The sequence below is a fragment of the Solanum dulcamara genome, chromosome 7 (assembly GCF_947179165.1).
Source record: "Solanum dulcamara chromosome 7, daSolDulc1.2, whole genome shotgun sequence".
Classification (NCBI taxonomy): Eukaryota; Viridiplantae; Streptophyta; class Magnoliopsida; order Solanales; family Solanaceae; genus Solanum; species Solanum dulcamara.
This window is the reverse complement of record NC_077243.1, coordinates 75,536,140-75,607,584: the sequence shown is the minus strand read 5'-3', so window position 1 is coordinate 75,607,584 and position 71,445 is coordinate 75,536,140. Positions and strand designations below refer to the sequence as shown.

The 71,445-nt window shown below is 33.0% G+C and overlaps 6 protein-coding genes and 2 non-coding genes across 14 annotated transcripts in view; 6 read left to right on the top strand and 2 right to left on the bottom strand.

Moving 5' to 3' along the window:
• LOC129896587 (probable LRR receptor-like serine/threonine-protein kinase At4g36180) overlaps nt 1–1,653 on the bottom strand; it is a 4,025-nt gene extending 2,372 nt beyond the window's left edge. Inside the window, exon 1 of the mRNA XM_055972523.1 lies at nt 1–1,653. This exon is cut by the window's left edge and continues 2,372 nt beyond it. Coding sequence (XP_055828498.1) covers nt 1–1,574 — 1,574 coding nt within the window. The 5' untranslated portion in view covers nt 1,575–1,653.
• Nucleotides 1,654–12,961: 11,308 nt separating this feature from the next.
• On the top strand, nt 12,962–25,150 carry LOC129894353 (probable serine protease EDA2). The gene is made up of 12 exons (XM_055970010.1): nt 12,962–13,188; nt 14,501–14,626; nt 17,008–17,163; nt 17,620–17,802; nt 19,251–19,367; nt 19,819–19,872; nt 19,950–20,021; nt 21,313–21,518; nt 21,649–21,743; nt 22,631–22,705; nt 23,259–23,342; nt 24,858–25,150. The coding sequence occupies exons 1-12, from the start codon at nt 13,024–13,026 to the stop codon at nt 24,971–24,973; spliced, it is 1,449 nt and encodes a 482-aa protein (XP_055825985.1). The 5' UTR covers nt 12,962–13,023; the 3' UTR covers nt 24,974–25,150.
• LOC129898101 (small nucleolar RNA snoR83) lies at nt 16,020–16,157 on the top strand. Its single transcript, XR_008769017.1, has one exon. It is a non-coding gene; the product is annotated as a small nucleolar RNA snoR83 (small nucleolar RNA).
• Nucleotides 25,151–32,946: 7,796 nt separating the features above from the next.
• On the top strand, nt 32,947–39,640 carry LOC129894232 (zinc finger CCCH domain-containing protein 44-like). Its single transcript, XM_055969816.1, has 5 exons — nt 32,947–33,330; nt 33,735–33,814; nt 36,187–36,374; nt 36,915–37,089; nt 37,171–39,640. The coding sequence occupies exons 1-5, from the start codon at nt 33,053–33,055 to the stop codon at nt 38,913–38,915; spliced, it is 2,466 nt and encodes an 821-aa protein (XP_055825791.1). The 5' UTR covers nt 32,947–33,052; the 3' UTR covers nt 38,916–39,640.
• Nucleotides 39,641–40,439: 799 nt separating this feature from the next.
• On the top strand, nt 40,440–47,688 carry LOC129895489 (uncharacterized). Of its 3 annotated transcripts, none has more exons than XM_055971213.1 (15): nt 40,440–40,825; nt 41,775–41,856; nt 42,136–42,630; nt 44,489–44,654; nt 44,839–44,991; nt 45,178–45,275; nt 45,469–45,560; nt 45,741–45,811; nt 45,915–46,050; nt 46,460–46,519; nt 46,584–46,666; nt 46,801–46,877; nt 47,055–47,125; nt 47,286–47,343; nt 47,431–47,688. In XM_055971213.1, exons 1-15 carry the CDS (start codon nt 40,605–40,607, stop codon nt 47,551–47,553), a joined length of 1,986 nt encoding a protein of 661 aa, XP_055827188.1. In that variant the 5' UTR covers nt 40,440–40,604; the 3' UTR covers nt 47,554–47,688. The 3 variants fall into 3 exon arrangements, with proteins under 3 accessions (XP_055827188.1, XP_055827189.1, XP_055827190.1); XM_055971214.1 differs by having other exon boundaries at nt 40,698–40,825; nt 42,179–42,630; XM_055971215.1 differs by having other exon boundaries at nt 40,808–40,825; nt 42,144–42,630.
• A 2,780-nt stretch (nt 47,689–50,468) lies between these two features.
• Nucleotides 50,469–59,299, top strand: LOC129895248 (uncharacterized). Of its 5 annotated transcripts, none has more exons than XM_055970932.1 (5): nt 50,469–50,843; nt 52,696–52,865; nt 53,343–53,406; nt 54,328–54,445; nt 58,689–58,764. In XM_055970932.1, the coding sequence occupies exons 1-4, from the start codon at nt 50,597–50,599 to the stop codon at nt 54,396–54,398; spliced, it is 552 nt and encodes a 183-aa protein (XP_055826907.1). In that variant the 5' UTR covers nt 50,469–50,596; the 3' UTR covers nt 54,399–54,445; nt 58,689–58,764. The 5 variants fall into 5 exon arrangements, with proteins under 5 accessions (XP_055826907.1, XP_055826908.1, XP_055826905.1 ...); XM_055970933.1 differs by having other exon boundaries at nt 58,692–58,759; XM_055970930.1 differs by lacking the exon at nt 54,328–54,445 and adding an exon at nt 58,874–59,299 and having other exon boundaries at nt 50,473–50,843; nt 58,692–58,758.
• A 617-nt stretch (nt 59,300–59,916) lies between these two features.
• TRNAK-CUU (transfer RNA lysine (anticodon CUU)) lies at nt 59,917–59,989 on the top strand. The gene has a single exon. It is a non-coding gene; the product is annotated as a tRNA-Lys (tRNA).
• A 606-nt stretch (nt 59,990–60,595) lies between these two features.
• On the bottom strand, nt 60,596–63,980 carry LOC129896108 (cytochrome P450 84A1-like). Its single transcript, XM_055971933.1, has 4 exons — nt 63,373–63,980; nt 62,589–62,952; nt 61,509–61,944; nt 60,596–60,850 (listed from the first exon to the last, which is right to left on the bottom strand). The coding sequence occupies exons 1-4, from the start codon at nt 63,954–63,956 to the stop codon at nt 60,663–60,665; spliced, it is 1,572 nt and encodes a 523-aa protein (XP_055827908.1). The 5' UTR covers nt 63,957–63,980; the 3' UTR covers nt 60,596–60,662.
• Between the last annotated feature and the right edge of the window lie 7,465 nt (nt 63,981–71,445).

Genomic DNA, 71,445 nt, shown 5'->3' with positions numbered 1-71,445 from the left:
TGTCCACTCAAATCAAGAGCTACTAGCTTATACAAAGTTCCAATGCTAGACGGAATAGTCCCTGAGAAACCATTTTTACTCAGATTTAGAACCGATAACTGCTGAAGATTTCCAATACCAACAGGAATAATACCCGAAAACTTGTTTCCACTAAGATTCAACTTGCTTAAATTGCTCAAAAACATCAACTCCTCAGGTAAGCTTCCAGTAAGACGGTTTCCTTCCAAATTCAAACTTTCAAGACCAGTGATATTGCCAAAACTAGAAGGGATTGAGCCCGAAAACTGATTTCTTCCCATTGACACAATCTTCAAGTTACTAAGACCACCTAAAAAAGCTGGAATTTCCCCTACAAATCGGTTCCTTTCAAGATCAAGAACCTTCAAGCTACTACATTTCGTGATCTCAAACGGTATATCACCTTCGAACGAATTATCTCCCATTCTCAGTTGCTCCAACCTCCACAAATTCCCAATGGAACTCGGGATTGCACCCGAAAACAAATTCCCTGACAAGTCCAAGGACGTCAATGCAGAATTGTCTGTTAAGAAAAAAGGGAAGTCCCCATGTATTTGATTGTGTTGAAGATCCAAAATACGCAGTGAACTAAAACATTTAGACGATTGTGGGTGAAGAATCTCAGCGAAAGTATTGAAACCCAACTGAACAATTTGAAGGGAAGGAGGATATACAGAACCATTACAGAATATCGAAGATGCTAAATACCCAGAAAGCTTATTATGCGATAAATTCATCACCTGAATCTTAGGAAGAGCAGCAATCCCCGCCGGTATTACACCGGTAATAGTATTCCCTTCCGCACTCAAATGCACCAACGACGAACAGTTCGAAATTGCAGAAGGAACTGTTCCTTCTAAATCGTTGTAGTCAAGGATAAGATACTGAAGTTTCTGAAGCCCACCTAAACTCGCCGGAATATCACCGGAGAATCGATTGTACGACAGATTGAGCACAATAACCTCAGAGAGGTCCGATATTTTCTCCGGTATACCACCGGAGAACAGATTCTCCGAGATATCAAAATACCTTAGATTCACCGGTAACTCAATGGGTATTTCACCATACATCTGATTTCCAGCCACATTAAACGTTTCAAGCTCAGTCAAATTCCTTATCTCTGGCGGGATTTCACCGGAAAAAGAGTTATACTGCAAGAAAACAGTATCCAAAAGTGTGCATTTGTAGATTGAAGAAGGTACAGTTCCATTAAAGAAATTTGAACGAAGACTAATCTTACGCAACATACGCAAATCAGCAATCTGGGTAGTTAGAGACCCACTAAGCTGTAAATGAGGAAGACGAATTTCACTCACATAGGAATCATTCAAACAAACAATTCCTCGCCAATCACATGGAGCAGAAGGAGATGTTGAATCCCAATTAGTGAGTGCACCAAGTGGATCATGAATACTAAGTTTGAAGGATTGAAGTGCTTGAATTTCTGGGTTTTGTTGGGAAAAGCAGAAGAATGAATGGGTGAAGAGAAAAATGAAGAAGAAGAAGAAATTTACAGAAGATGAAGAAGAAGTAGCCATGGAGATTAAGGGTATCATTGTGAAGGTGAGACAGTGAAGATGAATGTTATTAACAGGCTGGAGCTAGTTTTGGAAACCCGAACGTGGCGGAACCAAAATTTTCCCAAACATCATTTGATTACTAGAATTTTTCACTTTTTCTCGAAAAATATTATATGATCAAATACAACTTTAATTAATTTTAATTTCAAATAATCAAATAAAATAAATTTTATTTTTATGATCAAATGCCTACGATGTGTTATTTGATTATGGATATATTTGATGAAATATTGCAATTTTTCGATACTCATCTTAAAATTAAATTCCAAAATTTTTCAATATTCACCTTAAAATTATTACAATATAGTATATTTAATTATCATTGTCAAAAAAAAAATTATATGCAATTTTTATATTAAAACATTCACCAACTAAACATGGGAAGAAATTAGAAATTCAGTATCAACTATAAAAATATTGACCTAATACATGTAACATAATTTTATAATTTTTGATATCCTAGTTTTGGCCATAACTTTGATTATGAGCTTTCATAAATCGAGTAATTTTGATTCAAATTTTATTATATTAAATATATATAAATTATTAATTTAAATTTTTTAATATTAAAATTTTAAAATTCTAAATTTGTCCATAGTCTTTTTGTTGTGCAGAGAGTTCACAGTGTGAAGTACATGTGGAGATTTAAGAGTTTTTATGAAAAAAGAATTGTGATGTGGAATTTAATTAAAATGTCATAAATCTATGGACTTATATGGTTTGATGTGGGTTGGCAAATTTTAACCTCTTATGTGTTGAAATTATTGGTGTCATGTTGAAATCTTATCTAACTAATGCAAAAATGACTTGCAACTTATATATATATGCTTTAATTATGTAAATTATAAAATAATAACTAAAGATTGTATTTAATATGCTGAATTTATATAAAACAACTAAAAATACCTATCAATATAGTATGAATAGTATTTTTCGTTTTTTAATTATTAATAAACTTTAACTTTAATTCTTATGATATCAGACTAAGAATCCGTTTGGATGGGCCTTTTTTAGCTTTTGGACGTGTTTGCCTAATGCTAACTTTAAGCCATAAAGTTTTTAAAATCAGTCAAAAATAAAAAGTTAGGATTCCTAAATTTTTTTTCTAAGTGCTTAAAGTCATTTTCTTTGACCATGAAAATTACTTTTATATCCCTTATATTTTAACTAAATTCTCAAACTACCCATTTTATTCTTTTAACCCTAAAATTCACATCATTTTTCTCATTTAAGCACTTTTATCCAAATACTCAATTGCTTATTTATAAAAATAACTTTCAGTTCTTCAAAGTTCTAAAAGAACTTCATACATAAAAGTTACTTTTTTTAAGCTCATCCAAACGGGTTCGAAGCATATTTAACTTTCAATTAATTAAAATACACGTTTGATCTTTTTTGCTTGTGAATATTTACAAATTTTCAAAATTATTAATTATTTTCTCGTTTAGTTACTCATATATTATGTGTGGCTTGTGTTGTTACTCCATATTTAAGGTTATTATACTTCAAAAAATAGTTCAATTATTAACTCCGTTCAACAATAGTTGTTCACTATTGATTTGGCACACACTTTAAAAAAAAAAATAGGAGTAGTATTACTATATTACCCTTTGAATATATTAAATTTAATGCTTTGGAACATGTATTAGATATTAAATACTACCTCCGTCCCATATTAGATGAGCACTTTCAAGTTTACACGGTAATAAAGAAATTATTAATACATTGAAAGACTTTATCATTTTACCCTTTGTTCATATTAATGCAATATATACATAGAGTATTGAAATAGCTAGTATTGAAAATTGTTTACATTCAAAAGGTCATATTAATTGTAGAGGTAAAAAAAAAAATTAATTAATTCCATCTTGATTTAGTAAGTGATCAAGTAATATGGACACACATTTTTAGTAAGATGCACATCTAATATGGGACAGATGTAGTAATATCTAATAGCAAGGGTACAATGGACATAAATAGATAAATAATTCATTGATTTTTCAAACTAGACAAGTATTGTTGGATATCTATTTTTAGTATAGTGGACAACTATTGTTGAACGGAGGGAGTATAATATATTTTCTACATAAAAAGATTAAAAACACAACTTTTAATTAATTTAAGATCAATATATTGAGTCATATATCATAAGAATCAATATTATAATTTGTTAATAATTAAGGAACTAAAAAATGTTATTTTCCATTTAGTATCAAACTATCAATGTTATTTTTGATATACTAACTAGCAACCAAGCTATAGAAGAGCCCACTCAAAAGATTTGTCTGGTAAGTGAGAAAGCTTATTTAGTCTATAAATTGATTAATATTTCTCTTTTTAATCGATGAAGGATAATTGACTTATACAATCACCCTTTTTGAAAATTAATGATTTCGTTGGTCACGATTGTCTCCCTTTTTAGATTCAGCTTATCACTTTGAGTTGTGATTTCATGCATGAATTGATCAATTCTGATATCATTGTTACAAATCAAACAGAAGAGCTCAAATCAAATGACTAATCTGATAAATAAAAGAGTCCAATTGATCTATAATTCTATTTAGATTTCTTCTTTTTTCGAATAAGAAACAATTAACACACAACATAATTTTATCACACATTGTAAGAGGATGCTTATGTTATGTGTTTATTTTTCCATTTTGGTTCCATGAGTCCTAAATAAAAGAAAATAATCTCATGCGTCCACTTATTATTAATCAATAAGAGAAGAGAATGATTTTATAATTTTTTTTTTATACAATTAAATTAATAATCATGGTGAAGTACAAAATCAAATATTCCCCTAAATAGTGAAATGAAAACAAAAGAGGAAAGAGTACGATGTTACTTTTTGAGAGATTCTTATTTGATATCTAATATTCATATAAAAATCTGATTAATCTGAATTCATATTTTGATGACCTATTTTTACTTGTAATATTTGAGCCAATTTTTTTTATCTCCAAAGCTCGAGAGTATGAGCCCGTTTGGATGGACTTTTGGACGTGTTTGCCTAATGCTAACTTTAAGCCATAAAGTTCTTAAAGTCAGTCAAAAATGAAAAATTATAATTTCTAACTTTTTTTTTCTAAGTGCTTAAAGCCATTTTGTTTGACCATGAAAATTACTTTTATATCCCTTATATTTTAACTAAATTTCCAAACTACCCTTTTTATTCTTTTAACCCTAAAATTCAAACACTTATTTTCAACATAAGCACTTTTATCCAAACACTCAACTGCTTATTTATAAAAATAACTTTCAGCACTTCAAAGTTCTAAAAACACTTCATATATAAAAGTTACTTTTTTTAAGTCCATCCAAACGGACTCTATAATATTACGTTAAGCGATGCAATTTCTTTTTTCTTTTAGTTACCTACCTCAATGATTCTTTTATATATATATAAAATTATTATGAGGAATTTAACTTTCTATCCTTATTTCTTTTTTCATCATCACTAACAACTGTCAAAAACAAGTACTACTCCTTTTCTCATTTTTAGTTTGTCTTCACACGAAATCTAAAAATATTAAATAAAAATTTTAAAATCTTATAATTTTAAATTAAAAATATCAAACAGTTTTTTAATCTTATAAATATAGTAACACACTTATAATAAAGTGCCATTAAGAGTAAAACAAAAAAATTAAATATTATTATTAAATATAAACAGATAAAACCCTTTTTTGAAAAAAGAAATTGAAAAAGTTGGAGAATTAAATTATTAGACTTCTAATTCTTCACGGTTTATTGTTCTCTTATCTCCTTTTAACCTTTTTCAATCTTTTCCACCAATTTTGTTGACCTAGTGTTGCTTTTGGTACTTTAGATTTACTACTTTTGAGATGTGGGTGGCCAATTTACTACTTTATCCTAAGTAAATATTAAATATTAATATCAATATCTTATTGGTTATTAAATTTATCCTTTAATCTTCAATTCGCATTATTGTCTTAGTTTTTTTATTTGTGTTGCACTTGTATAATTTTTTTCATATTAGTTACTATTGTTTCTATTTTATGAATATTCTGTAAGGTTATATTATTGTCTTGTAGCACTAAATTATTGGAGAAGTCATACAATTATTTAATGTGCATTTTTTTATTAGTTAAATTAAAAACCAATAAAAAATATCTTATTAATTTAATTATTAATTTAATATTTATAAAAATTAAAAATTAATAAATTAAATCAATAATACATGAAAACGAATCTGAACCAACCGATATACAACTCGCAATATAAAAGTTTTGCTGACATAAAGTATTACACTTTTTGGCACAATTAAATAAAGTGAGTATACACTTTACACTACTTTGTTACAAAGAAGGACCACAAAGACCCATTGATTGTGTTGACATTATATTCACTACTTTACTATCTTATTCAATTTTAAAGTCAATAGGCAGGTTAATGTGATAGGTACAAAGATACATTGACTATCATTTTCATTTTTGTTTTTGGCGGGAGTTCATTCAAAGAATTCTATCAAAATTCAAGCTCGTTTGGTGATTGAATAAGATTAATTAGTGGCGGAATCAGAAATTTAATAAAAGGAGTTCATTCAAAGCGTTATAATGTAGTACATTACAATAATCATTTGGTCAACAATCTCTATAATGTCTAAAGTAAAAATTTGCAGAAACTTAAATAAGATTTTAAATAGCATTTCACTTAATATGATACGAAACAAAACAAGTTATAGCCTCCTACTGAATAAAACACATTCGAATTCATAATATTTTTTTCAAACATTCAATTTTTTTAAAGTTACCGTCTTACTCAAACATAACAACACACAAAAAAAATGTCAATTTATATTTTTCTCACATAATTGAAGAGACAAATCATTACAAATCATACTTTAGATTCAACACTCTAAACTCAGCACCACATATAACATCCTACTTCAAGTAAGATTCTTTCAACTCTACAAATTATAAATCACAAAAGATGGAACAAAAATCTTTGTTTTCCTCTTTTATTGTGCACGTTGAGTTGTATTTTGTAAAAACAGAAGAACCAGGTTCCTTAATCCAACCCCCAAATTCTCTAATCACGTTTTCAAATCAATTAATGTAAAAAATATCAAAGGAAGAATTATACAAATAACAAGCCAAAAACTATATCTATTTTATCAATTTTCACCAAATGTCCTGATTTAAAATGTGAAAAAACATTAATCAAAAAAATGATTAATAAACCTGTGATTAATCCAGAAAGTAGGGTCAGTATTGCTCTTCATATTATTATTATTCTCCACACTAACATTTATATAAAAATAAAACATGTGTCTCACTGTTAATGTACTTTAAATTTCATTGTTGAAAAGAGTGTTCTAAGGTTATAAAAAATACTTTAAATTACATGAAGTCTCACCTTGAAACTAAATTTCAGAAATTTTTAGAATTTTGAAAATTTTCACTCCAGATAAATTATTAAAGTAGAAAAACAATTTTAATTTACATTCACTTTTAAATACAACTTCACTTTTCAAATATCATTATAAATTTTTGTCTCTTCAAATTTTTTATCCAAACAGCATGAACTTAACATAGAAAGAAATTAGAAATTCAATATCTACTATTAAAGTGTTGACCTAATATATATAACGTAATTTTGTGACTTTTGGTACCCTAATTTTGCCCATGACTTTGATTATGAGTATTAGTGAATCTAATAATTTTAATTCAGATCATATAATTATGCTAAATTACATTGAAGATATATAAATAATTAATTTAAAATATATTTAAGAGTTTTTATGAAGGAGAACTGTGATGTGGAATTTAATTAAAATGTCATAAATCTATGGACTATATGGTTTAATGTGGGTTGGCAAATTTTAACCTGTTATGTGTTGAACTTATTGGTGTCATCATGAGATCTTATCCTATTTTATTGACTTACAATTTATACCTGCTTTAATTAGGTAAAATTATAAAATAATAATTAAATATTATATTTAGTATGCTGAATTTTATGCAAAAAAATTATAAAAAAATTATTAATTTGTTTTTTTTATACCTAAATATATTTTTTTGCTAATCAATAACCAAACTATCGGAGAGTCCAACCCAAAAGACTTGCTTAGATGAGAGAGCTTATTTAATCTATAAATTTAATGACTCACTCTGTTGTAGTTTCTAATTTATCCTTATTTATCTATAGTCATGTCTCAAATATTAAATTTCGAATATACAAATCACATTCTATTATAAAGAGATTAATAAAAAAATTATCATATAAAATGGAACAGACAAAATAACAAATATCAAGGTTGATTAGTTTAAGAGAACTATACTACAAGAAAACTGTATAGAATATTTCATTCAAGATCTAAAATCAAATAAAATTAAGGTAATTAAGATGGGTAATTATCTTGAATATTTCATAAATTTTTGGGATATTCATAAAAATATCAATATATGATCAGACTATTCTTGACAATCAAATAATTCAAGAAGAAAATCGAATAAATCCCAAAAAGGTCCAAATCATCCTACATTTGAAGAATACACTGCTAACAGTCCTCGAATCACGATAAAATTTATAAAACTTCCTCAATAACATTTCTTTGTTGAATCTCGTCAGACTCCGATAATGTTGCAAAAACAGAAGAACCTGGTTCCTTAATCCAACCCCAAAGTGCTCTAATCATGTTTTTCAAATCAATTAATGTAAAAAATATCAAAGAAACTGTTAGAATTATACAAATAACAACAAATAACAAGCCAAAAACTATGTCTATTTTATCAATTTTCCCCAAATGTCCTGATTTAAAATGTGAAAAAACATTAATCAAAAAAATGATTAATAAACCTGTGATTAATCCAGAAAGCAAAGTCAGTATTGCTCTGCATATGAACTTGAAGGCATAATGGCAAGGCTTGTTTTCTCTTTTTGAATTATAATTATTCTCCATCTTTATTTGTAACATTAATTTGGAATTTTTCAACGGTATTAGAAGAAGTAAAATACTACCTCTGTACCAATTTATGTGTTGTAGTATTGATTTGACACGGAATTTAAGAAACAAAATTTTTTGACATTTTTTTGGAACTGACTAAAAAAGAAAATGGGTCATATAAATGGAAACAAAGAGTATCAAGAAGCAAAATTGAATTGGTAAATTATTGATAACATAACGGTAAATCAATAGTTTTAAGGGAAGCAATATGGTTTATAAGGTAAGGTAATTAAAATCTCAAGAAAATATTTAATTGGGAATTTACTTACTTGAAATATCATAGGGATTTTTATTATGATTTGATTTCATTCACTTAATATATGGGAAAGGATTTCCTCCATTACTATTTTATATATTGCTTTTCAATGGTGCATTGGATGTAGGCCATGTATACAATATAAATATTATAGGCTAAGATTATTTTTCTTGATACTTAATTTATTTTTACACTAAATAGTATTTTTTGAAATCAAAGATAATTATTTATAACGGTAAAGACTTGGATCATTTTGTTAATAATGTTAGAGGCTAGGATCATGGAGTTAATTTCCTAAGTTAATAATGTTAGAGGCTAGGATCATGGAGTTAATTTCCTAAATGATCACCCATGTTTTGGGAATTGACTTCAAATATCACTTTTGTTTCATTTAAGACAAAATTATCACTCAACTATCATTATTTTTCTCAAAAAATACTTTGCGCCTCAAATTCTTCTTCTCTCCTAGTTGACATGTTATATCATTAAACCTCAGTTTTTAAAATTGAAGATAAATTATTTATAACCGTAAAGACATAGATCGTTTTGTTAATAATATTAGAAGCTAGAATCATGTCATGTTGGATTTAAAGAAATAGAAATGAAAATCTAATTCCGTTAGAGAAAATTTAATGTAAGTTAAACTAAAGAGAAGTTTTTGACTCAAAAAATAATAGCAGAATAAAATAATGACTTACTACGACCAATTAAAGAAAAAAACTTACTACGACTAAATTAAATTAAATATATCGATGATATAAAAAATCAAATCTTTAGATTGTTAATATATATGACTTAAATCCTCTACATTCACTTTTACACAACTCAATTAAATAAGAAAGATGTTAAATATCACACAAATGTTTGACATATAGTACTCAATGACAAGAACTTACCAATAAGGTTCCTAAATGTAAGCAATTGAATAATGGAAGTTTTCCAATGATACATTTATAAATAAGCAACATCCTGACCTAAGTTGATTATCCAAACACAAATTATTTTAAGTTATATAAAGTGAAAAAAAGAGAAAATTAAAAGAAGAAAGAAAATTAAGATGAATATGGAGATTGAGGAAGTGAGTTGCCAAACTTTGCCTCTACTTTCATTGAATCATGTTTCTTTGTTGGTGAAAGATGAGTGGAATTCTATGAGGTTCTATGAAGATGTATTGGGCTTTTGTCTTGTCAAACACCCTTCTTCTTTCATCTTAAGGGTATTGGGCTTTTGTCTTGTCAAACACCATTCAGGATCCAACAAAGCCCTAGTCACGTGCAGGCCTTATTTTTTTTTTTCATGAGCCAAGCACGTGAAAAATATTTATTTGTATGGGTGATGGTGAGATTCAATCTCATTACCTCCGTCTGCTCTGATATCATGTTGAAGTGTGATCATCTCATGTAAAAGCTTAAGTTGTTAGAGAAATCATACTTTTATTATTTAATTATATTCTCAACAATGACTTTTCAAAATAGTGATACTCTTTCACGAATAGATGTGTCTAATTTGAAACCTCCAAATATTACAAATTAATTCAGCATGTACGTTCTTCAACTATCCGCTAGTAATTAATTGTTACCTTCTACCATCATGAATATTACGTAATTCTTGGCCTTAGATAAATGAGAAGAAATCATCCGTAGTAACACCTTTTGTGTTTGTTGGAATTTGAATCCTGATTTATTCTCGTGATTTTTACTATACTTTATTGACAACTAGGCCACAAACCAATACACCTACTATGTCATTTCTATTTTATTTTTTTGTTATTGATGATATGACATGTTTTTGGTATCCAGCAGTGCACTGATGTTGATTTGGTGAAGAGGAGATGGGAATGAAGTATGTGACTGCAGTGGTAGAGGGAGAAGGGATAAAAGTGGATCAAGTATTTTTCCATGATCCAGATGGTTATATGATTGAAATGTGCAATTGTGACAACATTCCAATTGTGGCTATTTCTTCAAGTTGTCCCTTTAAGCCCAATAAATTTGGAATCTACAATAACAAGATGATGATGCCAATTGCTACTCCCAATTATACTTGTGGTTTTATGGAAACTCTCATGATGGAGAACTTAAGCATGGACATGCTCGACTTTTCCTTCTAAAATGGTGTCTATGGTGCTTGCCCTACAATTAGTGATGTATCACCTACATATTGAGCAGATCTTGCTCTCAAAGGAGTCATTTCGATATGACGTATTATTATTTCTAGTGGGGTGGGATAAATCTTTTAAAAGTTTCTATATCTTTTACATATCAAGCAGATCTTATTTTCAATGGAGTCATTTCGATATGATGTATTACTACTTCTAGTGGAGTGTGATAAATTTTTAAAAAATTTCTATATCTTTTACATATCAAGCAGATCTTACTCTCAATGAAGTCATTTCGATATGACATGTTACTACTTCCAGTGGGGGGTTTTGAATCTTTTAAAAGTTTGTCATTGAAGGAGGAAAAATGATGTAAGGTAATTTGTTTATTTTTACATGCAAAAAGATGTGTATTTGTATTTTCAGTTAATTTATATTTTGGTTGTATGTGCAACTATTATTTAATGAATAAAAGTATAAGAAAAATGTTTGTTATATTTTATGTTTTCTGAGTTTGAGATCATATTGTTAACTTGGTCCTTTGTGTTCCTTAAATTTTTTCTTGGAAGCTAGGCTCTATCATTTAAAGACGGATTCAAAATTTAAAGTTTTAAATTTCTATGAATTTTAAATGAAAAAAGAAGAAGAGAGGCAAAAGTGTGTGATTATATATATAGCAAAATAAAAGTGTGTGGTTATATATCAACATGGGTTGTGGTGCAGAGATGAGACCTGTTTCACCTTTAATCAGAGGTCTCGGGTTCGAGTTCTGAGTATAGAGAAAATCTTGTTGGGAACGTCACCTCGCAATGGATCCCGCAATGTGCGATCCGAATTTTGTCGAGGCTCTACGGACTCCGAATTAATAGCGCTAAATTTCGAGGAATCCATACTTGATACCCTAAATCCCCCGTACTCCTTGCTAATTTGATGAAATTTCCCAAGATAATGGGTGAAGCGTTAAAAGGAAAAATATATATTTTAATTGTCATAATTGGCAAGTTTTATATATTAACAATTCATTATTCTTTTATCTATTTAATTTTTTTCTAGGTTCATCCCTCAATTATTACTCTTTTTATATTAAAATATATTTCGATGTTTAGTTAGCCTACACGTGATTGTTGATGATGTGATACAACTATTTGATCAACTCAATATTGAGATGTGTTTAGCTGGCGAATGCAATTATTTTAAGAAAGTGATAGTTGAGAGAAGTAAAATAATTGTTAGTTAAGATATGAAACTTGCTAAAAAATAATAGTTTAGTATATATATATATATGATTGCCTAAACTACATTTTTGATTAAAAAAATAGTGTATATCTTTTTTTTTGTTGGCAATATTTGTCTAGTTTAATCTAGCCAATCAGTCAAATGTATAAATTGTCCAAAAATTACACTATACAACCCCACACCAAAATAATAACAAATATATATATATATATATATATATATATATATATATATATTATTTTTATTATATCATATTTTTGATTGATCGTCTAAATATTTTTTGTTACTAAAAATTGGGAGACCAAAGTGGTAAGGTGGAACAAATGATACAGTTTGTGATGTTTTAACAAACTACAAAAAGAATTGTTAGTCGCTGCGTATCAGTCGGTTCAATTTTAAAATTTATCGATTATCGATTTATAGATATGTCAAATTATTATAGAATTATTAAGATATTGACTTATCGATTATCAATTTAATCATTAAAATTTTTTGAACTAGCAGTAGATATAAACTTTTGACCAACCCTAATATTGGATATGAAATTTTTTCTAAGGGCATTTTGTATATATGATATGAAATTATTATTTACCAATTTAGATTTTTTAAATTATATTTTTTTCTATAAATATGAAAATTCTATATTAATTTTTTTTAACTTTTATAATTCATAAACAAAATATCAAAACATCCTAACTGATCACATTGATAAATTGTATTATCTCCATAATCCCCTTATAAATAAATATTTGAGATTATAAATTTTCAAATACAAGATAAATTTTATAAAAATTCAATTATTCTTCAATCCAAAGCCTTTCTTTTGTGAGCTCCAAAGAGACGTAGCAGCAGAAACAAAACGATGAAGCTAACAATCTTAGCTTTACATGTTCCTTTCTTCTTCTTATCACAATTGCTTACAATCTCAAACGGAATTTCAACTTCTCAGCTTTTTCTTCAGCAAAGCAAGTACTTAACCAAAGAAGAACACTGGTTCAATCAGACACTTGATCACTTTTCTCCTTACGTAAGTAATTATCCTCTTTTTAAAAAAAATTGGGGACGGAATTATAAGCGAATGTTTTCGTAGACAATCAGTCGAGCTATTGGATTCTCCAATCCTCTCATGTGTTTTCTTCTAGACCTATGTTTGTTTTTTGCAAAGGGGAAAGCCCTTTTTTTTTTGTGAAATCTGTTTGTAGTTTTAGGGAAAAGAGGGTTTGTTAAGTATTGTATGATTTTAGCTTATATACTATGTTTAAATTTGATTTATGGAAATTTTCTTGTGTTATGTTGAATTTTGTGTCAGGGAAGAATTTGTTTTGGTTTCGCCTTTTTTTTTTTTTTACCTAGTATTTGTTGCTGGTGGATGTATCCCACAAAATTAGTTGACTTGGTCCCTGTTGCAGGTGGGAGTTGGCCGGTATCATGCAAAATTAGTCGACATTATTGCGGGTGGGAGTTGGTAGGTATCCTCTAAACTTAGTCTATCTGATACATGTTGTTGGTGGTGGGAGGTGGGTGGTACATATTCCGTAGAATTATTCAATGTGGTATCTGTTGGGGGCGGGAGGTGGCAGATATCCCGTAAAATTAATCTACCTGGCACCGGTTGTTGGTGGGAGGTGGCACATATTTCGTAGAATTAGTCAATGTGGAATCTGTTGCAGGTGGGAGGTGGTAGGTATTCCACAAAATTAGTCGACCCGTCTCCTGTTGCTGGTGAGAGGTGACAAGTATCTCGTAAAATTAGTTAACCTAATACATGTTACTGGTGAGAGATGGCAAGTATCCTATAGAATTAGTCGAATTGCACGCAAACTTGGGTTCACTGTTTTTCGTAGAAAAACTCATGATATACCCTTGAAATTATAGTTTTTAGTTAAAAAAAACGAGTCTTTTAGATGAATTCTTGTTTTTGATATACCTATGTTTTTCATGTAGAGCTTTTGCAAAGGGGAAACCTTTTTTGTGAAATCTGTTTGTATTTTTAGGAAAGAGAGTTTGTTAAGTAGTATGATTTTCGCTTATATACAACATTTAATTTGATTTATGGAAATTTTCTTGTGTTATATTGAATTTTGTGTGATGCATTTTTTGGGAAGAATTCTCTTTGGGTTCGCCATTTTTTCTTGGAAAAAGTCATGATATACCCTTGAAATTGTAGTTTTTAGTGATAAAAATGTTTGCTTTAGACGAATTCTTGTTTTTGCTGTAACAAGTTGTTGTGATTTTTTACTGATGAGGGACAAACAAAGAGGTAAATAAGGGAGAGGGAGGGAATTTACTACAGTAGATTGGCCTATTGTATAGCTTTAACTCGGTGCTGCAATTTGTAGGATCATCGCACATTTGGACAGAGGTACTATGAGTTTCTTGACCATTTCCGAATTCCTGATGGACCGATATTTTTGAAAATTTGTGGAGAATCTGCATGCAGTGGGATACCGAACGATTACCTCAGTGTAAGTTGATAGTCCTTACTTCTGATACTATTCCTAGTGAATGCATTCTTAAAATTCTTGTTTCATCCTTTGATTTTGTTTATCAGGACAGTTGGTCTTTGTCATTGTCCCTTCCGGCTTTCCTGTTTTTTTTTCCTCCACTCCCCAACTCACTATCTCCCCTTTTTGCTATGGGTGGGGTTACATTGCGGTATGAGTTGGAAAAGGAAATGGGAAGGAAAATGTTCTTCCATTTCATGTCTCCTAGGTTCTTTAGGCAACATTTGGAAAAATGGTTGATCTATATGTATTTTGTATGATTATATCTTGTTCCACATTTACTGCAATACTGGTTTTATACTTAAGGATCACTACTAAAGTTTGTCAAAATGTTTTCATGGGAGTGTTAACTCAACTATCTCAGTTGATATCAATTTGAATCGAATGTAATGCTTTTTTGAGTTAAAGGAATCAAGTGCCTCTCACCTCAGCATTTTCATATTATGTCCTCGTTGTGGCGACTTATATGTTTGACGAGGCAGCGTGTCACAAAAATTCCTCTGTCGGTGTCTTTGATGCTGAACAAGCATTGGAACAACAACAAGAACAACAACAACATACCCAGTGTAGTCCTACACGATGGGGTCTGGGGAGGGTATGTACGCAGAGCTTACCCGTACCTCACGGATGTAGAGAGATTGTTTCTTGTTTATTTTTTTGTGTTGGGTAAGTAAGTAGAAAGAAGGGGAGCCTTGGAGTAACTGGTAAAGTTGCTGCCATGTGACCAGGAGGTCACGGGTTCAAGCCTTGGAAACAGCCTCTGGCAGAAATGCAAGGTAAGGCTGCGTACAACAGACCCTTGTGGTCGGGCCCTTCCCCGGACCCTGCGCATAGCGGGAGCTTAAGTGCACCGGGCTGCCCTTTTTTTTAAGTAAGTAGAAAATATTGTCCCAAAAGCATTTGTGTACAATATAGGCAAACACTAAGGGGATCAACGTGGGGGTGGATGTGGGTTGTGTTATGGAGGAGACAATCAGTGTGGAATGCCCTTATGGAACTTGTGTTTCCTACTTCCTCTGGGAAAGTCGTTTTCCTTATTTTTTTGGAACTTATTTTCTTTCCTGGAGAAAATGTTATCCAAAAATTTTGATCAACCAAACATAGAAAATTGGAACACAAAAAATGTTTTCCTCCATACCAACACACCCTAATACTCTGGATATAATTTTTTTGTATGGTATAACCAGAGAACTAAAATTTATGATGCCTGCTAGCAAAAAGTGAAAAGGCCCTGACATATGTACATCATTACTGAAAATGATGAATTTAACTTGTTTCATATCTTAATCTATCAAACCAAAGGTTCCGTAAGTCTGTCAGGGGAGAAAGATAAGTTTCCAGTATGGCATTCATAATCCTAAATAAGCTGAGTTATAACAAGTGCTTATTTGATTCATGGGAGACCTAAATCAAAATCACAAATGGACGTTTTGCTGATAACACCTTGCTCTTTTTTCAGGAGGCGTTTACTAGTAACTATTCCCATACAATGTTTTGTGCATTTTTGCAGTGTTTCCTATTTTTTTTTTTAAAAAAAGAAGGAAAAAAAAGAGAGATTAGTCTCTAGTAATACCCTTCAGCCTATATATCACTTCTTTGTCATTTTAAAGTACTATGATCAGATAAAAATCTTACTTCAATGAAGGATGTAGTCATGTAACAGTAACCTTCTTCACGCTTTTTTCTTTTTGTCAAATGTAACTTTTATTAAGGTTTTGAAGATTAACCCTTTCTGAAATCACCACAAAACAAGCTTGTAAGGTGTTGTTTTGTGATCAAAGTTTTAATGAAAATGGTCCAGTTTTTGAAATACTTCTAAAATAAAATCTGTGTCACTAAAGTCAAGAAGTGGCATTGTACAAGTTTTAACTTACTATTTAATTTCAAAATTGTTAGGAAGTTTTATCTAAGACAGTCATGTTTTCGGTTTTTATAATTAAGGTGTAAGGATATGTTTGTCATTTCAGATGCTAGTATCTTTATCGCTAATACAAAGTACTCGTATTCCACGTCATGTCTGGTGTAAAATAATACAGGATTTCCTACATAAGTTACGTGGAACGTGATTTTATTTATATGAGAAACAAAAATGGTAACCGAGCACCCACGTAATAATGCAGATTTTATGCCGAGGTTATTTTGAATCGAAACAACCTTGGAATTGAATTCCAGCTGTAGTATTCTGGTTAGCTGACTCAATACAAGCACATAGTGACTTGTCATGTGGAGTCATGGAAGGCTAAAACCATTAGTTCACTTTCTTTTACTTGGTTTGGTTTGAGGACTGGATGGGAATATGTACTCAGCCTGAAGAAAACTTCTGAACCTTGCATGTCTAACAGGTTTTAGCGAAGAAGTTTGGAGCTGCTGTCGTTACTCTTGAGCATCGGTATTATGGGAAGAGTTCACCGTTCAAGTCCTTAACAACCGGGAATCTGAAATATCTGTCATCAAAACAGGCACTTTTTGACTTGGCAGCTTTCAGGAATTTTTATCAGGTTGGCATGTTAATCCTATTTCCTTTATCTGTGGTAATTTCTTATCAATTCGAAGCATGCCACTTCTTTTACAATCTATCTCGATAGCTCGTGGGGTTACCTAACTGCTATCTCTAATCCGATAGCATGACAATAGTGGGATAAGTCAACCTCCATATTTTGTGGCAACATCCCTTGGTATTATAGCACTTGGCTTAGAACTAACTTAAAACCTGAAGAGTGCATCTGTCAGTGAAATGCATCTTATGTAAGTTCAAAATGACAATGAAATAATTAACTTTAGGGAAACATGAATTGATGAGCCTTTTTTTTGTTTGCACCTTAAAACTAACCATGTCTTCATGTACGTATATAAGCCATATGTTACATCATTGATTTAGTTTTCCACTTGTCAACTCCGCTTCTTACCCCTTTGCATACGAGTTTTCAGTGGATAATATTTCTGATATGTTGCAGGAGTCCTTGAACGTGAAGCTCAACAGATCCAATATTGAAAACCCATGGTTTGTCTTCGGTGTTTCATACTCAGGAGCACTTAGCGCATGGTTTCGGCTGAAGTTTCCTCACCTAACCTGTGGAAGCCTCGCAAGCTCTGCAGTAGTTGAAGCAGTTTACAGCTTCTCAGAGTTTGACAAGCAGGTAAAATTGTGCTACTTTGATTGTTAATATTTATGCAGTTTTCTTCTTATCAGGAATACATGCTTAATCAGAGAATCTCTTTTGGATGTTTTTCATTGTATTTCTATCTTTCTTAGGTGTTTTTTTGGATTGTAAAACAGTTTTTGTGGTTTATTTTGTTTTTGGACGGGAGACTTGGTTTCCTTATATGGTCTTGGGCAATCCTCAGTTCACCTCATGAGCTAGCTTTTGGGGTTAAGTTTGGTCCAAGGTTCATTTCTTTACATGGTATTAGAGCCAAGTCCATCCCAATTCTTGGTTACCCGAGCCCATAATATGTTAATATGCTCCAGTTGGCAGGTTTGGGTGTCCAAGGGTGTGTCAAAATTCTCACATTGGTTCTGGATGGGTGATTTGGTCTCTTTGTATGGTATTGAAGAATCCTCATCTCGTGAGCTTGCTTTTGGGGTTGAGTTAGGCCAAAAGTCCTTTTTGTAAACAACAACATACCCATTAAAGTCCCACAAGATGGGCCTGGGGAGGGTGAGGTATACGCAAACCTTACCCCTACCTTTGTGGGTTAGATAGGCTGTGTAAGATTAATTGTCCTTATAATTAGCCTTTTGGCTATGCTTTGTTTTCCTGAAAACAATACTTTCGTTTGTAACAGTTGTTTTGTTTTCCAGATCATACAAGCTTACTGGAATATTCTGTCAAAAATTAATGGTACTAATAAAAGGGAGAGAAAGAAAAACAGGAAAAATAAAAAACACAAGTTGTCCTCAAATCACTCAAGGAGGAAGAAGATCATTTGAGAATAAAGCCCTCTTACTCTCTATACATGTCTGAAAGTGAGGCTATATAAAAGCTCATGTACTTTATAACACATAAATCTCAACCACCCTCCCCATGCATAATTAGAGGATATTCTGTACTGGAAAATGCTTGTGTTGCAGTCAAGCCACACACACTAAACAATGTGACTTAGGTGACCTAAAAGCGCTTTCCGGCCTCTCTTATAAAAAACACACACACAGTGTCCTGCCAGTTGTCTCTGCTTCCATTACAACCACAATGTCTAAGAAGGAATAACTGATAGAATGTAAAGACTGATACTCTATATTCCTCCATAATACCAAAATATTTCAATAATATCTTATTGAAGAGGGGGATTCTAACAACCTTTCTAGTTATTACTTTAGTACATAAATTACTTTAATTATTCAAAACCTTCAAGTTTCAGCGGAAGTTTAATGCTCCAAATGGGAGTAGCAAAATGAAAATTGCCCAAACATTTGGTTGGGTAAGCTAGAAGAGGAAAGACTTTCAGGAGAATAAATCCCCCCAAAAGCTTACAAGAGAATAGACCTAAACACCCTGAAATTGAGACACTGTGACTGAGAATGATTGCTGTTTTCAGACAATTTCTTAAGGATCAGTGAATTTGACTCCAGATTGTCCTACTACAGGTTGGTGAATCTGCTGGTCCAGAATGTAAAACAACATTGCAAGAAATCACCCAACTAGTAGAAGCAAGACTTGCATCAAATCCCAAGGACATTAAAGGGTTGTTTGGTGCTGATGAGGTATGAAACTTGTAAATTTTTTTGTTTTTTATGTCGGTTGTGGTTGTTTTTGTGATTTCCTTAGTTTCTCCTAGAAGAGTTCTCTGATATTGTCCTCTCAATCACCTAAAGCGGCATGTGGGTGAAGATATCCTTGTCAACTCTGGAAACTAATTATCACACTGCGTTGCTCTTTTCATTTTTTTCCTAGAAGAGTTCTCTGAAACCCTTAACACCTGTGGCGACATATCAGTGACGATATATGCAGAAATGTGGGCTGCTGAAGACTGTCAGAATAATGCATTAGCAGATTATTGTCAATAACCTGTAGAAAAACTATACCATATCGTTGACATCGAGCTTATCACTTATTTCTAGGGTTTTACATCATGTTCTCAACTAAGGAGAGGATACATAATTATTTTTGCTCTCTTTTATTAGTTTAACAGACAAAACTTTTGTTTTCTTGCAGCTGAGAAATGATGGTGACTTCCTGTACTTTGTGGCAGATGCTGCAGTTACAGCAGTATGTATGAGACACTCATATGATATCCTCTATTGAATGTTTGTAATTTTCCTAATTGAAAGTTTTTGATGTTTTAGTTTCAATATGGAAGTCCAGACAAACTATGCATCCCACTACTTGAAGCAAAGAAGTCCGGGGAAGATTTAGTGGTATGGTTTTGTTTGTTGCATCCCTCCCCCTCCCCTTCCCCTACCGATTATTTGTCTTGTTTACCAAAAGCCGACTTGACCATTATTTAAAGTGAAAACAGGACTGATTAATCCATTTTTTGAAAGTGAAACGTAGATGTTTACAAAGTAGTGAAAGCATTCCAAGGTTGAGTATAGAAATTGTTTGGAAAGTTAATGGTAAAATTTGTTAAATTTGACTTGTCAAAAGCAGCGTTATCAAAGGTGAAAAGCGCAAAAAAGCTCTAAGGTCCATTGGGGCTTTAAGCGCTGAGCGCAAATAAAGTGTGGGCTTTAATGAAAAAAGGCGCAAAGGGAGAAAAAGATACAAATATATATGTTTAGTCCAAGACCAATAATTATAAACATGAATGACAAATATATGACCAAAGAAATTGAAAAAAAGGTATGATAAAGTGAAATATCAATTGTTTAGTGTCACTTCTTCAAAAGAGGATCATTGGCAAGGAAAAGTTTGCCTTAGAACCTTGATGACCACACTGAAGCGCACATAAAGCGAGGCGAAGCGCTAAACATGTTTTGAGCCTGACTTCAGGGCTTAAGCGCGCCTTTGACAACACTAGTCAAAAGTGAAACAAGGCATTCATTTAGGAGAACCTTTGTTCATAGTTTACACAAGCATGATCTTGTATACAATGCAAAGACAAAAGTAGAACTTGCACTAGCATTGCAACTCAGCTTTTGGAGATGCTTGCTTGAACAAACAATAAACATCAGACACATTTCTTTCGGAAACCTATCAAAAATATTCATGAAGTGAATTCTTCTGTACAAGGAACAGAAGTTTTGTTAGAGTGGATACCCATATTTATACAGTTATGCCTTTGTATTTTTGTAGAACAAGTAAGTAGTTAACAAAACACTTAATAAGTTATTAAAAAGTAATTCTCCGCCTGCACTTGGATTAGGTTCTGACAGTGTATATTATTATATTGGGAAACAACATGAGTAGATATTCACATGGATGTTTATGTTCAATAGTTCCAAAAATGTCAAGTTATCTCTGTCAAAAGTTTCCTTATTGATATACTGTTATATGCTAGCTTCCAGGAATTTTTCCTTTTAGTTTTGTTTGTGTTCTGCAGTTAAAAAAAGTACTTCAGCTTATTTACAACTCCATTGTCTGTGATCAGAACATCATGTTAAAAGATCCAATCACCCAAAAAGAAAAAAATAATACATTTTGTGAAAGACGTCGCCAATTTTCTGTTTCTTTAATCGTTTATCACTTTATTCTATTTCTTATCTGCAGAATGCATATGCCACCTATGTAAAGGAGTATTACATTAAGACTTTTGGGGTCAGCGTCAAAACCTACGATCAGGAAAATCTGAAGAACACTGCTGTAAATGGTGATACTTCTGACCGCTTGTGGTGGTTCCAGGTCTGCACAGAAGTTGCATATTTTCAGGTTGCACCCTTGAATGATAGTATTCGCTCTTCTAAAGTTGATACCAGGCACGTGTCTTTACTCTTAGAAGTATTTAAGCAATATTTCCTTGCTTAGTTTAACTGCTCTATTTCCACTTGTTTAGTCCAGTGCGACTCTGGTGAACTGACTTTATAATTCAATAAATTCATCGTGCAGATACCATTTGGACCTGTGCAGGAATGTCTTTGGATCCGGTATCTATCCTGATGTTGATGCAACTAACTTGTACTATGGAGGCACCAAAATTGCTGGTATCATTAGATAGTTATTTCTAGCAGTCTCATTACTGCTTTTCCCCCCAACTTGGTATATTTGTTAATAGGATATGCTTGAGTTATTTACAAGGAAAATAAAGAAGAAGGATAGATCTGCTGTCCACTCGGTTGCACGTACTACCCATGCTGTTTTATTTGCTTTGCTATAACCATTATATAGCTAAATCAAATTGTCTGGGATTACTTTATAATGGTCCCAACATTCATGGCACTTCCTGATCATTTTACAAAGTGATGACATCATTGTTGGCTTAAGTTTATTGCTTCTCTTTATGGTTAAAGTTAAGAAAATAATAAGTTCAACCAACTGAAAGGAAGGGGGAAGGGGGGGGGGGTTGCGATAAATACTTGATATAATGGCTGTGTTTTAGAATACGGGCTGTCTCTTTAATGGAAGATATACGTTTTATCTTTGAAAATTTTAAAACATTGTCTTTTGGGGGTTGATGACTCTCAGATTGGACTCAATATCTCATTGAACGTAATGCCTGGTAGTTGGAATTTGACCTTGTATGATACTTTTCACCTAGTTCTTGAGGTCCTTACTTACTGCTTGAACCTCTCATTCTATCATATGTTGTGTATGTCCTCTAGGCTCTAACCATGATCTGCATGCGATGGTGGGGTTTCGTTCTTGTTTCAATCAAAGAATAGAACATTTCTTTGACTTATCTTAGTTTCCATCGATAAATCTGTCACGCCATTTTCCCTTTGGCTTACATTTTTCATTCCTCAAAAAGTGTTGGCGAGGGTGTGAGCTCTAGTTGGATGAATAGTAAATCTGTTTTTCACTTAATCTTGCTTCAAATGCAGAACAGTTATGGAATTGCAAATTTCATTACGTTAAAAATTCATTTTGGCAGGGTCAAAGATTGTCTTCACCAATGGATCACAGGACCCCTGGCGACATGCGTCCAAACAGACTTCTTCCCCAGAGTGTAAGTTTTAGGCTGCTCTTATAGTGAAATTTCATGCCTGTCCATCGTGAAATTAGACTGGTCGAGTGTTGTACTCCAAGACAGATGTATGGTCTTTATTAATGCTTTGTTTTAGATCTGTTGAAGTAAAATGGACCATAATATCTTTCAAAAAATATGCAAAGAGTAAAATGGACCGTTCTTCATCCACAAGAAATCTTTTTATCATAAAGTAAAATTTCTATAAATTCAGGTTGGAAGGTGTGCTCTTTATTGAACATTCATCTGCTATCGTAACTTCATATATTTTCCTATAAATTTGTCTGTGACAATTGATAATTGGTTTATCTGCTTGATCTTGGTATCAATGGTTGGGTTATGTACAATGACTTTCTATCATATGATTCTCTCAGAGAAGTGTGTGCTTGAATTCACAGTGATGGATCACAAACAGAATGACCTTATGCTAAAAGTACTTCTGAAAGTGACAATTTTGTTGAGGCTTGAATACTCACTTTAAATTGTTGTACATCACGTCCTTTTCTTGTTTCTGATATCTCTTTTCAACTTTCAGTGCCTTCTTACATAATCTCTTGCCATAACTGTGGCCATGGAACCGACATGCGGGGCTGCCCTCAGTCTCCTTTAGTACCTGAAGGTATGCATATATCAGATCTCAATGTTAACTGTGTATAATTCACTGGTTTGGCATATCCACTAGTATACTGGACATGTATATTCTTACTTCAACCTCCATCTTTCCTTTTCTTTGTTTGCAGTTCTTTTATTTTTCTCTTAATTTGGTCTCTTTGGTCATTGCTACAATTATTATTCTTATTTTCTTTTACCTCTCTAATTATGTTGTTTTCAACTGACTCTGAACTGCTGCATGCATTGATAGCACTTGCAATACAGTGTGAAATTAATTGTGAAGAATGTCGATGGTAGAAACTGTAAGATCCTATCACCAAGGATTATCCTAAGGGGGTGAACAAGATGGCTTGTGGAAGGCTATAAGAATGACCAAGGTGTCAAAGAAAGTTGCCTTTTTCACTGGTTTGCAACGTGAAATGCAATCTTAGAAGGAGCAAATAGATTTTGAGCCTGTTTGGATTGGCTTATTTTAGGTGCCTTCAAGCCAACATAGCATTTAAGCACTTTTGTAGTGTTTGGGTATGACAAAAAAGTGCTTTTAAGCACTTGGTTTAAGCCAAAATAACAAGTATAAGCCATTCCTAACTTGTGGGTCCAAACAGGCTCTTTGCATAACGAGCATGGAGACGATGCAATCTGTATTTAAGTGCAATCGCGAATAGCTTCACTACTTTGACCTTTTCCTTTTGTTATTTGACAACATCCAGTTGGGTGTAATTAGAGATTGTGGCAGAGTAGTTACGACATTGAGGCTAAAGAGACTTGTAAAGGTGAAGGCAGAGTCGAAAGTAACTTTGTTGTCTTGTCTTTTTGGGCAATTTGTGAAAGAGGAATAGGAATTCAAATGTTTAAGGCATCGAGAGGGATTTGAGGAACATAAAAAACTTGCTCTTGTTTCATTCTACCATGCTAAAAAGATATTTTTTGGTATAAATAATTGGTAGAGGTTTGCTAGTAGAATGTGATTGGTCCAGATACACTTTTTATAAACTTTGATCCGTATCTGTTGATTAATAAAGCATTTTGACTTGTTAAAAAAAACTCAATGACCAAAGTTCCAGTTTATATGTTTTTCTTTCTTTAGTTTGTAATTTGTTTAATCCTATAAGTACTTTACAAGTGGAGTTTTTACTGACCCGGAATGTAAAATTTCTCCAACTTTTTCATACTTGGTGATGGCAGAGCATCCACACTTTTGTTCTTACAATTGTACATGAACAATCTCACAACAATAGTTGGATACGGTAAGTTTGCTCACCAAATAAAAATTAGTTGAAGTTAGCATCAAATTGGACAATTGTCTGAATATAGCTTCCGGTCTCCACACATGATGAGAACAAAAACCCGAGTAACTGTAGTGCTTTCCAATTCTAGAAGCTTCTTTGCACATCCCGTCACAAATTTTACCAGCATGGTTGTGTGCATTGATCGTCATTTTGTCTTAGAAATGATGCTTTGTGAAGTTCCTTTTGAAGAAATGAACCATGATGCATTTCATGACAATTCTTTCATATCACAGGTGATGCTAAGAATTGCAGTTCCCCTGATGCAGTTCGTAAAGTAAGGGAAAAGATTGTTGAACATATAGATTTGTGGCTGTCCCAGTGCCAGTCTTCAGGTTGGAGTTCAATGTGAAAACATCATCTCAGAGCTATACAAATTAACGTATACTTTATGTCCACTAATCAACAACTAAATAATGTACCTCGTCGTGGACAGATGTATAGTTGCTCATCCATGAACGATGTCATCTGTATGAGTTGATCTCGTGTACTGTGACTTGCTAATAATATGAAAAATTCTTCTTCTTGAGCTTGCTTTCTTAAAGCTCTGGTATTATGTAATGTTCCGTTAGCAGACCTATGGCTCACTGTATGACCATGATTGTAGTTGACATCGCATCATAATGGTTGTTCTTGTACCAAAAAAAACCTTGCTTTTTAAAACATGTATAAGCAGGATTTGTGTCAGATGACATGTATATAAGTTTACAGGACAATTTCTGTGAAATCACTAGTATTTGAAATGGACTTCACTTTCATAAAAGCCTGCAACTCACAAATAATTCTTTTGTTTTGCATCTTATTCTTTGAAAGAACTGTGATTTCACCTATTGGCTATTGCAAAAATGTCACAGGGTACCCTATTTGGACATCGTTATTTAATATGTTTCCACTTCTAACTTTTTTTTGGCACATAACTTCAGACATGATGTGTCTGAAGTTACATATGGGTGAAGTTCAAGCATTTCTTGCCTAAAGTTCAGGCAAATATGGTTGAACTTTAGTCTGCATGAACTTCAGCATCTACATCTTGGGACGAATTTCGATAGATGATGGGTGCAAGGGCATTTTGGTTAGTGGGTAAGAATGTAGCGTGTGATTTGTACGTTAGGTGCTCGTTACGAGTTTGAACATCTGTGGTAAGAATGTAACGTGTGATTTGTAAGTTAGGTGCCCATCACGAGTTTGAACATTTAAAGTGTGGTATTCAACTGAAGAAGGGGAAGGGGGCATGTTCATTATTCATTGAGTTTCAATCGTGTGTCTAACATTAAATTGTTGGATAGATGAGATAAACTCATTCAGTGACGTGAATGTTATAAGTTAGCTAGTCCTACATATTATATGAATAAAATTGAGGAGCTATAACTAATGTATTTCACTTGTTCCACATAGATCTTCCACTTTATTAAGATCAAGAAGAAAAAAAACTACTCCCACCAAAACCCTAAATAGTTACTAAAAATTTGACAAAAATTGTAAATAGAAGATGAAACAAAAGACACGAATTGCAAGTTCATATTCACATATATACATACACATACTCCTACCCTCTTGACATGCATAATTTGCAAACGTTAAAGAACCTGAAGATTCTTACGAATGATGAATTTTCATGTATTGCTTGTTATCAAGGCAAATTAATTGCCAGACCATCAACCCTGAAGGTTGGCATCGAATCTCCTGGCTTTTTAGAGCGTATACATGGGATATATATGGACCTATTCATCTACCTAGTGGATTGTTTAGATATTTTATGGTCCTAATATATACATCATCTAGATGGTCTCATGTGTGCCTCTTATCATCTCGCAACATGGCGTTTGCGAAGTTGTTAGCACAAATAATAAGATTAAGGCGTAATTTCCAGATTATCCAATTAAGGCTATTCATCTTGATAATGCCGGAGAATTTACATCCCAAGCTTATGATGAATATTGCTTATCAATTGGAATAAAAATTTAACATCATGCTGCTCATGCTCATACTCAAAATGGTCTTACAGAGTCATTTATTAAGCGCCTACAATTAATAGCAAGACCTCTACTAATGAAAACAAAATTGCCGGTTACTATTTGGGGTCATGCTATCTTACATGCAGAAGTACTTGTACGTCTTAGATCAAAAAATTATAATAAATACTCTCCGTCATAATTAGTATTTGGTCATTAGCCAAATACAACCCATCTACGAATTTTTAGTTGTGCGGTATACGTGTCAATAGCACCATCACAACGTACAAAGATGGACCCTTAACGAAGGTTGGACATATATGTTGGGTTTGACTCACCCTTCATAATTTGCTACCTTGAACCGTTGATATGTGACTTATTTACTGCTCGATTTGCAAATTGTCGGTTTGATAAAAAAAACTTTTCCGCAATTAGGGGGAGAGAAAAAGGAACCCGAAAGAGAAATTGCGTGGAAAATTTCATCACTATCTCATTTTTATCCACGTACTCGCATATGTGAACAGAATGTCCAGAAGATCATTCACTTACAGAAAATAGCAAATGAAATGCCAGATGCATTTACTGATTTGCAACAGATAACTAAGTCACGTATCCCTGCAGTGAATGTGCATGTCCAGATTGATATCCTAAAAGGACCATCTACTAGTATCATAACTTCTAAATTCCAAACACGCCTGAAGCGTGGTAGACCATTGTGTTCAAAGGATAAAAATTCTAGAAAGAGAAGCGTGAGAAATAATAAAGATGATACTATAAAAGAACCTCCTAATGAAGGTCAAGATTTGAGTAATCTTGATATTTTTAAAGAAATCAGTGAACCCGAGATTCAAGTGACTGAACAACTTTCAATAAGTTATATCGGTGATGAGATAAATTTAGATCGATCGAAAATTATGGTTGATAATATTTTTGCATATAATATTGCACTTAACCTCATGCAAAATAGTGAAAGTCTTGAGCCTAAATCTGTCGAAGAATATCGACGTAGATGTGATTGGCCAGAATGGCAAAAAGTAATTCAATCAGAATTAACCTCACTTGCTAAACGTGAGATTTTTGGACCTGTAGTCCAAACCCCTGAAGGTGTAAAACTAGTTGGTTATAAATGGATTTTTGTGCGAAAACGAAATGAGAGTAATGAAATTGTAAGATACAACGCACGCCTTGTTGCACAAGGATTCTCTCAAAGACCCAGGGTCAACTATGAAGAAACATCTTCACCTGTTATGGATGGAATAACTTTTTGATATCTCAACAGTTTAGCTGTACATAAAAATCTTGAAATACATCCAATGGATATAGTTACAGCTTACCTTTATGGTTCACTTGATAATGAAATTTACATGAAAATCCCAAAAGGTTTAAAATTGCCTAAAGCATGTACTAAGTCTTGGAAGATGTAGTCAATCAAATTGCAAAGATCATTATATGGTCTGAAACAATCAGGGCGTATGTGGTATAATCGCCTTAATGAGTACTTGATAAATGAAGGTTATATAAATGATGTCATTTGTCCATGTGTTTTTATCAAGAAAACGGAATCAGAGTTTGTTAGACTCGCCGTTTATGTTGATGACATAAATCTCATTGGAACCCCTGAAGAGGTCCAAAAGACGATTGAATATCTAAAGAAAGAATTTGAGATCAAAGATCTTGAAAAGACAAAACTTAGTCTGGGTCTGCAAATTGAATATTTAGCAGAGTGAGTCTTTTTCCACCAATCTGCCTACACTGAGAAAATTTTAAAATGATTTTACATAGACAAAAGACATTCATTCAGTACTCCAATGGTTGTTCGATCACTTGAAGTGGATAAAGATCTGTTTCGACGTCTAGAAGAGAATGAAGAACTTCTTGGTCCTGAAGTACCATATCTTAGTGCTATTGGTGCACTTCTGTATCTTACTAACGCAACTAGACCTGATATAACATTTTCTGTTAATTTGCTGATAAGGTATAGTTCATCCCCAATGCGAAGACATTGAAACGGTATCAAACATATTTTGCGATACCTAAAGGGTACCATTGATATGAGTTTGTCTTATACTAACAAAGGTTGTGCAGACCTTATTGATTATGCAGATGCAGGTTATTTATCAGACCACATAAAGCTCGATCTTAGACAGACTATCTATTTACACACAGATGAACTGCTATATGATGGTGATCTACAAAGCAGTCTATTGTTGCTACTTTTTTCAAATCATGCTGAAATGATAGCAATTCATGAAGCAAGTAGAGAATGTGTGTGGTTGAGATCGATAATACAGTTCATCAAAGAAAGATGTGGCCTGAAAAATGATGTCAAAGTACCCACAGTTATATTCGAAAATAATGTCACGTGCATAGCTTAATTGAAAGGTGGCTTCAGAAAAGGAGACAAAACGAAACATATTTCACCAAAAATATTCTTCACACATGATCTCCAGAAGAATGGTGATATTGATGTACAACAAGTTCGTTCAAGTGATAATCTTGCAGATTTATTCACAAAGGCATTACCAACATCAACTTTTGAGAAGCTAAGATATAAGATTGGAATGCGTAGTCTCCAAAATATCAAATAAAGTTTTTTATTAGGGGGAGTAAAATACGCGCTATACTCTTTTTTCCTTAACCAAGGTTTTGTCCCATTGGATTTTTCTGGTAAGGTTTTTAATGAGACAACACTCAAGGCGTATTACCAGATGCGTGTACTCTTTTTCCTTTACTAGGCTTTTTCCCACTGAGTTTTTCTAGTAAGGTTTTAACGAGACACAACATCTATGGGTGTTCAGAATAACTATGTATGTTGTTTCTTGTAAAATTTTTAATGAGGCACATTGCACACGGACATCCAAGGGGGAGTGTTATGAAAGGATATGTAGACAAAATGCAGTAGATGCCCATGTTGTGGAACCCACTTTAAAAGAAAATTTGCACCCTCTCCCTTATCCCCTTATTTCTTCAAGCTATAAATAGCCTTACACAGAAGAAATAAACACACTGAAAAGTCTCTCTGATCTCTCTCTTTCTTTTACTATATTCTTCTTATTAATTTGTTAAATTCGTTTATTTTATAACACTTTTGAACTATTTGAAATTAAATATCTTTGTACCTTCATTTCATTTTCGATCACTTGTCATCAATATATGTGTATGGGAACGTGTGAAAAAAGGTTAATTATATAAGAGCATGGAAAGAAATAATGAGTTAGTTGTGAGTTGCCACTCACACATATGAACTTACAATTCCATTCTTTTCGTAACATAGGTTTTCTTTCTTCTCAATCTCAATAAGCTAAATATTTTTAGTAAATTTTACCAAAATTTCATAGTGATTCTTCCCAATTATATTCTACGCTTACTTTTTTAAAAATTACCTGAAATCCCTTCTTTTTGTTAGAATCCGGATACGTCACGTACATCCTGATACATCATGTAAAGTGATGTATCCAACCATCGCGTAGAATAATGTATCTGACGTCCTGATACATCATGTAAAGTGATGTATCCGACCAATAAATCGCATACAGTGATGTATCAGAGAATAAGAAAGAGTAGGAATTTTTGTAATTTTTTCAAATGATAGAAAATTTTAAAGAATATAGTAAAATAAGTTGTGTACTTAGGTAATTTTTTTATTTTTTTATTGTACTCATTGCATACTAAAGGTCCCAACTATGTTTTAATTACTTATATACATAGACATAATTGACATGAATTTATCTTACAACCTTATAAGAATGATTCTTTAACAGTTAAGACAAAATCTTTAACTTGATATGTTTGGTTTCTATTAAAGTAAATTAAAGAAGGTAATTAGTCTTATAAAATTGTTGTTTATAATTTCTTCGAAATAGGGTCTAGATCACTTTTGATCTAAGTTTTTGAATTGATTCTATTAGTATCATAATCAGTTTTAATTTGCTAATTTAAATACTAAGATCAATTAGTTTTATAGTACTTTATCTTGAAATTAGGGGATTTTATTCTCGAATTTCATATATCTTTCAATTTCTATCTTTAATCTTTGTATTGAAAGATATTTGAAATTCGAGAATAAAATCTCCAAATTTTAATGTAAGTGCTAAAAATCTTAATTGATCTTAGTATTCACAATTAACAAATTAAAACTAATTATGATACTAATAAAGTCAATTTCAAAAACTTAGATCAAAAGTGATTTAAACCCTATTTCGAATAAATTAGAGACCCAATTAGTATAAGGCTAATTAACTTCTTTGGTTTACTTCAATAAAAACCAAAGATATCAAGTTAAAGAATTGATCTTACCTCTGAAAGAATCATTGTTATAAGATTGTAAGATAAATGCATAATTATCACACACAAATGTGTAAAGAAAAGAAACCTTTCAAATAATAATCATGTTTTAAAAAAATAATAAAATTCAACTCTATAAATAAGGAAAATCTCTCTCAAATAGAATGAGAATCAAATCCAACTTTTATGGAAATGGAAATTTTTAGGGAAAAATGCATAAATTTCCCTCTGAAGTTGTATCGAAAAGTCAGTTACACACTTAAACTATCATGGCGATCTATTACACACCTAAACTATCTAAATGTGAATTTATTACCCCCTGAACACATAACACTACTCTCATAGTATGTGGCGTATTACACTCGCTGCCACATGGTGCCACGTCAGTGCCACATCAGAAATTATAATTTTTATATTTTTTTCTTTTCGTTTCTTTATTAATTAACTTTTCTTTTATTAACTATATTTTATATTAATTAACTCCTAATTAATTGTTAACTATCCATCCGATTTTTTATATTTTTTTCTTTTCTTTTCTTTATTAATTAACTTTTCTTTTATTAACCTAATTAGCTCTTAATTAATTATTAACTACCCATCCAATTTTTTATATTTCTTTTTTTTCTTTTCTTTATTAATTAACTTTTCTTTTATTAACTATATTTTATACTAATTAACTCCTAATTAATTATTAACTACCCATCCGATTTTTTATATTTTTTTTCTTTTTTTTTATTAATTAACCTTTATTTTATTAACTATATTTTATACTAATTAATTATTAACCACCCATCCGACTCCTCCCCCCCCAAACCCCATTCGTCTTCTCCACCAAAATGGGAGAATTCTTCTTCTTCTTCTTAATGAGTTTTGAAAGAAAAAAAAATCAAGATTCAAAATGGGAAGTAAATAGAGGTGGGTGTAAAGAAGAAGAGGTTGAGTGGGGTTGAAGAAGAAAGGACGTCGGGGTGGGGTGGTTTTGTTTTTTTAATTTTTTTACTTTAATGTGTTTTGAAAGAAAAAAATCAAGATTGAAAATGAGAGTAAATGGAGGTGGTGTGAAGAAGAAAGGATGTGGGGGTTGAGTGATTTTGTTTTTTTAATTTTTTTTTACTTTATAAAATTTCTGACGCGCTGCTTTTTTTTTTGCCACGTCAATTGTAGGGGGTAATAATTTCACTTTTAGGTAGTTTAAGTGTGTAATAGGTCGCCATGATAGTTTAAGTGTGTAACTGACTTTTTGGTACAACTTTAAGGAGAATTTATGCCTTTTCCCAAATTTTTAATCTGAGCCGATTTTTAAAAACTTGAGAATATTTTTTAAAAAAATTGATCAAAATTTCATCATCAAAAAGATATTTAAAGATAAAATTTTAAAATATGATGCAAAATATATGGTCAAATTCTCGCTAAATGCTAGTAACAATACCAACACACTGATTTCTTGTTTCTTTCTTCAACAAATGATTTGTTCAACAAATAATTTGCAAAAAGATTTCATGAGGTGATCAAAAAACTCCGACCAAATCATCTAAAGAGCGATTGGGTACGCGGGATAAGAGGAATATCTTAGGATTAAGTTTGGTATTAGATTCATGCCATGTTTGATCCATAAATATTTCATTTTATCTCATTCAATTTGGGATTATTTTATCCTTGCTCCCATATGGGATAAATTAGTCCAGTGATCATAATTTCAAGATAATTTAGCATCAAATTAAGCTAGCATTTGACCATATATTTTGAATCAAATTTTTAAATTTTGAATCAAAATTTTAAAATCTAATTCAAAATATATAATCAAATACTAGCTTAGTTTGATGCTACCTTTAAAAATTTTCAAATTTCCAAAATGACTTAAAACTAGTTTTTAGGACTTTCGCTAATAAGATTTTAATTTTTTTCACGAATAAAATATATGAGTACACACAACTTGAGATTATTTAATCCCATCTCCCATATAGAATGAATTTCGGGTTAATTTAGCACCAAATGTAATTTTTCTCCTAGGGGTGTATTTGACAACGTGTTTTTACCAACGAGAGTAAAGTCACCCCTTTTTGTGGGTACAGTTTTTGAAGATTTAAAAGAGTCAATAATGAGCAAAGTTGATTGATATTTCTTCCTATAATCTGACACTTCACGTTCCGTGTAGGGTTTCATAACACCAAAAAAAAAATTAAAATAATTACGATATGGACGAGTCTCAGCCGATCGTAGCTCCGGTAGTCGGAGGTGAAGTCGCCGGAAGTGTTGCTGTGGTTGTTGCCGGAGGAGGAGGAAGTACTGTGAGTTCAGTCGGGAACATGATCGGCGGAGGAGAGAAGAGGAAGCGAGGTAGGCCGCCACGTGGACAGGCGGGGAAGCCACCACCGCCGCCGAAGATTCATAGAGTGGTTGTGGAGGAAGATGAGGAAGAAGATGTTTGTTTTATATGTTTTGATGGTGGCTCTCTCGTACTATGCGATCGCAAGTGAGTTTTGAGTTAATAATTCTGTGTTTTTGTTCACAAAATTGGTTTTACATTCTATTGGAAGGAAAGTAGTACTAAATTGAGCAAAATTGGTGTAGAGGATTCGCTATTAGGTTGAATTGAGGCACAGTCGATTGATTTTCCAGTTTCTGTATGCTAGGTTACTGCACTTTTTGCTAATCTCAATAAGTATTTTGCTTTCATTTCCATTGTGAAAGCTTTTGTATAGGAAGGGAAGTACCAAATTGAGCGAAATTGGTGTAGAGGATTCGCAATTAGTTTGGATTTAGGGGCAGTTGATTGATTTTTTAATTTCTGGATACTTGTTTACTGCACTTTTGGCTAAAGGTTGATACGTTATATAGATTCCCTAATTTGTTCCAAATTGTTTTCTGAATGGTTAGGGGTTGTCCGAAGGCATACCATCCAGCTTGTATTAAACGGGATGAGGAATTTTTCAGCTCAAATGCTAAATGGTTCTGCGGTATGTTCCCCCTTCTTCAGGAACTCAAAAGAAACTATTTACTTTCTATTGCTGGTTGTTAGATTTTTCCCCATTCTTGTAGTTTTAGTTTATTCACGGGAGTTTTTGTCAATAGAGTGGAATGAACTTAAGAATCCACTATAGCAGTTAAGGATCCACTGAAGCACAGATTTCACAGAAACCTTGTAGCATACGATTATAGCCAAGACTTAAGAATTACAAAACCGAAATAAAGCTTGAACTTGATTCATTGGATATCATTTTCATAAAGTAACATCTGCATATACAGTGCAAGTAAAACAGAACTGACCACCTCAACCCTATCTCTGTTTTAGGGTTTAGGATGCAATCTCAAACGCGATCCAGTTTACAGTAATAGTAATATTTTAATCTATTTGTCTGATGAACAATTAATAGGGTTCTAGAACTATGTAATTTGTTCTGATATCAAGTATTTAATTGATCGAGAAACACAACGATAATAATCACATATATGAAGAACACCTATAAAATAACGAAATTCGCAAAAAGAGTGTGTGGACCTTTGTACGCCATAGCAACGCGCAACTGAAGACAACCTAGGCCGAGTCTTCCTCTCCTTTAGTTTATGACGGCTGACAACAATGGGGAAACATTTTAGGTTAAGCTAGGAGAGAGGACCTAGCGCCATATATATAGGCTTAAAAGCCTTAACCTAGTGGGCCTCCCAAATTCAGGCTCATTGTCTCCTACATTCCTTCACTCTTGTCGGCCCACACCTAGTACATGAAATGATACAGGTCCATCATGAAATCCACATAAATATATGGCCCATGTCTTTTCTACCAACCATTAACACTTGGCCCGCTTTGGTAAACGAAATAATAAGTTAATGTTAAGTCCACATTTAGTAAATAATTCTAATAGTCACACTTAGTTTGGGATTGAATTATAGTTCTTGTTGCAGGATTTTTACCATCAATAGAGCAAAATAGACTTGGAGGCTTCATAGAGCAGACTCTAACTTGTCTAGGAAGACGCATCTTCGGTTGTTGATAGGATTTTCTCTTAACTTTTTCGTCAGCCGCATATCTGAATTGGGGCTTAGGTTGGCATTTATTAGGCTATTGCATGCTAATCTACCTTCTCATCAAGGTTAGGAATTTATTAAACTCAAGATACAACGACGACGACATATCTAGTGTAATTGCACAACTGGGGTCTTGGGAGAGTAGAGTGTATGTAGACCTTACCCCTACCTCGTAAAGATAGAGAGGTTATATTCAATAGACCCTTAGCTTAAAATAAAGCATTTCCTAGCAATTTGAAAAAGAGAGTACATAAATGAGAGCGGTAACAACAACGAAACTATGTGAAATGGAGATCTGTACACAACATATAGAGGAAATAACAGTAATAACAACCAAATGATGCTATAATTGAAGCACAAATAACACAGGTGGTAAACGAAATTGGAGAACAAGAAACTAGAGAATAGTGCTAATTCACCGGTAAGAAAGAAGGTTTAAGTATGACCACTAAGCCTATTTGCAGGAAAGCGAGAAAACGGTCAACTACCAACTAACCTTCTACCCTAATCCGCGACTTGCAAACCCTCCTAAGTTACGTCCTCAGTAAACTCAAGATGCACCATGTCTAGTTTAATCACCTCCCCCAATACTTCTTCAATTTGTCTCTACCTCTTCGAATGCTCACCATTGCCAATTTCTCACACCTCCTTACTGGGGCATCTACACTTCTCCTTTTCACATTCCCAAACCATCTCAACCTCGCTTCCCTCGTCTTTCCCACCACAGAGGCCACTACTACCTTATCCTAGATATCTTCACTCCTAATCTTATCTCTCCTAATATGCCACGCATCCACCTCAACTCTGCAACTTTCATCTTCTGAACATATGAGTTCTTGAGTGGCCAACACTCTGTCTGTCCCATACAACATAGCCAATCTACCCAACATGAAAAAAAAACAAGTAAGTGGTCAATGGTCATAGTGCACTAATTCGGCGCTGCATATAATTGATAGATATTGAACTAATAAACAGAGGAATGGTAAATAGTTGACTGCATTGCATCAAGACTTATGATCTGGCATAACATGTTAGGCCTTGTATAAATGCAGCAGCCAGGCTAAACTATTAGGTGTGCACAAATCTTTTTAACTTCAAAAAAAGACTCGTTCGTTTTTTGATATGGTGCATGAGATCAATTCTTTGTTCCTTTCCAACATTGTCTAACAAGAATCATGGTCTGTAAGGTTTTTTTTTTAAAGGACTCATGAGCTGTAAGTCTTGAAGATTTTTGTAGTTGCGTGAAGTTACCTATATCATTTTTCCCATTTTGTTATAACGTTACAAAATTATTTCTGTTCAGGTTGGCATATTTGTAGTGTGTGTCAAAAGGCTTCCCACTATATGTGCTATACTTGTACATATTCATTGTGCAAGGGATGTACTAAAAATGCTGATTACTTCTTTGTTCGAGGGAAAAAAGGCTTTTGCTCAATGTGCATGAGAACTATCATGCTGATTGAGAATAAAGACCAAGGGAACAACGAAAAGGTATATCATATGCATCATGGTATTGACAGATTTTTAGTCTTACGTGTAATAATCTCATTTTGATTCCATATATTTTGAGCAAGTTGCTTCCAAAGTCCGATTAAATGTGTCCTCTTATGAAAAGGAACAGCTGTAGTCTTCAGGAACTGGATCTGGTTATCAGTTCTAAATTACTAACTTTTTGCTCTCTTCATTGTGTTTTTTGTCATGTATTGCAATATTTTCTACTCCTCTGTCCCAATTTATGAGATACTCTTTACTTTTTAGTCAATTCCAAAAAGAATGGCTTATTTTAGACCACAAGTTTTAAAAAGTCTTCTTTCATTCTTTAACTCTGTGCCTAGTCAAATACCTCCACATAATTTAGACAGAGGGGGTAACAAGTCTACCATAAAGAACGAATCATTTAAGTTGATTCTTTATGCAGAATATTTTAACTATCTCATTTCAATTTTTTAATTTCTGAAAATTTAAAAACATGTTGGGATTTGTTTTGACAATTTTCTGTGATATTTCTTTATCTACCAAAAACCTGTTTAGGTTCAAGTAGATTTTGATGACAAAGGCAGCTGGGAGTATCTCTTCAAGTTGTATTGGGTATACTTGAAAGAAAAGTTATCACTAACACTGTGTGAACTTATTCAAGCTAAAAATCCCGAGAGAGAATCAGATAGGATACGGGGGGAACTGAATTATGGTCATCATCTTGCAAATGGTAAGACGTTAATAGTACTAGTAACTTTTTAAAAGTTCAACTCTCCATGACCTAATTGGAAACTTTGTTGTGCCTATCCAGTTAAAGGAGAGGGTTCTATCATGGTTCAGTGCAAAATGAATGAGAAAACAGAGGCTCACAGAACTAATATCTCGGAGAAGCTAGGAAATCGAGCCATTATTGATCAGGCTGTGGATGGGTCTGGATCTGAGACGTCAATTGCAAGTCTCTCAACAACGAACTCAGCATCCACCAACATCAGTGAAACAGATGAAGTGTGGCATTACCGTGACCCCAATGGTAAAATGCAAGGATCATTTTCAATGACACAATTGAGGAAATGGAGTACATTGGGGATTTTCCCACTTGATATGAGGATATGGACAAATGATGAGCATGATGATGCAGTACTTTTAAATGATGCACTAAATGGGCTGTTCCGTAAAGCCCCTGCCATTCATGGAAAGACATCAAGCCAGTCTCATGAGCTTGGACTTGCCTCTGATGACAGAAATGGTACTGGGTGTGGAAGTTCTACTGGAACAGGGAGAGAATGCAGAGAAATGGAGGTACCTTGCCACCGTTCAAGTAAAGATACAAATGGAAATGCTGAGAATGCAAGGATGGATGGGATGTCGGCTCCATTTCCAAAATTTTTGGATTTGATGAATGGAAATAATTCTTATTCAGACAAACTCCAACTGTGTAGCTCAGTCCCTTCACCCCATCATGGGGAGGTGCATGTAGCTCTTCCAAGTAAGGAAAGAATTCATGAAAATGTGGATCTTTGCATTGCCACTGGTCAAGTAATTAAGGATTCCCGTGGAAGCACAATGTGCCAGAATACTGATACTTACAGTCGTAATACCCAATTTAACAACCAGAGTAATGTAGGACAGTCTTCTGGACAGAATTGGGGGTCCTCAACCAGTTCCAGACTTTCATTTAACTTGGACAGTGGTTTTGCTTCAGGTACCAATTCAAAAGATTCATTTGACCAGAAAGGTAACGTGAATCTTCCAGATCGGCCAAGTCCTGCCGCAAAAACAACCTACGACGATATTGAAGCTCAGGCTGCTGAAAAGCTGCTTTTTTTGAGTTCAGGTGTTCCTCTTCGTGCTTCAGATATCCATGATTGGTCTAGTTCTACTCAAAAGTCCTATGGTGAAGCTAAAGCTGGACAGGCAGCTGGAAACAAAGAATCTGCTCCTTCTAAACTTTCTGTGCAGGATTCAGGCCCTAGCTGGAGCAGTGGTTCTAGTCTAGCTGATGAACAGGACGGAAACTCACCAACTGCAGAACCATCTGCTGAAGAACGGGATTCTGGTCTTCTCTCCATTTCTTCACTGAAGCCAGCTGAAGCAGTGAGTGATCATGTTGCCACACCCATTCCTATTGCAGATCAACTTAATCTCAATCATACTTCCACATCTCTCCAGATGTCAAACTTATCCAGTTGGCAGGCAACTGTTAATGAGCCTATTGAGTTCAGCACTTTGGCTGAAGAGTCAGTGTCAGATCTATTGGCTGAAGTTGATGCAATGGAATCTCAAACTCAAAGTGGTATGGGCTCACCTACTTCAGCAATGAGGTTTAGTGAGCAGATGATACCAGGTTACAAAAACTTTATTTTAGCTTTGTTTGAGGACCTGAGTCCTACGCATGATCCTGCAAAAAGTGATGGCTTGAGCTCAAATGGAGATATAAAGTTGCCTTGTCAATCACCTGTGACAGATGAGCTAGTCGGGCCATCTCAAGCTGATGTGTTTGACCCTTTGAAGCGGTCTGATGGGAATTCCTCTAATGAGCAGCGTGGGAGAAACTAAGCTAGCTAATCTGTCAATCACCTGTGACAAACGAGCTAGTTGGGGTATTGCAAGCGGATGCTTTTTGACCCTTGAAAAGGGTCTGATTTGAAATTCATCTAACACGTACGGAGGGAGAAACCAAGTCTGCTGATGTTTCCTTTACCCAAGGGGAAGCTTGTTTCAATATTGCTGCACCTTATATGAGTCAAAACACTGAATTTCTCAGCAGTTGATAGGAGTACTGAATAGGAAGTTATGAGCACTGGCCGTGGGACAGCTCAGGGAAACATGTTTTGGCGCTGTTCAGTTCAGGGATTTGCAAATGTTGGATGGGATACCACCAAGGATACTGCATGGGTAAATCCATACTTGAATTGTCGCCATTTCTCGGAATCAAGTGTGGGATAGTGTGAAGGAGGTTTCTGGGGGAGAATTTTGGTTGGCGCAAGACTGGGCTCTTCAAGTAAGAAGGTGCCCGGAATTTTGTTTGGTAGGTCAGACAGCCACTGAGTGGTAGTAGAGGATACTCAGCTTCCTCCCCAAGGACAACGAGTCGTTAACTTTGAGGATGTTGTTTGACGTATCTATACCACAAAAGGTGTCAATTACGGAAAATTTAATTTAATCCTTCTCTTTTGCACAATTAAACATATAATTGAGACCCCCTCCTCTGTGTGAACTTTGTTGAAATGAGGTGCAGAAAAATAGTATACATTGCAAAAAGGTAATTCTGATCCAGCAAATCTCTACATGTTCCAAACTGCAGTTGGGGATTTGTACTCATGCATATAAAAGGGATGCATTGAATTATTTTGGAACAAGTCATTATTTATGCAGTAAATTACATGTCTACATAGTGTGAAAATTTTGCATGACCAGCAAAGAAGAAATACAATTGAAACAAATAAATTATCGAAAAAGGGTTTTTGAACTATAAGAAAAAGTTTTAAAATACCTTTTATCTATCTTTTGGCCTAAAAATACCTTTTTATTTATCTTTTGGTCTAAAAATTTCACCTTTTTGGTTCACTATAATCATTGAAACTAACAATTTTTTTTTTTTAAAAAAAAAATATTTATCACGTGTCATTTTCTTATTGGATGAAATAAAAATCCACATTCATCAAATTTTTTTCATAATTTATCTAAGTCAAAAATAATATACCTCTTCAAGATCCCCGCCTCCTATCCCTTCCAATTTTTTCATTTTCTGTTACTATATACTGTTTCTTCTTCGATTATTATAGTATTTTGTTGTAAGTATTGCTTTTCTAATACTATTTTGTATAATTTTTGCCTCGACTTTTCCACTCCATTATTTTTTTTCGATCTGTTTTGAATTGTTTTTTCTTAAATCGGATTTATTGAAAACAAACTCTCTTTTTTCGAAATAAGGGGTAAAATCTGCTAACATTCTACCTTTTTTAAATTTTATTTATAAAATTATACTGAATATATTATTAGTGTCGGAGAATATTTCTCATTTTCTCTTTCGATATTATGCCAAATATAGTCACTAACGTACGTCGTTTACGTTAAAGACTTGGTCGGTTCATCTGAAAAGATTCAACAAATATACAATTCCACTGCTGAAAAATATGAAGAAATAATAAAACACAAAAATGGCGAAAACATAACTTCATAAAACTTGAAAAAAAAACCTGAACAAGTAATTAATCAATAAAATCCGATCAAATTCAGTGATCAATGTCGTCGTCTTTGAAGTTGTCGCCAACACATAGGTATGCAGGCGGAGCTTTGTTTGGGCTTGCTCTTCATCAGGCTCAGATCCATCAAACTTGTCCATTGGGCTTTCCGGATGCACCGCCGGAGGAGCGGAGTAGCAGTGGTAGCAGTACAGATTCCGTTTCCGATGACCCTCAACTTTGGGTTCACGATTTTTCTGCCCTTCTAAGACCTATCTTCAAGTTAATTCCTTCTACTTGCTCAATTTTATTTTTATTTTGCTTTTGCGATTTCATTTGATTTCAATGTTTATTTTATTCGATTATAAAATGTCGAAATTTGATATATGTTTCTTAATTCCGCAAAAATTTCTGTCTGTTATATTTTAAGAGGGGAGGCTAAAAAATACACATAATTTTTTTTTTGAGTTTCATAGCCGAATTATTAGGTAGTGCAAATTTTCTACGTGAATTATTACAAAATATTTATTGAAAGATACTTCAACTATCGGTTGTTGATGGGTCCGTTAGAAAAAGTGAAAAAGTGAAAAATTGATAGTTTAGACAGGATACTCAGAAAATTTGTGATACTTTAGGTCTGTTTTTTTTTAATCTTTTTGCTATTTTTTTTTTGGATAACCGTGGTGTAGTGGTCTGGTTGCCCACACCTCAATTATGAAACCTGCCACCTCCCACCAAGGACAGGTATGAGGTAACTCTGTCCAATAAGGTTAGGATAGATGGAAATAAATCACCGAGTAATTTGACCTCTCGGCCACACCGCTGGCTGCTAATTTCTGTCTATTTCAGCTGTTATTGCAGAGGTTACTTAATATTATATTATGGTTTTTTGACTGGACAAAGAGTTTAGTGGTTAATTTAACTTATGTATCATGTTACCAGTGGAAGAAATGTTGAAAAGTTAGATTGACAGAGAAGATATCACATCACATTTGTTGAATGGTATCGAAATTTTGGGGCTTCTTAAAATGGTAAAAGCATTATATGAATCGGGGTTGAAGGGGTATTTACTACTTTCTAACTAATGGAAAAGCAAAAGGTGAATGACTTGTCACACTTTGTACATGACACATTTGCTCCATTCAACCAGCATTCAACAATTAATGCTAGTGCGTAATGTTCAATTTGTAGATTATTAATTTGGGTTCTGTTTTGAATTTGTTGTGAGTAGATTTTTAGAGATTGATGACAAGGCATGGTCTGGACTAGAGGAAACTGCTGCCTCTACACCACCGAAGCATCATATCGGAGCGGTTAGTTTTCTTGTGTCTTTAAAGTTGTAGAATAGTAAGGTAGTTATGTTTATCAATTTATGTCCATGACTAGCTCCCGAGTTAATCAGAAAACTGCATTAAAATAAGGTCTTCTGTACTTCGGGAAGAGAGATCTGTTGCCTCTGCTGCTAAATGCTTTTATTAAAATGGAAAGGTTTCTCCTTCGATTTTTAATACATCAGTCGATATCATTAGGCAGTATAAGAAAATATCTTTGTCATTGCTTGCCTGACGGCATGAGTACTGATATTACATCAGTTTCTAAGGTTACTGTCTGAAGAAAGTGATGATGGTTCTTCAGAAGCAGCAGACATGGAACTTGCTTTGGCAAATGGAGTAGATGCTATGGCGTCAAGCATGGAGAGAACTTCTGATAATGAGTCTAAGAAGGAGAAGAGGCGTGAATATAAACATGAGTGTGAGGAGAAGCTATCAATTGCTGATGTGAAGCCCAAGTCTGACATGGAAAATACGAATGTTGAAAATTACGAAGAGAAAAGCCAGAAACCATCTAGCATTGTGGGGGCTTATCTGAAGTCTGTTAGTGGATCTGATGAAAAACCTGTGGAAGAGGTATCAATGCTTGGGTACACTAGGAAGGTGACCATTCTCTATGAGCTTCTTTCAGCTTGTCTCGCACAAGTACCTGAAGACGGTAAGAAAACTACTCGAAGAAGGAAGGGTTATGATGCTCGACATCGTTTGGCTTTACGGTTGCTAGCGACATGGCTTAATGTCAGATGGATCAAAGTGGTACATTCATTTAAATGATTCATAAATTTCCATTATGTGCTTGGTTTCTTTTCCTTCTATCTCTGTTTAAGTGACTGATACATTATTTCCTTATCCTATTAGGATTTATAAACATACTAAATTTCTAGTAGAAAGAATCTTTGTAGACCTTTTGTATATCAGTCTTCAATCATGATGTAGTATGAATGCCTGCTCTCCTGAAGAAAACATATGTAGAGCTAGAGCATGCGATTAGCTGCCCAAAAGTGGAGAACTCTAAATAGTAGTATGAGCTTGAGAAATTTATCCTGCTTTTAGCTTGTTCGCCATGTTGTGAATGGATAAGACTTTATTCTACTCATTTCCCGCTAAAAAAGACAGCTTTTAGCATTTGATCCAAGATTTTTTGCTAGCATTATATCAGCTAGGTGGGAGAAAAATCTTAGAAGGAGTAGATGTACCTTGAAAATGGCTAATTTTATGTCCAAGCTCTTATTAACATTTCGTTATGTTGTTGGTTGGTTTGTATACAAATTATAGTTGTATTATATTACAAGAATTGAATGCATTTATACTAGTCATGGAATTATTTGAATATGTCATAAAATATTTCTTTCATCGTATTAAAATCTAGATATATGGTATATTATCTATATCTTTTAATTGTATTAAAATCCCGACATATTGTATGTTATTTATGTGTTTTCAATTTCAAATTGGATAAAGATTTTCCCCAATTTACCGATGAACCATATTATATGTGTCTTAAAATAATTATTGAACTATAAACTAAAAATAATCATAAAATTATACTCCATTATTTATTTTTGATTATATCAAATAAAGAATTATTTTTGTTTGGAGGAAAGTTAAAATATAAATGCTAAATTATGAGATAATTGAATGAATAAATATTGCATTCCTTTTCTAAACAATTTTGTAAGAAACACTTTCTTATATTAGAGATAACAAGTTAGGGATGGATAATAGATCAAGTTACTCCTAATAAGATGAAAGGCATGTTTTTGCATCTTTATGTGCTCTAATACATGTATTAGCAATTATTTTCAAGTTGGTAAAATAATACGTAATTACTACATAATGAAGATGTGTACTATTAATACGTTATCCAGATATGGTAAATGACTCCTGACTATTAATGTGGAATTTGTTACCAGAACTATTGTCAATTTTGCAGGTAATCGAGGGACCCTACACTTTTGATTTGGTCTTGAGTAATACTTTTGATAATTTGCACATTCTTATTTCATTATGCCTAATAATTCTTGAAGATTTTTAAATACCCTGATACGGTACATTATTCCAAAATGGTGATGGGGTCATTTAAGCTGGCTACTACTTATATAACCTTTTTATTTAAGCGATAGGAGTTCATCTCTAGCCATTGCACAGAAGCAATCTGTATATTAGGGAGCTGACACGCTTCTAGCACTCTGCTACAGTCATATAATTCTTTATGAAGTGTTTTTTTTAAAATTCTTAAATTACAAGTTAATTTAAATAAACTTGTGTATATCCCACATTTGTAAGTAGCTATAACTCTATAGAGGAAATATGTGCATGGCTGGTTATATGTTTTTGCTTTCCTTTCATATTAGGAAGAGAATCTGGATCTTTTATGTTCTTTTGGTTCTTTACATTGATGTCAACAATTTTTTGAAGGGAGTATAGATGCCTATGTTCTTCATTCTGATTTTGACAAGCAGTTCTTTTTCATTAAAATTAGGATAACATCTATTTCATATGAAGAGAACATGTTGAAATGGCACAGAATTTACATCTTCTGCCCAAAGTAGCTATTTACTTGAGGCATGAACTTCCATAAACTTCACATTTTGAAAGAATTTATGTGCTGCAGGAAGCCATTGAGACAATGGTTGCTTGTTCAGCGATGGCTTTGCTGAAAGAGGAAGAATCAAAGGAGGAAAGCCAATCTCCTGATAGTTCATGGGCTAAGTGGAAACGAGGAGGTATTATAGGTGCAGCTGCATTGACTGGTGGAACTTTAATGGCAATTACTGGTGGTATGACATCTAAATTTTTCTCAACTTTTAGCAGGCAGATATGATCTTAACAAGCCTCTAAGGGAATAGATTTCTCTGACCTTTTGTCTTTATTCTATTCTGAAGAGCTTTTACTATGTTCATTGACAACCGTCTTAGAGAACAAAATTGTACAACTTTCTAACCTTTGTTTGTTATTAATCAGGTTTGGCTGCTCCAGCAATAGCTGCAGGCTTTGGTGCTTTAGCACCTACCTTGGGCACTCTTATTCCTGTGATTGGAGCAAGTGGGTTCGCCGCTGTTGCTACTGCTGCAGGAAGTGTTGCAGGATCTGTTGCAGTCGCGGCATCATTTGGAGGTAGACGTTTATAGGATTGTGTGTGTATAATCTTCTAACATTCTTTGGTTGAATCTTTTCTATGGTATATAATGAAGACAGATAATGCAAGGCAATTCACAAAGTTAAGATTGGGTTTGGACTGTGAACATCGTTAAGTGATTCTTCGGTTATTTGATGTTGTTACTGATACTTTTACTTACCCAGCTGCTGGAGCCGGACTTACAGGAACTAAAATGGCCAGGAGAACTGGAGATGTTGATGAATTTGAGTTCAAGGCTATAGGGGAAAACCACAACCAGGGGGTAAATCATTAGCTCTCGTTTTTGATACTTGATATTTCTTCTTAGCCATGTATTGTTTCACTGGGTAGGATTGCAGTCTGCTTGTTTGTTATTATACCCTCTTTTTTACTCTCATAGTTTCCATGAATTAGAGTTTTACTTATTGACCATTAGTTCTCTTTGGTATTTGTTCTTACTTTGCCTATTCTCTTAGCGGCTGGCAGTTCAGATCTTGATCTCGGGACTTGTTTTTGAGGAGGAAGACTTTATAAGACCTTGGGAAGGACAACATGATAATTCTGAAAGGTAAAACATGATTCATTCTTTTTCTTTTTCTCCATTTATTTTTGTTCTGGTGAGATACTACCAAGGTAGCAATGAGCCTACTTGTGTTTATAAGAACAACCCAACCGTTTCCCATATCTTTAGTACTAGGATTATAATGGGAAAAGAATGAACTTTCCTTACATTTCACAATTTTTTCAGGTATATATTGCAGTGGGAATCTAAGAATCTTATTGCTGTAAGCACTGCAATTCAGGATTGGCTGACTTCAAGTAAATAATTTTTTACTTTGATTTCAGCTGATGCAATACATTGACAAGCTACAATTGTATTTTAAGTGTATAATGTTAACAAGCACGATTTCCTAAATTATAGGAATTGCTATGGAGTTGATGAAGCAAGGTGCTATGATGACTGTGCTACACACTCTTTTAACAGCATTGGCTTGGCCAGCAGCTTTACTTACTATTACTGATTTCATAGACAGCACATGGGCAATTGCTGTGGACAGGTTTTTGTTTGTCTGCTTATCTTTTCTTTTACGCATTCTTTTATGGCGTGGGATGTGGATCCGGGAGGAGGAGGTTGTGGAGATTATTTATTTTCCCTTTCTCTGTAATCTAAAGGTTCAACTCTTTTAAGAGAAGGTGGTAAATTAATTCGGATGAGAAAGTCAAAAGGAACAACCCAAATCGTTTACCCTTATCACATTAAAAGTTTTGTATCCCTAGCATTTCTAGTCTTTGAAATCTCATCCTTCCTTTCCCTTTTCCAATGGTGCTGATTACACTCCAGCCTCCTATTGCTTGAATCATATTCATTGAGCAGTTGTGTCATACCATTTTGTGTCGAAGCAGAGCATCTTGCTTCTTTGTTTAGAAAAAGAAACTCTGATGATGGTTGCTGATGTGTATTTGCAGATCTGATAAAGCAGGAGTGCTCCTAGCAGAAGTGTTGAAGAAAGGATTACAGGGACACAGGTATACAAGCTTAAATGTAATTTGGAGTAGCTGTCTTTTGATTGTTTGTCTATGAATGTTTCAGGCCTGTGACACTTGTAGGGTTTTCACTTGGGGCCAGAGTTATTTTTAAATGTCTACAGGTTCTGGCTGAGAGTGAAAATAATTGTAAGTGTTACTTTTGATTTGTTTTACTTTTTAGATTAATCATTTGCTTCATGTGGACTACAACTAATTTGTTTTGAGACGTAATTGATTGCTTTGCTCCTGAGATCTTGAAGTACGTACTTAAATTTTGTCAGCTGGGCTTGTGGAAAGGGTCGTTCTTCTTGGGGCACCTATTGCAATTAAAGATATGGACTGGGAAGCAGCTAGAAAGGTTCTCAGTGTTGTGTTTTTCTTGATTTTAACTACTTTTTATCATAGTCATAAATCTTTGGTCCTCCCCTCACCCCCCCCCCCTATTCCCCCCTCCCTTTTTTTCATAATTTGTCTAAGTTACAAGTATTGAATTCGACCTCATTACTATCAAAAGCTGGCTGTTCTTGTTTTGCAGGTGGTAGCTGGTAGATTTGTGAATGCTTATTCTACAAATGATTGGATGCTTGGAGTTGCCTTTCGTGCCAGGTATGCATTATCCGCAAGCATAGTACTGATGTTGAAAATGTTAACTACTGCTGCTGCAATATATTTGACGATTTCAAGGATTCCCCACTAGCTGCTTTCACGTTTGATTTGCCGTTTTCTGCTTCTCTTTCTTGTAACTTGTGTAATTTCTTTTAAACAGTCTCCTTACTCAAGGCTTGGCTGGAATTCAACCAGTTGAGATTCCTGGTGTTGAGAATGTAAGTTCGATGTTCCCATTTTTTGTTTCTGTATTGCAGTTGTCTCCATTTAATTGAAGTTCAATTTCTTTGGTACTCCATTTACAGGTTGATGTAACTGAATTCATCGATGGCCATTCGACGTATCTTTGGGCTACACAAGAGATTTTAGAACTACTTGAGCTGGATTCCTATTATCCTGTTTTCGGTCATCGTGCTGTAAAAATATAGATTTTACAGTTACTATTTCTTGTAGGCACTCTCATTGTTGTGTAAAGCTTCAGTATGTGAGTAGGATTCTGAAACAAGAATATGCAACTTTGTAAATTCTGTTTCATTAAAAGAATTTATGCTGCATTAAAAGAACCGTGCACGTTCACTTTTATTAAAAATCCTAAACCATGTAGGATTGTGATTAAATGATTCCAAAAATTGTTTAATCCTATACCATTTGTTTCCAAAAAAGGTTTGCTAATCTCTTTAGGATTTGGAGCCTAATCTATACTATATTAAAAGCATGAAGGTGTAATAATGTTGTTTGGATTTTTTACTTTTCATTAAAAATCTCTGCTTTAGACAAAATCGTCATTTCACTATATTTCTTAAATAATTATCATTCAAATATTCTCTTAATATTAAGGATTTTTAAATTACCTAAAATTTGGTTATTGAAAAGTGCGGAATATGACTTTGAAGAATAAAAGGAAAGTGATAAATTTGCAACACGAAAAGCTGAAGAAAATTAGTATAGTACTGTTTGTGATGTATTGACTTTTCTTGTATAGGCTACGAATTTCTTTTTTCTTTTTTCTTTTTCACAAAGCTGTTTTAGGATTACCAATTAATGTTATTTATGTAAAAAATAAATAAAATTAAACCCTAAATAATTTCAATTAAAGGAATTGAATACTTTTATAAAAGAAGTCAGGTACATTATTTAGGACGTTGAAACTAATTAAAGTCCTTATTTGATCTAGATAAGAAATCAAAATATTTAACACTTCTAAATCAATTAAAATTTAACCTTATATAAAACTGAATTTCTACAATTCTATTTAAGCAATATTTTGAATCAAACTTTTACAAGAAACATAGATTTTTCTAGGTCTATTTTTCTTTTTATTTTGGTTTTGATTGATTTTGATTCAAGTCGTCTTCTTCCATTTATTATCATCATTATTTTAAATCTCTATCAATAAATAACTTTTAAAAATTATATCTGAATTATACATAATCAACAAGTGATAATGGATTCTCCCCTTATGATAATTTTTCATGTTTCACTTTCCGTTGAAAATTTCTGATCGAAAAATTGAACGAAATAAACATGTTATTGCCAAATAAAGTAGTCGAAAAGGTTTATCTCTTCGATTTTTTCTTTGTTTAAATAAAAAATTTGCTTTAGATTTGTTTACTGGTCATAGTATGCTAGACTTTATTTATAGTTTTCCGCCTTAGGTATGTCACAAGATCTGTTGAATAAAAGTCTAAGAAACGTTATTTTGTGAGATTATAGGGGTCATTTTTATCATATTAATCTAAATTTTATTATTAGACCTATTTTAAAAAATATATTATTAGACCTGTTATATGCCATTTAATGAAGTTTTATTTACGAAACAACAAATTTTCTGGAATTTTTTTTTAATAGGTTTATGAGCTTTTTCACAGGTAGGAGTTTTAAATAAGTTAAATTTTAGGCATCAAAAGGTGTGTTTGGTACGAAGGAAAATGTTTTATTGGCAAATAAGTTGATTTCTAACTTATTTTCTCATGTTTGGTTGGTGAGTAACAAATATTTTTCGGAAAATATTTTCTATTGTTTGGTTAGTATACAAAAATATTTTTTAGAAAATATCTTTTATTTTTGATTAGAGAGTAGAAAATATTTTTTAAAAAATAGTTTCTGACATGAAAATCAACTCTAGTAATTGATTCAGGATCCGATCACGACCCTTGATTTGGGACCCAACTCGACATTCAACCAAAAGTTTGACTTCCAAATTTAGATTCGATCTCAACTCTTGAACCGAAATCCGACCACAGCCGACTCCAGACCTGACTTTCAAATAATTTGATTTTCTTAAAAAATGAATTTTTAATTTTTTTGGGAGTGGGGCGGGGGCGAGGGGCTGGCACGGGGATCGGATTTAGGGGTGGGGTGAAAATAAAATTTTCAAAAATAATTTTTAAAATTTTTCTTTTGTGTGTGTGGGAGAGGAGGGGGGGCTGGTGGGGGGAGTGGGCCGGGTTGGGGTAGGGGGGAACGGAGTAAAAAAATTGAAATTTTCAAAATTTAAAATATTTTTTAAAATAAATTTTTAATTTTTTTTTGTGTGTGGAGGGGGGGTTGGTGGGGCGAGGGGGATGATAGGGGGGCCGGGATAGAGGGTGGGGTAAAAAATTAAAATTTTTAAAATTTAAAATATTTTTTAAAATGAAATTTTTAATTTTTTTGTGTGGTGGGAGGGGGAGGGGCCGGTGAGGGTGGGCATGGGGGCAGTAAGGGGAAGGAGGGAGGGGCAGGGATGGGGTAAAAAAATAAAATAATATTTTTTTTAAAAAAAAAGTTTTAAAGTTTTTTTGGGGTAGGATGGTTGGGGTAGAGATGGGGTAAAAGAAATGAATTTTTCAAAATGTGAAATATTTTTCAAAAATAAATTTTTAATTTTTTCTTAAAAAAGAAATTAAATATTTTTTGGGGAGAGGGGGTCGTAATAGGGGTGGGGGTAAGAAGAAAATATTGTAATTCGAAGTTGGGGAGAGTTTTGGAAAATATTTTCCTTAGTTTTTGAAAGAAAATTATTTTCTTTAAATTTTAAAAAAATAAATTAATTTGGAAAACATTTAAGCCAACCAAATATGAGAAAATTGAAAAACATTTTCCTTCATACCAAACATACTCTAAACTTCCAACTCTCAAGCGAGTCATGAAAAACATTACTTTCAATTAAATTAGAAGTTTTGAAAGTTTAATAAGGGGACATTTTTATATTATTTTCAATAATTCAAGTGCATTTTAGGTCATTTTTCATAAATAAAATAAAGAATAGCTAAAATATAAAATTGACGAAAAAATGATAATTTTGGTTTTAATGCAATTAACTCTATTTTTGCAAAACAATAAGGATATAATAATATCCCTTTTGTTCCCGCCCCGCTATTCATTTCCGATATTCGCCCCGCCCCATTGCTAGAAATGTTTCAATCGCAATATAATACATTTTCAAATCGCTTTTCCGGCAAAGTAGAGTCGGCGACGGAGTAGAAAGGAATGACGGAAAAGGAGAACACGATTTTCACCGGTAAAGAGAGAAACTCCGCCGATCACTGCCGCATCAGCAATAGTAAAAGTGTGAATAATCCTGCGGAAGCCGGAGGTGAAGGCGAAAAGGAAAGTTCATCATCTTCATCGAAGAAGCAAGGAAAATCATGCAAAGGATGTCTATATTACTCGTCTTCTTATAAATCCAATTCTCGAAATCCTCTATGCCTCGGACTTAGCCGTTCGCTTCCTCAGGGTATTCCTTCTTACTTTGATCTCTCTTTCAAATATTTCCAATTTTTTGGTGTTCATTTAGTTGTTTGATTTAGCTTGTGTTCCAAATATCTGATTGGCCTTGAAATTTGATCAGATCTTCAAATATTTTCAAGTTCGGAAAAACTTGTAAAATGCATCTCCAAACACAACTTTAAATTCCCAAAATCACAATTTCAAAAACTCAAATTTATGGTCAGACGGGAGCTTAGTTTGCTCAAAATTTTGATCCTTGTACTCATTTTCTGAAAATGTGCTGCTTAGATATGAATATTCTATGTCTTATATTTACTCACTGTGGCAATAGTCTCAATGGTGCGCTTGCACATGCACACACATATTGATTGCCAGGAGTCGGTGTAGCAATAAGTGTGAGTATTACAGATTATCTAGTCTTAGAGAATCTCTTATTTTTCTTATAAGGCGAAGTATTGAATATTGGAGTAAAATGAGCTCGAATAGAAGGGAACAGAAAATGGAGGATTCATATAAGCTTATTCCACCAGTTTCGACTTGAGGGTAGTTGATTGAATGATTAGCGTTCGTTATTTGATCATGCATTTTCCAATAATCATCTGTGCTTCAAGTTCATTTCAGTTGGCTACTTCTTTATTAAAGATTAGGACTTTAAAACATTTAAAATTATTCATGAACAAACGTCTAAGATTTGTGGTGAGAATTTCTGATATATCCCTTTACCCATGCATATTACTCCTCAATTCGTCCCAATTTATGTGATGCACTTTGAGTGGCAGAGTTATAAAAAATAAATAAAGACTTGTGAAACTTATGGTCTAAAACAAGTCATTTTGTGGCTATAAATCATCTCTTTTAAGAGTAAAATTGAAACTTTGAAGTTACAATGTTTCTAAACATAAAAATGTATCCTTTTTTGGGAGAAACTAGAAAGGTAAGTGCATCACATAAATTAGGACAGAGGGAATATTTTGTTACTCCAACTTCAATTTGAAATACTGTTTGAAAATCAATGTTTGATTTATGATTTGATCCATTATTTCAAGTTCACTTGAAATATAAAACTTGAAGTTGAAAAACAGGTCTGAGGAGCATTTCAAGTGAATAATGGTTTTCAGTCAAAAAAAAAAAGTTCAACTTTTTTCCATATTAGAATCTATCTCCAAACATATCTGACTTCCAAATACTTAATTTTATGATTATGGACTTCCATATACTCTTTCAACTTCAACTTCAAATGTTTTTCTTTTTTTCAACTTCAACCAAATATTGTCCAAACACCCTATGTCAGACTAGGAATTTCAACTTGCCAATTGGATCTTGTAGGTTCTCCTTATATTGCTAGTACTTAGTAATGCTTCTTACATTTGTTGTATTTGGACAAGAGAAACTCTTAACATTGTCTTGATAGCTTGTTCTTGTAGGTTACTTTTTGAAAGACCTATGTATTCTTTTATGGGTAACCCTTTGACAAAATTATGCATTGCAACACCGAAGGGTATTGCCTATAGTGGTCAACAAAGTGAGTGAAAACATTGGGGACCAGTGTTTAAATTCTAGTAGAGACAAGCACGCTAGATGATTTCTTTCTATTTGCCTAAGTCTTGGTGGCTAGAGTTAATCGGTACCTATGTTGGCGGATGTAACACGTACTCAGTGGAATAATTGAGGTGTGTGCAAGTTGGTCCCGACACAATTGTTACCAATAAAAAGCATATAGTGTAGTAAACCATGAAACCAGAACATGTGACTTTACATACTTAATAGTTGAGAATGTTCCTTTCAATGTTGCTTTCTCAAACTAACCCACTAAATTAGCTATTTTCTGCGATTCGTCTTTTTTTTTTTTTGATAACTAGTATCTCAATATATTGTTGGGGAATCCGAGATGGAAGCTTCTAAGGAGGGTAGGAACCTTACAGATTTTAGATATGCTTGTGTTGGTTACTCCATTTACCCAGATCAGAAATCTCGGTCAGCTGATGGGCAAGAAGTTCAAACAGAATTGCCAGTCTGTGTTGGCCTTGAGGTTTGCATTTGCTTTCTTATCTCTTTTATTCCTTCATTGCTTGTTCCATTTTATGATGTTTTGAGGATAATTTTTTTATTCTGAGAAATGCATGTGATATTTTGAGAATACAAACTATTTGTTCTGATGGTGAGTGGCTTTATTGAGATCAGAAACAAATCGTGCATAGGCTTCTAATTCTTCAGAGAAATTTGTTCCCATTTGAGGTGTAATGCTTTGATATCTCACGTGAAATGAGTTATTAGGCCTATCGACTTTGAAATCGAACTCCTAGCTTGAACCCAGAAAGGCTTTACATACTATGTGACTGACCTGTCAGCTTTACTGATCACTTTTTGTAATGTGAAATTAATTTGTATCTGTAAAAGAGAGTATATCTCAGAAGATAATATGCATCAATTGCTCGTTGTTTTTTATATCCTAATTGTTTGTTATTCCACAACTTTCTTGCTCAACTAACATAGTGCACTGGCACAGGTGTTGGTGGAAAGAAAGCTCAGTTCAGCTGAGGAAGCTCCTGGCCATGCTCGTAAGAGAGAAGGTGACTTTCTTTAATTTAATTTCAGAATTCAATGCTGAAAGAGGTCTTCTTTGTATTGTTTTAGGTCTTTGATGTTTAGGTGGACGTATGAATGTCTTTCGCAGTTAAGAGTGTTGCTTGATTAAAAATTTCCTAAATATCATAATTCTGGTAATAAATTTTCATGATTGGGAGGTTTAAGGAATTCCTAAATATCTTAGTGAAAGTTTGTCCTTGTTTAGCTGCTGCATTTCCTATGTAAAGCTTGCTTTCAGTGATGCATTAGGAAAATCTTTTGGTGATTTTGAAGGTATCTTAAAAGAGAAATATTCTTTTATTAGAAAATGTAAAATTAAAAAGAATTCATTAATAGAAAGCCTTTGATCAATATTAGAAGGGAAAAGGGTCAAAAATGCCCTTAAACTATTTGAAATGAACAAAAATGCCCTCTGTTTATAGTTTGGTCCAAAAATGTCCTTGCCGTCAATACTTTGGTCCAGAAATGCCCTTATTGACTGCAAGGGCATTTTTGGACCAAAATATAAACGGAGGGCATTTTTGACCCTTTTCCCATATTAGAATTGTACTTCTCTATATGTTTCTAAGAATATTTTCTCCTCTACTTTGTTACTCCCAAGTCTACCTGTATTTATGGCTAGGAGTCCATGTTGAAAGTGACAGTTTACATCCAGCATGCAGGTCTTGAGTTACAATGTTTTATATCAAGAATTGAGTTGCTTGTTTCACCATTTGAGGTTTTCACATAGCCCTTTATGTTATGGACTGAGGCAAAAAAATTATGCCCTTTGCAGAACTACTGTTTTTGTGAAGAGATGTCCTGCTATAATTTGGGTCGCTGTGTTCTTCTCAAAATTACTAATATTTTCGAGCTTTTTGAACACCATCAACAATCTCTCTAGCTTATATTCCCATGCTTTGCAGGAATCAGTAATTGCAATGAGTGGATCTATCAGGATATAATTACAATACATCTGCTTAATGTATTGTTATGAGTTTCTTAAGCGTCTGAAACCATCATATATTGCTGACAGCAGCAGAGGTAGGCTTTAACATATGGTTTGGTAGAATCCTGTAGCTTTGGCCCGAACTTTGTCTTTGTGTTAAGAAATCTACTAAATATGTCCAAAAATTAAGTTCAGAACCTAGTTACTAACACTTGAAATCACTCTCTTAGAATACAGATTATAGAATAGAACTCATAAAGTTCAAATCCTTGATCCATTCTGAATGCTGATCAAAGTAATGGCTTGGAGCATTATCTCTGAGTTATGTGTTGTTGAAGGTATTTTGTATATTACCATGAGTTGAGTGATATACATATTTTAAAGAGATAAATTCTCACCTAATAACTTTTAAGAGTGGGTGGGGACGGGGTTGTGGGTGGGGTGGGTGGGGGGGTGGGGAGTAATCATAGTCAAATGGTCTTTGTCCTTATTAGAAGATGAGATAGACGTACATTTAAGGACTATACACTATAAGATTATTCCACGAGAAGCAATGACCACTCAACATAGGTTAGTAGTCTTAGATGTAAAGCTTAAGAGTGGAATGAGAAAGAAGACGACTTGTAAACAACTGCGAATTAGATGGTGGACATTAAAGGGCGTTGATCAGTTAGCCTTTCAAGAAATACCATGAGAGAAGGGAGCTTGGGACTTAAGAGGGAGACATAGACACCCCGTGGAAGGAAATGGTAGGTTGATTAGAAAAATTGCAAGGGAAGTATTAGGTGTGTCTAAAGCTCTAGGATCTTGATAAAAAGAATCCTAGTGGTGGAATGTGGAGGTACAAAGAGTTGTTAAAGCTAAAAGAGAGTGTTATAAGAAGTTGCTAAAAGCAGAAGACAAAGAAGCCTTTGAAGAATACAAGAGAGCTAAAAGAGAACATGAGAAGGCTATTAGTAAAAGACTGAGGGGAAACTCTTGATGACTTGTACTAAGAGCTAGGGACATGAGAAGGGGAGAAAGAAACATTTAAACTAGCTCGATTGAGAGATTAGAAGGGTAAGGATTTAAAACAGGTGAAGTGTATTAAAGACGATTTAAGTTAAGGGTTTAAATAGGGTGAAGTATATGAAGATGATTTACAACAAGTTTTGACGGGAGATAACGAGATCAAGAAGAGATAGAGAGGCTATTTGATCAATTGTTCAACTCGAACCTCGAACGATGAGAATAACATTTTAGACCTCCACATGTCTGTGTACGATAGAAATTTTAGCTACACTTGAAGAATTAGGCCGACAGAGGTAAAGAATGACATGAAAAGTATGAGGATCAGAAAAACTTGTGGTTAAGATAGTAATCCTATAAAGGCTTAGAAGTATCTTAGAGGGGTTAGAGTAGAATGACTCACCAAGATATTCAATACTATACTAAGGGGTAGGATGCCCTATGAGTGAAGGAATTGTACTCTGATTCCAACTTATAAGAACAAATGAGATGCAATGTCGTGCAAATTATCATGACATTTAATTCATGAGTCATATAATGGAACTTTGGAAAGAGTGATAAAGCCTAAACTTAGGAACATAACAAGAGTGACATAGAACTAGTTTGGATTTATGCCTGGTAGATCTACAATGAAGGCTATATTCTTTCTTAGGAGATTGATGGAAATTTAAAGGAAGAAAGATCTACACATGGTGTTCATTGACCTATAGAAAGCATATGATAGAGTACTATGAAAGTCCTTTGGTGGGTGATGGAAAAGAAAAGAATTCATATTAAATATATAAATTCCATAAAGAACATGTATGAAAGAGTCATCAGTAGCTTAAAAACAGTAGTAGGAGATACAAAGAAATTTCTCATAATAGTGGGTTAGCATTGAGCCCCTACTTGTTTAGCCTAATTATGAATGAGCTAATCAACACAATACAAGATGAGATCCTATGGTGTATGTTATTTATTGATGATATTGTATTAATTGATGAAACTAGTGAGGGTGTCAACCAAAAACTTGAACTATGGAGTAGCACCTTAGAGCATGGGTTTTGGGATAAGTAGAAGTAGGACTGAAGACACACACTGCAAGTTTAATCTGTATGAGGAGAGTAAAGTTTGGTGAGATTAGATGGGATTGTGGTACCAAAATGCAAAGATTTTATATATCTAGGCTCGCTTTTCAAGAGAAAGGAATGATAGATGAAGATGTTACTCATAAGATTAAAATCAGATGGTTGAAATGGAGAAGTGTTGTCGGGGTATTATGTGATGGAAAGATGCTTACCAAAGTGAATGGTAAGGTCTATAGAACAACTTTAAGATTGACAATGTTATATGGTAGTGAATGTTGAGCCCCTAAAGCCCAACATATCCTCAAAATGAGTGTTGCAGACATGCGTTGCTAAGATGAATGTGCGGTCATACAAAATTAAAACTGACCATATTTGCCAGAAGGTGCAAGTAGCACACATCGAAGATAAAATGAGAGGTCGCTAGAGATGGTTTGGTCATGTCCTGTGTTGACCTACAAATGCACTGGTTTGTAGGTGTGAGACTTTGGTGAGTGAAGGTGTTAAGGAGGTAGATCTAAAATCAATTGGAAGAAAGTTGTCTCGAAAGACCTACTAATCCTTGGAATCAATGCAAACTTAGCTAAAGATGGGATACAATGGAAGAGAAAGGTTCATATAGGTGATAACTACTAGTTAGAGATTGGTTTTACACTTGTTAGAGAACATATATATATGTAGTTGTAGCAGGTTAGCTTTGTAACCATTTTTGCTTTTTCTCAAATGTCGTTACCAACACAATAAAAACATATTAATAAGAGGGACTTTAATTTACTGTCTTTTTACCCAAAATCTAAACCTGATCTCCTCTCCCCTCTTTTCTTTTCTTTCTCTCCCTCGTCAATGGTGACTCCACCAATTGCAACAAGCATAAAGCTGGGAAACAGAGTTAAGACAAATAATAATTTCTCTTCTTAAATACATTTTGGAAGATCAATTTAGCAACCTGACCATTGGATTTGGTTAATTGGAATGGTATTTTTTTTTTGTAATGCCAGAACATAATCTGTTGGGAAATAAATATTCACTTCATCTAAATTAACAGAACTTTAGAACTTTGCATGCTTGGTTGACTTTAGGTTAGGGGTAAACCAAAAAGGGGAACCAAAACATACGTGCCCTCAAAAGAATTAAAAAGTAATTAAAAGATGCCCGTTATACTTGTTCCCCTAGCTTGAGCTTCTACTAGAAACTCAGATTTCAGTTTTGTTACATGGATTCCATTCACTATTCTGATTTATACCCTTGGATCCTGGGCTTTAAGGGACTCCAGGGGACATAACAACGATAAACAATTATGATACATCGTATTTATGGCTCCCTCTACTGTAAAAGATGTAGTGTTCAATGCTTAAAAATGCACCTGCTGTTTTTCTTTTCTCTATAATCCTTTTTTCTTGAAGAGATGACAATCAAACAGAAGAGAACACTACCAAATAAACTATGTAGTTGGGAGAAGTCCTGAAAGAAGAATTTTTAAATTTCAATCTGTAGAGCTGTACACATTGGCATCCAAAATGTATTAGTAACTACTCCCTCCTTTTCAATTTGTTTGTCTTAGTCTAACTTGACCCGAAGTTTGAGAAAGAAAGTAAGAAAGACTTTTGAATCTTGTGGTCTTAAACTAAGGATATATTTAATGTATCAAAATTCCCTTTAATTCTTTTGGTCTTAAACATGCCATGTGGGATGTTGAAATTAAAGAGTTGTCAAATTAGGAAATAAACATTCTCTTTGAAACAGACTAAAAAGGAAAGTAAGACAAACATATTGAAACAGTGTAAGTATTTGTTATTTGAACATGTTGCCAAAACTAAATATAGAAGCTTATCGCCTGATCGGAACTTCAAAGGTTTTGGTTCGCCTGTAGAACTTACTCGTTTTAGCTTGCACATTAATAAATCTATAGCCAATGTTTTGCTAAATTACAACTTTTAAGCAAATCCATAGGAAAAATGCTGTAGGTTATTAGGTTATCTTATTCCTTTGGCTGGGTTCAATTATTTTACCTCTTTGTTTCTCTCTCTCTATATATATATATACACACACACACACATACACCACTCACACACACATGTAAAAAGGCTCAAGTGCTGATTGTCCTTTTAAATTCATTTTGATGTTATTAGCATAGTTTAGAAAGACTCCTGTAAATCATAGCGCTTAAATGGTGAAACATTTTTAGTTGCTCGTAATTTAATATGCTATTGGACTCAGAGCTCTTACTGAAACATTTTTCTTTAATTTATTATTTTTGTTCATTTAGAAGGTCACAGAGTACCAGAGCCTCGATCACATAAACCAACTCACTCAACTAGTGATGAGTTTCTCACCAGGCAAGCATTCTTAAAATCTTGATATGAACAATCTCAAGTTCTTTGCTGCAAGTGAATGTACTGTTTACATTGTTTGATAACGACACTCATGTACTTTGATACCTTGAAAATACAGGTTCACCAGGAATGCAAATTTGGTTGCGATGGGTGTTGCCAAGAACTTGCAGAAAGTGGGAAACAGAATAAGCGAAGGCATTGATGACATTTTCTATCGACGACCAAAATAGAACTCTGACGTGGAGTTAGAAACAGATAAAGACTACATGGCTGGAAGTAGCTCCACCAAATAATGTATGGAGTAGCTTCTTTTGTTTCCTTCGTCATTTTAATATTTGAAATGAGCATCTTAGCTGGAAATGGAGAAATTGTAATGTATGTATGAAATCCATATTGATATTTATACTGTCAATTAAAATTCATTGCTTCAGAGGCATATATACGATGCCAAGTTGACCTGTATAATGTAATTAACCCGTATCGAGAGTAGCTGTTTTTGTAATATTCTGTATATTGAATCAGGTGGCTTGTTTGTTACTGGTAATGCAAGGCATTCATGATTCTTTTTGATGATGATTCATTTTTTTAAAGCTGTGATATTGTTTCCGTGGGTGTTCTAGACAAGATGCGGATCCTAGATTTTAAGTTTATAGGTTCTGGATTGTACCCGCATTTGAAGGCTTAGCTCCTGTGTCGGAGCTTCATCTCCACATCTCACGTGTTCGATAAGGCACACTAGAAAGGAGAACTAAGTCAGTTGACAAGTTTTTGGAACGTTCCACATTGGACTTGAGCATTTAAATTTGGGTTGATACCAACAAAAATACCTCTAAACAAGGTTCTTACCCAATCTCTTTTGCTTATTGGGTTGTGCATATACATGTTGAAATTTGAATGAACTCTTCAACACAAATACAAGATTTGAGTTAAAATTGTTAAGTTATGCTAAACCCGTCTTGGAAATGATAAGAGAAACAATGAATGAGTAGAAGATTGATCTAGTGGTAAGAGCACATCAAGTGATGTGTGAATTAAGTTCACATCAAGAGTTTAAATCTTATTTTTCCGTAATTAAGTGGAAAAGGTACAAAGGGACAGATTTATCCTCCATTAATGTTTGTTTTACCTTTGATTAAATACAGAAGAAATGTTAAGCCAGAAGCCCGTCTAGCTCAGTTGGTAGAGCGCAAGGCTCTTAACCTTGTGGTCGTGGGTTCGAGCCCCACGGTGGGCGTTCTTGTTTATATGTATTATTTTTCGTTGTAATCTTTAACCTAACGATGAATGTAACAATCATATTTCAAATAAGATGTATATGATATATTATAAAACAGTAGGTTAGAATCATCCAATCAGAGTGCATGTTAGTGGTTTACTAATTTAACAATCAAGACAAATTGATAATACAATATCATGGATAACAACCGTATTCCAAATAAGTTGTATACGATACATTATAAAATAATAGGTTATAACCATCCGACCAGAGTGCATGTTAGTGGTTTACTAATATAACAATCCACACAATCTAATAATACAATGTATCAGATACATTATAAAATAATATGTATAACCATTCACTAGAGTGCATGTTAGTGATTTACTAATATAATAATCAAGACAAACATGATATTAAATTAATAATATAATACATTAAATAACAATCATATTCCAAACAAAAAGTATATAATACATTATAAAATAATACGTTATAACCATCCGATCAGAGTGTATGTTAGTGGTTTACTAATATAAGAGATTTTTCACTGTGTATTTTACAAATAAATTGCATGTTCAATACATGAAAGAAATACAATAATTTGACAATATTTTTTCTCTTTATTCCAACTGTCAACTCATTCAAGAATTTATTTCCATGACCATACTTTTTATTTTTATAAGTTGAATCAATAAAGTGGACAGAACAAACGTGGAGTTGGCACAGCCACAAGTCTTGTAGCTTTAGGAACAGTGAGTCCAAAAACATCATTCATATCAACTTCACTTGGCTTCATTCCATCTGGTAATTCCCAATTGAAGCAATGAAGAAGACGTGCCAATATCATCTCAAATGTATACAACCCCAATTGCATACCTACACATACATACATACCTAAAATTGTTATGAGTCAGGTGCACTAAACTCATGCTATATACGAGATTCGTTAAAAAAATATCACAAAAATCTATTGCATGCAGCTTTATTCGGAGGTAGGGTTGGACTGTAAGAATCGATTTGAATTCATCAATTTTTAATAAATATTAGTATAATATGAAATATATTTGATATATATATTCTAAAATATGTGCTCCTTCTGTTTTATTTTATGTAAAGGTGTTTGACTGAAAATATGATGTTCAAAGGAAAATAAAAATACTTTTGAAACTTATAATTTTAAACATGTTTGAAACTGTATAGCTATAAAAATCATATTTTCTCTGTTCCATTTTATGTGATGCACTTTCCGTTTTAATCTGTTTAAAAAAGAATCACGCTTTTATATTTCTATAAATAGTTTTAAGTTTTCAACTTCTCATTTTACTCTTAACGAAGTGATTTTACAACTACATAAATGTTGCAAAAATCAGAGAATTTTATAATTAAATTATTTTTAATTAATAAATGTATCATTATTTTGAATACACTAAAAATGTCACAAAAATAATCATAAGAGTGTGAATATAATTAAGTTTTGAGCTCATATTTTTTCAAATAATTCAAAATTTTAAATTTTAATTCCGCCTCTACATACCTGGGCAAGATCTTCTACCCGACCCAAATGGTAAAAACTCAAAGTTGCCACCTCTAAAATCAGCTACACCTTCCTTCAAAAACCTAGAAGGTATAAAACTCTCAGAATCTTCCCATGAGTTTTTGTCACGTCCAATTGCCCATGCATTCACAATAACACGCGATTTAGCTGGTATATAGTGGTCGTTGATGGTGGCATCCTCCGTGGCCTCATGGATTAAGAGAGGAATCGGTGGGTGAAGACGAAGAGTTTCTTTTATACAACATTTCAAGAAGGTTAAATTTTCAATATCAATTTCTTCTACTTTTCTATGGAGGCCAACAACATTGGCTAATTCTTGTTGTACCATTTTGAGATCCTCTGGGCTTGCCATTAGCTCAGCCATGGCCCATTCTACGGCAGATGCTACGGTCTCCGTGCCGCCAAACATGACATCCTGACCACGTAAGAAAATTACTATCAGATCATCTAAAAAATATATTATAAATATTAACCGAAACTTTTACATTAATAGTGTAATTTAACAAGTCCGATAAGATGAAAAATACAATAACAACATGCTATAACCTGTTAAATTAACTTGATAGTATAAAAAAAGTTTATATATATATTGAAGTTTTACAAGAAAATAAAATTCCAAAATAGGATTTCATTGCTACTCTAAAGTCGTTTTGTACTTCCCATGATATGGTTTATATGATTGCTGCACTTTTTTTTACCGATAATGACGAAGTTAGGATTTTAATTATATGAATTCTAGATATTAAAATGATGATTTTAGTGCTAAGTATAATTAAATTTTAAATTTTAAATTTAATATTTATATATGTTTGATAAATTTCTTAACATAAATACATTGTCTGAACAAAAATAATTGAATTTGATCGTATCGAAACTTCCAACTCTGCCCCTAATTGACCTAATAGTATCAGATTTAGATTATTAATTTTACTTTTTATCATAGTTACCAATAGTTACTTCTAATAATGTAAATATTCTTTTACATTATCGATATACTGATGTTAAAAATAAGTAAAATTAAACTATAAAGAAATAAGAAGATCAAGATTTTGAACTTACCATGATAATGGATTTAATATTATCCCTTGTAAGCCTAAGAGCATTTTGCAAATCATCAGAGTCATTCAATTTTGTTTCTTCACCATAAAATGCCAAGAGCTCATCCACCATATCAGTATTATCACTTTCATCGTTATAATTCTTAACCTTTTTTCTTTGTATATGATCATCAATTATTGTATCGATGAAACCATCCAATGATGCCCTGGCTTTTACAATCCTTGTATTTAACCCTTGTGGATCAGCCCATCTGAGCCAAGGTATAAAATCTGCTAAGTTGAATGCACCAAATAGCTTCGAAAATTCCTGCATGATTTTTAGTAACTCATCTTGTCCTTGGTTAGAGCATGTTCCAAAAGCCGCTCTATAGACAAAGGTGACAAAATCAATACATTTTAGTGACCAACAGGTTGAACACGAAATGACTTATTCAATTATTGGGTCATAACTAGTCAAAATGATGTGATTAGATAGGTCAAATGAAATTCATATCCAAATATACAAAATTAAAATTGAGGATGGAGAATCATGTAAATATTGAAGAGTTTAAATATGTATATTAGCTTTCACATTATTTTTATTTTGCTCAACAATCAAAATAAAAAAGAAGGGGATCAAGTCAGGTCAGGTCAAGTTGGATAGTTTGGGTTAAAGACTCATTACTTGACACATTTGTGTCTAATCCATTTTGAACGTATTGGATTAATGACTCTTTTATCGATTTGAACCCCTCACCCTCCCTCCTCAGATTTAACCCAACCTGCTCATTCTCCACGTTAATTACCTATAGATAATGTTCTTTGCAACTCCAAAGACAAGCTCACCAATATTGACACTTAATCCAGAGCTAGTTGCAACAACCCTTGTCATGGAATCAACTTCATCACGAACCGAGTCCCAAGATTCAGCCCTTTTGCGACTAAAAAGCTTCATCACACATAATTTTCTCATCTGACGCCAGAAGGGTCCATAATTAGCAAAAGCCATATCAGCACGATCATACGATAAGTATTTCACGGCTATAGTTGCAGGACGATTAGCAAATACAGTATCTTGCAACTGCAACACCTGACGGGCCTCAGATGGACTTGACACTACCGTCATATGTAGATATCCCATTTGAAGATGTAAAATGCCACCATATTTTTGTGCTAATTTTGTTAGGCCACAATGTGTCAATTGATCCATCATCATCATGTTACCTATTATAGGCCACCCTTTAGGACCTGGTGGAAAGTTTTTCTTGTTTAATCTTGATAAAATGAAGAAGAAGATGATGATAGGGAGAATGAAGTAGAGTGGCATCATGGGGTTAACTTCAAAAGTATCAAGTATGGAATAAGTATTATTTTGTATCATTTCTATCATTGTACTTGAATTTTGTGAGATGAGTGTACTTGCTAGTTTTAATATTTTGAGTGTATACAATATAATGGGGCGTATATATACAAGTTTCATTTGGGCAAGAATTTGAATGTGTCATCACCAGGTTGACTTAGATATTGTTGATATTTAGCTCAATTATAAAGTCAAAGAAATAATTTTTAATTTGTACTTCATTAATGCCATATAAAAACTATCTTAGATATTTTACTTACCGGTGCCGGTTGCCATAAATTAATGCGAGTAGTTGCTCCGCGCATCATGTGCTAGATGTAACGATCCGTTTGATCATAGGTATTTTAAGCCGTTTTTGAGAATTGTTTTTTTGGCAAATCATAGACGGGAAACTTACAAAAATTTCAGTAGTTTAGGAGATAATTATTTAGATACATTTTAGTTTGAAATAATGCGTATCTCACCACATTTTGGTGCGTCCAATTACGTCCAGATATATGTATCTCTGGATACATGGGTCAAAATTATGTGTAATTTGTTCTAGATATATTGTTTCTAAGTGGATTCGCATGTATCTAGAATACATAACAAATTTCGCTTTCCTCTCTCTCATCTCACTCACCACTCTCCTATGTATCCATATCAGATACATGTATCTAATGTGATTTGCATGTATCTGAGATACATAATGAATCTCACTCGCCTCCCTCCCCATCTCGCTCGTCTCCCTCCCTATTTTAGTGTATCTGTTAGCAAAAATACATGTATATAAGTGTATCTTTCTCAATATATGGTACAAAACTCTTTATTAATGATAAAATACGTAATATTTTAAAAATATAAATAATAATAATATATATGATATTGAACTATTATTTTCTCCTTATAATTTCACGGGAGTCCTTTTATCACCTCTATTTAGTAGTTAGTACCTTGATTTACTTGAACATAATTATGGTTTGAAACCAATATAAGGAAAAAAGATTATAATATTACATGGTTTTTTTTTTTGAAAATTCAATTTATCCTTATTTGTAGGGCACTAGGATTCATACAATTGACAGTCATAAAAAGTGTCGTCCTTTAGCATGGGGTGTTTATTTCCATACGTAGATGAAAGAATATTATTTTTTATATAAAAAAATGGATCGAGTTAATTGTATAGGGTAAAACTAGGTTGGATAAAACGCAGCCTTATCTTACATTTCTGTCAGAGACTGTTTCCAATGCTTGAATCCGTGATCTCCTGATCACATGACAGCAACATTATCAGTTATTTCAAGGCTCTCTTTCAACATAAAAATAGATTGGATATGTAGACAAATTAAATTGTGACACATGAAAGGATGATAGGCAAAATTCAATGAATAGTTGGACAAAACCCAATAACAAATCATGTGTCAACTTGTTGAGATAACCAATAAATAGAAATATACCGAATACCAGCTACGAGCCTTCGCTATGTGTTGAGATTCACATTATTTATTTTTTTAAAATTTCTTTTGCACTCTTTTTTTTTATAAGTTAAACTAATACTCTATTAAAAATATGAATCAATAGTCAAAAAATGTTGAACAAAGTGAATTGTAATTCTTTTATTATATCTACTTAAATTTTCAAGCATTACAATAAGCATATTAAAGTAGAGACCAAGTTATCTACTTTTTGAATTAGATTCTATGGTTCTAACTTTTATTTTTATTTGACTTATAAGCTATTTTCAATTTATAAGCTGTTTTAGATAAGTTAAACCAAACAAATCCAATTATTTTTTATTAACTTATTTTAAGCATAAAATAATTTTAAATTAACAAATCAAATATTCAAAATAGCTAAAAATAATTTATAAGTAACTTATAATTTAATCCAGATTACCTTTAAAACACAGCCTCCTGTAAAATTAAACAAATAAAATGTTAGATAAAAGAAGCAAAAAGGAATGGCAGTCTTTCTTGACAAATAGGTGTGGTGTGTACACGTGTGCTGACTGTTGAATAATAAGCCCATGCTATTAGTCACAAAAAGTTGCTGCTTTGGAGGAGAAACTTCAAAGTTTGAAGAGTGAAATTGCAATGACTAATTAGGTGATTTTGAGTACTATGACTTTTTATTTCATAAAAGATTCATCTTGTAAATTTTTAATGGGTATATTAGATTATTTGATAATCATAGTTATTTAATTGAGGGGTAAATTTGAATAACTAATTTAATTAGTGGGCTAAGTTGATAATTTATTAAACACTCTATACCAATTATTAAAGAAAAAAGGATAGGGTTTATTAATTTTGATACATAAATTGAGTAGGAAAGAAAAAGAAGAAAATAAATCATAATAAAAGAAAAAATAATATATAAATCTTATGGCATTAAGCCATTACATGTAACGAGAAAACGAGAAAGAACGCAGAAACTAGAAAAAGAAAAACATTATGGAGGAAGAAAGAAAAGAAAGAGAAAAAGAAAAATAAAGTAGAAGAGAAAAATAAGGATTTTCATTCCAAAGCGTTGAGGTAATTATTCTCATCCTTTCCATTAAATTTTTATGTGATTATGAACATATTTTTATGATATATTTGTGGAGAAATAACACTAAAATAAGAAAATATGACCCTATAGTTCTTCACATAAAATCTTGATTTGGGGTCGAATAACGATCCGTTTTAGCTGAAATTTGACATGTGAGTTTATTTTATCATGAGTGAACATAATCGAAAAGAAAATTTCAGATTTGACTTCATTGACTCGGAATGACTTTTTGACCCAATTTTTTATCCGAAAATAAATATAGCTATATGAGTATTATTGGATTCGTATTCTTATGAAGATTATGTATTTGAACAAATTTTGATTGTTCGAAAGAGTTACGAAAGACTCAAGTTTTAAATTGATTATTGAATTTAATTGAGGTTTAACCCTAGTTTTGAAATTCAGAAAATATGGGAGTTGACATGTTAAGTGAAATTAAGATTAGGAACGTGTTTATAGAGTTGGGTGAGTTATTGAGTCTAGGTTAAACATATATATAATATTGGTGTTTACGGATTAATTTACTTATAAATATTATATATTTGATAGATTAAAATTGGTCTGAGGCATTGAAGAAATGAAAGACGTTGGTGGATTAACTTGCTTTATTTCAGTTCTTCGATTGAGATAGGTTATGGTTTATTCTATATCGTAGATAGACTCTTAATAGTGATTGATAGTCATTGAGTAATTTGTGAAGTTTATTATGCATTTAACTGTTGTGGTTTAGATGGTTGGTATGTTCTTGTGATTTGTCTGAAATTCCAAGACCGTGAAACCTATAATCTTAAACTTGCCCTATCAAAAATGGTGTCTTGAATAAAGAAGGCTTGATGAAATATTGTTAAAGAAGTGGAATGTAATCATAAAGAATGATAAATTAATTATTTTGGATCGAGTGTCACGTTCCGTCACAGTATATTTAGATTGGGTGTCACATTTCAACACGGTATATTTGGATGGGTTGTCACATTCTGACACGGTATATTTGGATTAGGTGTCACATTCCGACACGGTATATTTAGATCGGGTGTCATTTTCTGACACAGTATATTTGGATCTGGTGTCACGTTCCGACACGGTATTATTGGATTGGGTGTCATATTCCGGCACGGTAATATAAAAGGAGAACAACTTAAAATGAGTTAATGCTACCCAATCTCCAATAACTCATTTTTCAAAAGAGTGTGATGTGGAGGCTTGAGTCCTCATGTGTGATCTTGATATTGTTGACTGGTTATATAATTGTTCATTGGTTGCCACTTGTTAAGTGTTATTGTTGATTTTCCGCTATTACTTTATGCATATTGATTTATATTTTGAGTCGGTCGATGATATCTACTCAGTACATGTTGTCCTGTACCGGCTCCTACTTGTATCTTTTCTTATTTTATTTTGTGGAGTGCAGCAAGTGTTCCACCGACTTCGATTCGACCTTAGCTCTAGTTAGTCTCCAGTTCATCGGATTGCAGGGTGATCTATACTTCTAGCTGGCGATGGAATCTTTTGTCATGGCATAGTGTCCTTAGTTTTCAGACACGTTATGTTATTTATTTATTTAGTGTTTGATAATTTGAGACTTAGTTTTAGAATTCAGATGTCCTTCATTTGATGACTTTCAGATTTTGAGAAAAACATATTTAATTGAGCTTCTGCGTTATTGTCATATTTATTAGTTGGAGTTTGTATCTTGGTTCTCCCACCTAGGAGGTTAAGTGTGGTGTCACTCATGACCTATTTTGGATCGTGACAGAAATCCTCCGATAAAAACAATATTTGTTTTGTTTTCGCTCAGTGTTTGAAATCCGCATTAATGTCCTAATTAAATTTGAATCGTATATTGTAAGGTCCATTTGAGGCTGGTGCTCCGAAATTTTTTTTCTTCATACCAAGAGTTCGAACTTTAGGCCTCTGATTAAGGATGAAATAAAGACTTTTTTGGGGGGGCTTCTTCATCCGATGTTTGGAGTCTGCGTAGAAGTTCTGACTAAATTCGAATCACACACTGTAGGATCCATTTGGTGATGACTCTTCCGAAAGGATTTTCTCTATACCAAGAACTTGAATTCGAGATTTTTAATTAAGGATAAAGAAGTTTTACCAGTGCACCACAACCCTGTGTGTCAATAAAGACAATATTCATCTTGAGAACACCTAAATCTCCACTTGTCCCATCTCATGTTTTTAATTATTTACTGATTTGATGAGTCTAAAATTTTGTTATTCATCTTTTCTGATTTCTTCTTGGTTTCTCTCAATAAATGAAAATGCTAAAAGAAATTTAGAATAATATATTAGGGGTAGGTTGCTTAGTTGTGCAATGATCGCGATAGATTGTGATTTCTTGGTTCTTAATTAAAAGTTTCAATTTTAATCATGAAAGTAAGATCATAGTTCGAAAGAAATCTGTTATATCTTAATTAAAGTGGATTTTTTACTAATTACAATTAGTCATGTTTCAAAGTACTTATCAGATAATTTCTTTTTTTTAGTAGTGTTATGAAATAATATATTTATAAATATCCATTCTTTTATTGTATAGTTTAATAACAGAAATTTTTTTTTAAAAAAAATAAAATTGTATTGAAACATAACGTTGGACGATCTCCATTTTCACATGATAATTTGAGTTCTTTCCCTAAAGTTAGCACCTTGTTTATTGTGCATGAAATAAGATTTTCTTTTTTTTTTTATAAACAAGAGGTTGTCTTATCACTTATGCCAAGTGTATTAACATATTATTAAGAATAAGAATCTCTACTATTTTCTCCATTTATATTTTATTTGTCATTTCTTTTTAAATAAATTTTTATTTTTATTTATCATTTTTATATATCAAAAAAAATACAAATTTTTTCATGTTTTACCCTTCGCATTCAGTACTATTCTCCAAATAATTTTTCAAGATTTAATACTAAATATCAATTAATAAGAATGGTGTGGTAAAATACATATATCAATAATTATTTTCTTAATGTATGTACCAAGTCAAACAGTGACAAGTAAAAATAAACGAAGGAGTATATATTGACAATTTTTTGTGTACGATTTTTAGTTGAAATTCTTGTTAACTATTAGTCCAAATATTTAGCAAATGACTTCAAATTTTGTAAACATCCTCATTAAACTATTTCAAACAAGTTTAAACAACACCCATCCTTTCTTAAAAATACACAAATCTTACAAAATTGTATACTCTAATCATGGATTAGACCTCCAAGCACAACAACTAGGGGTGCTCAGGGTTTGATTTCCATCAGTTTTCCTCTAAACAAAAATTAAAATCAATTTCGATTTTCAATGCTTTGATATTTTTTTCGGGTTTTATCAAGTATTTTTTAAATATATATATATATATATATATATATATATATAATAATAATAATAATTCTTGTTAGAGTTTTTTGTCCTGATTTATTATCATGCTTGAGTTTTACTTTTTTCTCGTAGGAAAGTTAAAGTATTACCATAGTTGCTTTTAGTTTTCTGAATGAAAATTATAAATCTCTAACATATCGGACTACTTGTCTTGGAGGAAAAATTTTGAACGTTTATAAATTGAAGATGTGTCTTTTCCCTAACAACATAATAATGTCTATGATTTATAATTTTTTCATGTCAATATAACGACAACAACGACAATATAACTAAATATAATATTTTAAAATATTAATCAAAGTATACACGATTTAACTTTCAAAAAATAAAATTTAATAATTAATTTAAGACAAAAAGAATAATAAAATTACCATTCTACTTGTTTTTTTTTTTTTATAGATGTGCTAAATTATAAAGATTACAATAATCAATAGTTTAGACATACTGTCAGTATCTAATGAAAATAATACTCACATGTGGGAACATACTCAACATCCACGGTACACCAATAGTATTAGATATTAACTAGTATTTAATAACAAGAATATAATGGATATAATGAATAAATAATTCATTAATTTTCCAAATTGAATAACTATTTTTAATATTGTGGATAAGTAAAGATGGATGAAGAGAGTATTATATAATGAATAAACCATATGATATTTAGTAATCTTGTTGGACTAATCGTTGACTTAAAAATTTCTTAACAAAAAATAATAAGAGAGAGAATAACAAACTGGAATATTATAAATAATAAACTAGAAAAATCAAATCTACCGCCACTTGTGACCTCATCATAATTATGGATGGATCCACACTCCATCCACACATATCTATTAATTAATATAACAATTAATCATGAAGAATGAGATTAAGACGCAAAGAAAAAAGAAATATTGTGCAACTGATTTATACATGAAAATCATTCAGGTTTGAATGGAGGTAAAAACGACAACCTACACCTTCCTAATTATTGCTAAATTTGTTTTTCCTCATTCTTATTATTTTTCAAAAAATTTATAAAATTATTTCTAGTCAAAATTTTATTAAGTCGTGAGGGCATTGTCACGATCTCGATCTACTGTGACTGACACCCATTCTAACTCTCTGGTGGGAGACCATTCTAACAGCCCAACAACAATAATCACAATGTGTACACAAGCTTAAAAATGCGGAAGCAGATTTTAAATCGAAGATAAATGCTAAGTTCCTATAAACTCAGAAAACTAAGTAGTTATAACCTCAAATGCGTGGAATTAAACACCCCTAGGAACTGAAAGTTATCGTACCAAAACTCTAAAACTAACAAGCCTAGAACAGGAGTACAATCCCGAATAGAAACCAGTAATAAATAGAAACATTGTCTGAACACCTAAGTCCTGGAAAAGAAAGAACTAGAACAACGATAGAATTCACAGCAGCCTAAAGGAACAGGTCACCCTAGAATTCGAAAACACGATCACTCCTCTAGACTAGGTCTCTTTGCTACTGGCTGAATATGCCCTGTACTCAACAAAAAGGCAGAGCAAGAGTAGTATCAGTCCACAAAATCACGGTGTACTGGTAGGATCACGCGGTTAGCCAGTAAGCGGAGCATAAACAAGTAAATTTC

Coding starts and splice junctions, on each gene's coding strand:
- LOC129894353 (XM_055970010.1), top strand. CDS start 13,024: ATGAAGCTAACAATCTTAGCTTTACATGTTCCTTTCTTCTTCTTATCA. Junction 17,164..17,619: donor CTTTCAGGAATTTTTATCAG/GTTGGCATGTTA, acceptor GATATGTTGCAG/GAGTCCTTGAACGTGAAGCT. Junction 19,873..19,949: donor CAGATGCTGCAGTTACAGCA/GTATGTATGAGA, acceptor TTGATGTTTTAG/TTTCAATATGGAAGTCCAGA.
- LOC129894232 (XM_055969816.1), top strand. CDS start 33,053: ATGGACGAGTCTCAGCCGATCGTAGCTCCGGTAGTCGGAGGTGAAGTC. Junction 33,815..36,186: donor AAATGCTAAATGGTTCTGCG/GTATGTTCCCCC, acceptor ATTTCTGTTCAG/GTTGGCATATTTGTAGTGTG. Junction 36,375..36,914: donor ACCAAGGGAACAACGAAAAG/GTATATCATATG, acceptor AAACCTGTTTAG/GTTCAAGTAGATTTTGATGA.
- LOC129896108 (XM_055971933.1), bottom strand. CDS start 63,956: ATGATAGAAATGATACAAAATAATACTTATTCCATACTTGATACTTTT. Junction 61,945..62,588: donor ATATTAAATCCATTATCATG/GTAAGTTCAAAA, acceptor TTACGTGGTCAG/GATGTCATGTTTGGCGGCAC. Junction 60,851..61,508: donor GGGTAGAAGATCTTGCCCAG/GTATGTAGAGGC, acceptor ATGTATGTGTAG/GTATGCAATTGGGGTTGTAT.
- LOC129895489 (XM_055971213.1), top strand. CDS start 40,605: ATGTCGTCGTCTTTGAAGTTGTCGCCAACACATAGGTATGCAGGCGGA. Junction 47,126..47,285: donor GGAGTTGCCTTTCGTGCCAG/GTATGCATTATC, acceptor TCTTTTAAACAG/TCTCCTTACTCAAGGCTTGG. Junction 47,344..47,430: donor AGATTCCTGGTGTTGAGAAT/GTAAGTTCGATG, acceptor CTCCATTTACAG/GTTGATGTAACTGAATTCAT.
- LOC129895248 (XM_055970929.1), top strand. CDS start 50,597: ATGACGGAAAAGGAGAACACGATTTTCACCGGTAAAGAGAGAAACTCC. Junction 53,407..58,688: donor CCATGCTCGTAAGAGAGAAG/GTGACTTTCTTT, acceptor TTGTTCATTTAG/AAGGTCACAGAGTACCAGAG. Junction 58,759..58,873: donor AGTGATGAGTTTCTCACCAG/GCAAGCATTCTT, acceptor TTGAAAATACAG/GTTCACCAGGAATGCAAATT.